The following is a 72089-nucleotide window of genomic DNA, read 5'->3' as shown; positions in this document are numbered from 1 at the left end:
CAGTTGCCCACCCACCTCCCCCAGTGAGGACAATGCTAACGTGTAACTCCTTCAAGGGAGGGAAAGGTGTGAACTTGTTGACAGTTGGTTTTCCACATTCAAAAACCCAACCTTGACTTGGCGATCTGCACTGGAAGAGGAAGTGCACTTCTTAATTGCAAATACCTCAACTTTTTCTTCTGTTTACTCAGGAATAAACCAATTTCCACTTCATTCACCACTGCCATGCAGCTGAAGGCCCATCTGTACACTTCTGGGAGGAATACTCTGTGCAAGTTGCCAGCTGGTTTTCTGGGTTGCATTGTCAGTATCCAAACTGGCAGCCAGTTGACTATTTATACTGGAAAGGAAAAGAAATAGCACCACAGTCTTTTCTATTTATTCATGAATAACTTACTGTAAACACTATTTTTACACGGACTAGGACAGGGCCAGCATGTTCCAGGAAGGAAATAGGAAAATCCAACTAGCTTGGATTACAATGGAGCAGCTGGCTCAATGAAACTCATTTACCAGGAGGGCAATGCTGCTTAATTTCTGCTTTGCATATGCACATGCATGGCACCAATTTTCAGAGGGAAAGAATGCACATATCTTCCCTTTGAAAATTATCCCACAGAAAATAGCTGCACCTGCTATGTAGAATATACAAATCTCCAAGTTTAGTTGGCAAAAAAGGCATATAGAGGGTAACTTTGTAATGGGGGCCCAGGTTAAAAGGCCAAAGAGGTGCTATTTAATAAAGACATATAGGGGCTCTTTTACTAAGATGAATTAGGTGCTAATGCATGACTTGATTGCGGGCAAGGAGAGCAGGTGGAAAGTTGTAAGTGCATGTACTGATTGGATTTTATAATCAACATGCACACTTTCAAATTTCATCCAGGTATCACTCCCAGCTACACCTACCAATTTTCTTGACAAAGTACACTTCTCCCTCCGTATTCACTGTGATAGGGGATTAACAGAACCGCAAATACAGAAAAACCACAAATAACTTTTTCATATGTTATTCACTGTTTTCTATTAAAAACCATGGTGAATATAGCAAAACCGCAAATAACATGGTGGGAGACCTGGCCTGTTCCTGAAGGAGAGGCAAAACATGGTGAAGAAGGTGCTGGGAATCAGCAATTTTTTTTCTGTAAATCCTTGGAATCAGCGATTTCTCTATGTAAGCTGATGTAATTTGTGGGAGGAGCCAGCAAGCTAAAAAACGTGAATAATCGAAACTGCGAATACGGAAGGAGAAGTGTACATTTAATCCATAGAAACATAATGGCAGATAAAGGCCAACCAGCCCGTCCAGTCTATCCAAACGCAGCATCCACTATCTCCTCCTCTCCCTAAGAGATCCCATGTGCCTATCCCATGCCTTTGAGTCTCACAATGCCACTTTTGCACTTATTCTTATCACTAATTTGCCTTAAAAATGTCTTGTCCCCCCATTTTACTGTATCACCTATTTTTTCTTCCATTTACATCTTTGCTTTCCTGACCACTCGACCATCCGCTCTTAACTTTTCCAGATATTTTCGCCTATCTTTCTCTTTCTGCGATCTTTTCTATCTTATGAAAGCTAACTTTCAATGAATATTCATTGGGGAAATCCTGAAAACCCGATTGGATTCCACCCTCGAGGACCGGAGTTGCCCATGTCTGCTCTAGCCCTTACCCTGACTGCTTCACCTTCTCTCCCAGAGCCACAAAGTCACTTTTGATATGTTTGCAGGATTATCCATCAGCATAATTAGTGCCAACATGGATGAACAGCATCGGATAATAGTCATTGGCTTGATGTGTCTCAGCAAGCTCTCCATAACATCTTGGATTTTGGCACCAGGCAGACAGCATCCCTCCCAGGACTTCATGGCTAGTTTGCAGATGGACACTTCTGATCCCCTCAGAAGGGAATCACCTCCTAGTGGTCATGGATCCAGCAACTTTGGTGATTTCAAAGCTTTGCTTTTTCCTCTCCGTGGGATGCTCTCATCTTCCAGGGCTGCAGTTGAAGGGCAGGTGGAGTCACAGTATCAATCCTAAAGGATTCCGTAATCTAAGTCCAGCTGTCCTCCCTTAGCATGGCCTCTTCTTCCCCACTGCTAGAAACCTTTTATAAAAGGTCTTTTTTGTGCATATGTGACCAGACAAAATACACGTTATAAAGTGACCCTGTAAAGGTTAAACCACCCCAAAAATGTCCCCAGGAAGGCACTCTCTAAAGTTGAAAGGGGATAGATTCCGTACAAATGTAAGGAAGTTCTTCTTCACCCAGAGAGTGGTAGAGAACTGGAAAGCTCTTCCGGAGGCTGTTATAGGGGAAACACCCTGCAGGGACTCAAGACAAGGTTGGACAAGTTCCTGCCAAACTGGAACGTACGCAGGTGAGGCTGGACTCATTTAGAGCACTGGTCTTTGACCTGGGGGCCGCCGCATGAGCGGCTGCTGGGCACGATGGACCACTGGTCTGACCCAGCAGCGGCAATTCTCATGTTCTTATGTGACATAAATGCGCATGAGTTGAGTCTCTTTCATTTAAAAGGGAGTCTGCAATGAGAGGGCATAGGATGAAGTTAAGAGGTGATAGGCTCAGGAACGGGTGGTAGATATGTGGAATAGTCTCCCGGTAGAGGCGGTGATTGAATTCAAGAAAGCGTGAGACAGGCACATGGGATCTCTTAGAGAGAGGAGGAGATGGTGGATACTATGGACCGGCCATTTGGCCTTTATCTGTCATCATGTTTCTATGTTTCTATCTAGTAACTCAAAAGGAGACTTTGCATTGGACGAGACTATCTGGGACAAAGGCTGACCTTCTACAAACACAACTTTTTTCAGCTAATCCACTCAGTCCAAACAAAGCAAATCCCCAATAAGGCCCAATAAAGTGGCACATCTTAGCCATTACACAAGAAGCATACTAGACTAGTGAGGGTTTTGAAAGAAAAACCTTACCCTCTGAATTTCACTAAGGAAAGGTGGTTCCTCCTGGGTTCTGAACCACGTGTTCTAATGTTGACACTGGTGACCTTTGGCATGTTGCTGTATAAAGTTACCCAACTGTAGCTCGGTGAAAGGAAAGGGAAAATATTGCATGTTTTCTTTTAGCAGTTAGAATAAATATTATCATTGAATACATAATCTATGTCCCTCCTTCTAAGATCCTTGTCTAGAATTCAGCCCTTTTCACCTTCGGAACATTTGAAAATGCACAATGGCCCACTGTGATTAGTTCAACGAGCCAAAACTCCCCTCTAAGCCAGGATTGAAGAGCCACAGAGACCGATTAAAAAGCGAAAAATCCCCTTAGGAGGGAATTCTAGAAACGGCGCCTAAGTTAGGTAACAAACGCCATTTAAAATAACAAAATAAGGCACCATTAAAGCGCCTACCAGCACCTAAATAATATGTGCCAGAATCACACCTACATGGGTGCTTTAGGCCGCTGAACGCCACTCTAGGCGTGGCCTAAAGCGCCTATGTAGACCCTGGAAATGTAGGCTCAGAAAACCCTGGCCTACATTTCTGGCACCTATCTTTCACGGAGGCGCAATTCTCTATAGTGAGTGGTTGCGTGATTAATATGCAATTGGCGGCCGCATTTTAGGCAGTGCCCTATAGTGAATCTGGGCCCTATTGAATAGACATAGAGACAGAGAAACATGACGGCAGATAAAAGCCAAACGGCCCATCTAGTCTGCCCTTCCGCAGCATCCACTCCTCTCCCTATTGGCTAAGGCTCTTACCATTTGCATCTCCTCTCTCTATTGGCTAAGGCTCTTTACACCTGCATTGTGAGGTCATAGAGCTTTATGATTATAGAAACATGACGGCAGATAAAGGCCAAAAGGCCCATCCATAGCATCCACTAGTTCCTCCTCTCCCTATTGGTTAAGGCTCTTAACATTTGCATCTCCTCTTCCTATAGGCTAAGGCTCTTTACACCTGCATTGTGAGGTCATAGAGCTTTATGGTTATAGAAACATGATGGCAGATAAAGGCCAAATGGCCCATCCGCAGCATCCACTATCTCCTCCTCTCCCTATTGGCTAAGGCTCTTAACATTTGCATCTCCTCTTCCTATAGGCTAAGGCTCTTTACACCTGCATTGTGAGGTCATAGAGCTTTATGGTTATAGAAACATGATGGCAGATAAAGGCCAAATGGCCCATCCGCAGAATCCACTGTCCTCCTCTCTGTAAGCGATCCCATGTGCCTGTCTCATGTTTCCTACCACTTCCATCAGGAGGCTATTCCATGCATCCACTACCGTTCCCATAAAAAAAATATTTCTTTAGATTATACATGAAGGACCTGCTGTTAAAAAAGTTAAGTGCCAAGATTTGCTGTTCTTCAAGACTACACAGAAGAACTACGAATCCTTTCCTGAGACTGAAGCCCCTTCCACCTCCCAAGATTTCATGGCACTACTTAGCTCTGTCTGTCTCTCCTGAAAGGGCCTGGAAGCCTCTGTTAAAGTGGGGAGGCGGCAGTTTCAATGGAGCATTACATAGACATTCAATTGGTTCAGAAAGAATAATAAAATTAAAGTAAATGCAATAATATATCATTAGATTTATCTGTTTGTTTAGAATTTCAATTTAAAGAATGCTTGCCACTGCATTTTACTATACGCGTAAGACACAATAAATCAGTTAAAATGTACACTACAAAATTCAGCTCAGCAAAGTGCTACCAAATAGTCTTAGACTCCAAAGGCTGTGGTGAAATACAGACCTCCCCAAAGCTCACCTAATCTAGGCAAGACTGGTATTCAAACAAAGCTCAGATCCTAAACGGATGCTCTTAAGTTAGGCTCCTAAGGCTGTGTACTATTTGCCACCAGATTTAGGAGCTTACGGGGATCATTTTCACCACAGAAAGACATAGAGCGGCACTTGGACATCTTAAACGCCCAATTTTTCAAACTGACTTTTTTAGACGGCTTGCAGGTCATTTTCTGTCCAGTACATCTAAATCTAAAGGTGTGTTTTGGGTGAGTTTAGGACTTGGATATCTTGCAGGAATAATCATACCTGTTTGAAGATATCCAGGCAGTTAGACCTGTTTTTAAAGCACGCCCCCAAACTGACCAGGTGACCACTGGATGCATGAGGCATGACCCCACCCCCAAAGATGTAAAAGCCTCGATGACAGCTTCAGACTGCGGCGCTCCTGCTCCGCTCCCCTGCGCCACACGCACATCCCTTCCCTTTCCCCATCCCTTTTTAACTTCTCCAGCATAAGCAGCATGCCCACATTAGTGTCATTTTATTGATTTAGTCATTCATTTATTTCGCCTGTCCTCCCAAAGGAGTGCATTCACAGTAAAGACAGGACGGACTTATTTCTTTAAAATAAAATTATTTGTAGCCCACCTATCTACAAATGGAAACATACAAACAATGGAAACATACAAAATCAGCACATTCCAAACAATAAAATACAATAGCAATATACACATTAAAAAAAAATTCATAAAACATCCAAACATCTTTACTCAATCGTCTTCAAAAAGACAGTTCAAAGCTGGAACCAACCACAGCCTAATGCTAAAAGATCGAATCTCATACGCCTACACAGCTGGTGCCAAAAGCACGTGCAAATAATACAGTTTTTACCTCTTTTCTAAACTGGCAAAGCATGGTCAATTGACGCATAGAAAGTACATACTTAGCAGTCGTAGCTTAGTAGATATTGCAGCTTTCACAGTACAGATATAACATAACATACAGAGCGTCGTTTATATTGCAATATTCACAGTACTGGCAGGACATAACAGAAGGGTAAATAATATTTTACGTTGCAGGAGAGCTCATGGATGATGGGCAGCATTTGGGTTTTACTGGTAATAACATTTGAATTGTTGTATGTGGTACAGTTTGGTTATGCTTGGAGCGTTTGATAGGACTGGAGACTGTTTAAGCTACGGATGCAATGCTCTGTTGTGGACTTGCAAACTGGTTAAAAGATAGAAATAGAAACATGATGGCAGATAAAGGTCAAATGGCCCATCCAGTCTGCCCATCCACAGTAACCATTATCTAATCTAATCGCTCAAGGCGACTGTAAAGAAAGATAAGAGGAGGGAGAGAGAGGAGATGGATAGGGAAGAGGGAGAGAAGAGAAGAGAAGAGAGGGTAAAGGAGATTAAGTATCGAACAGATGGAGTTTCAGTTTTCTTCGGAAGATGATGTGACAAGGTTCATTTCTGGTCTTTTCTGTAAGGCCATTCCAAGTTTTGACTCCTAGGAAAGTAAGCATGAACTGAAAAACTCATTTATAGTGAAGATCTTTAGTGGATGGGAGATTTAGTAGCATCTGGTTGAGGGATTATCTCTTTCTCTATCCAAGATATCCCACGTGCCTATCCCAGGCTTTCTTGAATTCAGACACAATCTCTGTCTCTACTACCTCTTCTGAGACTGTTCCATGCATCTACGACTCTTTCCGTAAAAAAGTATTTCCTTATATCACCTCTTAACTTCCTCCTATGCCCTCTCATTCCAGAGCTTCCTTTCAAATGAAAGAGACTCGACTCATGCGCATGTACACCACGTAGGTATTTAAACGTCTCTATCATTTCTCCCCTCTCCCGCCTTTCCTCCAAAGTATACAGACTGAGATCTTTAAGTCTGTCCCCATACGCCTTATGATCAGAGAGAAGGATTGAACAGCCAGTTCTCTTAACAGAAGAAGTTGTATAGTGGAGTGCCACAGGGGTCTGTCCTGGGACAGGTGCTTTTTAACATATTTATTGTACAAATGATCTGGAAATGGGAACAATGATCAAAGTGATTAACACTGGCTTTTACAAACCTGCAGTGGAGGTTTCTACCTCAGGCCAGCGAGGTAAATGCGATGACGCTCCCAGAATTCCTATGAGCATCGGAACATTGATCTCACTGGCCCACGGTAGAAACCTCAACCGCAGCTTCATAGAAGAAGCCCTAACTTTGCAGATGTTCAAAATTGTTAAATCGCATGAAAAATTGTAGGAGGACTTCTTGATATGAGATGAAATGTAACACAATATTTTATTACAACTAAATACACAGCTTCATTCAACAGGCCTATGCGGTTTACAGTACAAAATAATTAAAGAATAAGAAAAGAACTCCAATATTTATAGGAAAGCAAACAAACATCTATTCAGGAGTCCCAAAGTGGAGAAATGCAAAATGAGGCCCATTGGGAAGAATAATCCAAATTATAACTACAGGATGATAAGTTCCATATTAGGAATCACCATCCAAGAAAAATATCAATAGGTTGAAATCTTCTACTCAGTGTATGATGATGACCAAAAAAGCAAATACAACCTTAGAAATTATGAGGAAAAGAATAGAAAATGAAAGAATATCGGGCAGATTGGATGGGCCATTTGGCCTTATCTGTCCTCATGTTACAATGTTTCTATAACCATAAAGCTCTATGACCTCACAATGCAGGTGGAAAGAGCATTAGCCTATAGGGAGAGAAGATGCAAATGTTAAGAGCCTCAGCCAATAGGGAGAAGAGGAGATGGTGGATGCTGTGGATGGGCCATTTGGCCTTTATCTGCCATCATGTTTCTATAACCATAAAGCTCTATGACCTCACAATGCAGGTGTAAAGAGCCTTAGCCTATAGGAAGAGGAGATGCAAATGTTAAGAGCCTTAGCCAATAGGGAGAGGAGGAGATAGTGGATGATGTGGATGGGCCATTTGGCCTTTATCTGTCATCATGTTTCTCTGTTTCCAAATGCCTTTGAATAATAGGCATTACACTCCAGCTGACATTCAGAAGAGGCTCCTGCCCAGTGAGATCCTCCTGAGCAACCCAGCACATGATATTCAGTCATACTTAACTGGTTACTGCACCTAAATAATGCCAAAACTGGCCATCTCCGAACCAGTTGGGTTAGACGCAGACCATGGGCAGAGCCATTAGTGTTACCACCTTGCTTGAGTGCTGTATCACTTTTGCAGTTCACCTGCTGATTTCTACTGCTGGTTTTGGTGTGGGGTTTGGTTTTGAGGATTTTTTTTTTGCTCTATATCAGTATGTCTCAAACGGTGTGCCCCAAAGAGATTCCAGAATTTTATGTTATTTTTAAAAATTCCCTTCGTAAGTATACTCTAAAACAGTGGGTCCCAACCCTGTCCTGGAGGACCACCAGGCCAGTCGGATTTTCAGGATAGCCCTAATGAATATGCATGAGAGAGATCAGCATATAATGGAGTGCCAGGCATGCAAATCTGCTCCATGCATATTCATTAGGGCTATCCTGAAAACCCGACTGGCCTGGTGGTCCTCCAGGACAGGGTTGGGAACCACCGCTCTAGAATAGATGACATGTACATCGCGTACGCAAGAGTCTATCAATGTTATGAGCGCCTGTGTGCGTAACGATACAACCGACCAGACAAGCATCATTTTTTGACATGATTGGTCCTTGAAAACTAACGGCAAGTAATATATATATTTTTTTTTTCAGTAGTTATCCTAACTGGAGCAACAAAGCAATCAAGGCTTTGTTACCGTTTGGATCTTCTTGTCATTGCAAACTTGGATTTTCAGCACTGACAGAAATTAAATCGAAAAAAAAGAATGAACGACTGCAGATGGTGGATGATGACATGTACATTTGCTTGTTGATATCAAGCCGCGTTTTGAGTTCATCTGCGCTCAAAAACAAGCACATCCATCGTATTGATTAGCCATTCTATTCTATCACCGTTGTTACAATTACCTATACATAGCTTAAAGAACTTCAAATAAATAACTCTCAAGTTTAATTTTTTTCTTGGTTTTGCTGCGAAAAACATTTGTTCCATTTAGTGTGCCAGAGCTAAAAAAAGGTTTGAGAGACGCTGCGCTATAGCCTCGGTTCTGGAGCTGCTGGACAACTGCAATTGTAGCCCTGGACACAGTTCTTTTAGATCACTTTAGACTCTGGGTTGTTGATTTCATTTGAGTGAATGTTTTGTGCTTTTACCTTTTTCATTTGGGGCATTCTTATGTCTTTGGATTCGTAAGCTGCTGTGGTTAAGACTATTTTGCCTCGAAAAGAGACAGCGGAGGGGGGACAAAGTCCTCAGTGGAGTGGAATGAGTCCATGTGGATCAATGGCAGGGGTGGAGTGACCATTGGAACAATCTGTGGCAGTTGTCCTCCCCTCTACCCCCACCCCCGCTCCCCACTACACCGCGTGCACCCCTTCCCTCCCTCGTACCTCTTTAAGATTCACAGCGCAAGCAGCAACCCAAACCTACTGCTCGCACCAGAGTCGGCTCTTCCTGATGTCACTTCCTGGACCTCCATCTCTACATCTGGTCACCATAGAGTGTCCTTCAATCCCTGAGGGCAGTGGGATGGTGCATGTCCAGCCTCTGGAAAATCCAGTTTCACCAGTGCAGCTCTCCCATCTACATTGCACAGGAGATCCTGTTCTCCGAGAGTTTCTTACTTATGTATTTTTGAAAAACGATTTCCAACAGGATGGCTCAAAGCAGTTTGCAGCCATTAATCATTGATTACAACACATTTCTATCACTGGAATGTTAGTAAGAATTTTTTCGTTAGCATGCAACAATATAAAGTCCACCAGGCAAATTACCTTATCCATCCAATATCAATTAGCAAAATGCTGGAACCAACTACCAGACACACTACGTTCTTGTGACCACGATCTCAGGTTCAGAAAACGTTTAAAAACATTTCTGTACCAAGACAGGGAATAACCGAAATGGTAATTGAAAAAGCCCATTTTGAAACTGTTCAATGCAACTCCTGGGACATAACAATGAGCCCACTTGAACTTGGAACTATGACCTAACTGACCCACCTGTTCTAGCAACTCTCTTGAATGTCCCTGTCAAATTGTTCATTGTAACTTCCTGTAATCTGACCTTGTAAAGGCCCAATAGAAAACCTGATTAACTTAACATAACATGCATTGTTTTTCAGTGTTATAGTAAGTTTGCAATAAATAAATCCATTTTAAACTAGTAACAAATTAATTTTTTTCAACTAGTTAACTCTTTCCTATGCAGTCATGCATGAATCGTGTATCAAACTTGCATACACATAGTTTTACGTCATTTGCAAATGTGGGGTCCTTTTACTAAAACGGCAAAAGGACCCCATGATTACCTCGCTCATTTCCTTTTCCAGGTCATTCATAAAGATGTTTAAACGCAGCAGTAATTTTTGTTCTTCCAAATAAACAAACAATTTTTAATTTTCAGCCTAAATGCTTTGGAGTAAAATTGAAAGCATTTTCTTTTTTAATCATCAGCTGACATGTGGGTCCTGCATGGAACACGTCCTTGGCCTAGTTGCAGATGTTGGTGACATCACTGGAGTGACTCCAAATATGTGAAAAAGGATAGGGTTTTTGTTTTTTTTTTGGGGGGGGGGGTCATATGAATCATGGCTGTAGTTGGTTAGACTGAAAGACCATTGAGCTCAGCCTTCTTCTAACTCTGCCATGCTAACATGAGACACTGGGGCATATTTATTGATTTATTTTAAAAATTTTATCCTACTTTTAGAACCTAACTCACTCAGCATCCTAATTCACTCCCGCATAATTTAGCGTCTCGACTACTGCAACGCCCTGTACAAAGGCATAACCCAAAAGGAAAGAGTTCAAAATACCTCAATTAAAACTATAGCCAATGCTCGAAAATACGATCACGTGACCCCATTACTAATTAAAGCTGACTGGCTTCCGGTAGAACACAGAATTACTGGCATCAATTACCCGGATTTCATAAATAAACTCCTTATACCATACAACTTTCAAAGGTCTCTCCGCACAACCTCTCAAAATCTGCTCTCAATCCCTTCACTAAGACACATTAACACGATGCGTACAACCATTTTTTTCCCGTTACAGCGCCTTCCCTCTGGAACTTCACACCAAATCGTCTACAGGAAATCCAAATTCAAAACCTTTCTGTTTAAAGATGCCTTCAAGGATGTTGGGGGGAGGTTGATTAATTTCAAAGATTCCACTCTTGATCCTCTACCTTATGTAATTCCCTGCCATTTTCTTCTATAAATAATGTATTTCCAACCTCTTCCCTTCTGTGCCAGTTCGTTCATAAGTCTAGTTCATCTTTTCATTGTTTAAAGACCTTTTAAGTCATATACTAATAGTTGTAATTTTTATTGTTATTTTATATACACCGCCCTGAAGTTTGAATTTTTAATAAACTTGGAAACCTATAACCTAGATGGGTCAACAGCCTCCCTCTACTCCTTTGCCAGATGTACATGATGTCATCAAAGAGGTTCTTCGCATTCTCTGGGCAGGGTGATCGTATAGCTCCAGTCCTATTTATCATTTATTGAAAGCTTCTATACCACTGCTAATGACAGGAGAGTCAATTCAAAGTGGTTTCCATGAGCTTCTATAAAGGTGTTACAATCCAGAGTTAGCATTTTCTAAGATGGTTTTCAATAGTTTATACGGTTGAGTTCTTCAATGAATGGTTAGGGAATGAAAACAAAGAAAGAGAAACTGTGGAAATGATGTACTGGATACAGGAGCTTTATTAAAGGCAAACAAGTATTATTTTCCCAAAAATAGCTCTTGTAGGTGAAACACTGGGACCTAACATGGTCTGTGTTTCGAAGAATACTCCTTCCTCAGGGGTCCTGGATGTGAATCGTGCCAGGTGTGAGAAGAACTATATGGCAATTGAAACCATAACACATCAAAACTGGTACGATTCACATCCAGGCACCCTCTACCCCCTTCTCTCCCCCCTCTGTGCCTTTTGTGCCCCCAATGTCACACTCATGCCCTCCCTTCCCACCCAACACAAGCAGCTTCTCGGTCCTAAGAACATAAGAATTGCCACTGCTGAGTCAGACCAATGGTCCATCATACCCAGTAGTCCGCTCACACGGCGGCCCTCTGGTCCAAGACCAGCACCCTAACTGAGAATAGCCCCACCAGCGCACGTTCCTGTTCAGCAGAAACTTGTCTAACTTTGTCTTGAATCCTTGGAGGCTGTTTTCCCTATAACAGCCTCTGGAAGAGTGTTCCAGCTTTCTACCACTCTCTGGGTGAAGAAGAACTTCCTTACGTTTGTCCAGAATCTATCCCCTTTCAACTTTAGAGAGTGCCTTCTTGTTCTCCCTACCTTGGAGAGGGTGAACAACCTGTCCTTATCTACTAAGTCTATCCCCATCAGTACCTTGAATGTTTCGATCTTGTCCCCTCTCAATCTCCTCTGTTCGAGGGAGAAGAGGTCCAGTTTCTCTAATCTTTCGCTGTACGGCAGCTCCTCCAGCCCCTTAACCATCTTAGTCGCTCTTCTCTGGACCCTTTCGAGTAGTACTGTGTCCTTCTTCATGTACGGAGACCAGTGCTGGATGCAGTACTCCAGGTGAAGGAGTACCATGGCCCAGTACAGCGGCATGATAACCTTCTCTGATCTGTTCGTGATCCCCTTCTTTATCATTCCTAGCATTCTGTTTGCCCTTTTTGCTGCCGCCGCACATTGTATGGACGGCTTCATCGACTTGTCGATCAGAACTCCCAAGTCCCTTTCCTGGGAGGTCTCTCCAAGTACCGCCCCGGACATACTGTATTCGTGCATGAGATTTTTGTTACCGACATGCATCACTTTACACTTATCCATGTTGAACCTCATCTGCCATGTTGATGCCCATTCCTCGAGCTTGATTATGTCCCCCTGCGTCTTTACTACTCTGAATAACTTTGTATCATCCGCAAATTTAATCACCTCGCTCGTCGTACCTATGTCCAGATCATTTATAAAGATGTTAAAGAGCACGGGTCCAAGCACTGAAGCCTGCGGCACTCCAGCACTGACGTTTCCTCTGATGCCACTTCCTGTCCCCGTGACCTGGAAGTGATTTCAGGAGTCAGGCCAACTTGAGCAGCAGGCCAGAATAGTTGCTTGTGATAGCAAAGATTTAAAGAGGTATGGGGTGGGGAAGGGAGGGTTTGTGGCTTGGGGGGGGGGGGGTAGAAAGGTGCCAGCACCCGGGATGATCCCCCACCCCCACCCCACTATACCACCGCTAGTGAAGGCTGCTGGGAATTAAAACTAAAAGCCATAGTGTTTACAATGGCTGACTTTGCACCACATTTGCCCCCTTTTACAAAGCCACACTACCATTTTTTAGCGGTAAGAACTCCAATACTCACTGAATTCCTATGAGCGTAAAGGTTCTTACCACCATTGCAAGCGCTAAAAATGATGAGACACTAATGTCCTATCTGCATAGAAAGGCTAATTCCTAAGGAACTTATCAAATTCCTGCTAAAATTTCCTATAACATAACATAAAAATCCCGCTCAAGTCGACACTTGGCCGAACTAAAAGACAGGTTGTCCAAGTGCCGTTTTCTGGGTGTGTTGAGGGACTTTTTAGGCCTCTGAATCCCGCTGTGCGCCCAGAGCTAAAAGAGGTGGATCTGGAGGAGTGATTAGGGCGGGATGTGGCCTGGGGTATTACTTGGGTCCACTGAGTGGAGGAATGCAAGGATGGGGTCTGGGGAATATACAGGAGGGGCACCCCTCCCCCCACCCCATGTACATCCCACATCTCAGCATACACCTCCCATTGCCCCAGTACTTATTAAGGGTTGTTGTGTGTTTTTAAGAATTCAATTTGGGTTTCCTATGGCAACAGCAGTGAAGACTTTTGCCTGTGTATTGCCAATAAAGCCAAAAGACCAGAAGACTTCTGCAGGTGCACAATAGCGGGTGAAAGCTGTCACGAAGCCCCGCCCCCACCCCGCCCCTTTTCTCAGAAAACTGGACGCTCAGCTGTCAGGAATGCGCGTTCTTTTCCAGCAGAAAGTGCTTTGAAAGGGGCCGAGAAGCTACGAGCAAGCGAGATGAACAGCCAGGCCCGTCCATTTGCAACGCCCTAGGCAGCGGACTGTATCCGCCAGAACTCCCTGCGAGCAATGAATGAAGAGGTCCCTCCCCCGGGGGCCGGGCCCTGCCCCGGCCCGCCTCCCTCCCTGCTCCATCCCGGGACTCCCGCAGCCCGGCCGCCACTCGGCGTCTGAGCCAGGCAGGAGGTGGATCTGGGCAGCATGAAGGGCTCTCTGGGGGGGCGCTCTGCGGCAGGAAGTGGCTCCTAGTTGCACCGACCTGTGGCTCTGGGGGATCGGCCCGGATCCCTGGCACCGAGGAGGAGGATGAGCCCGGAATACTTCCTCAGCTCCCTGCTCATGGTGATCCTGGCTGCCTTCTCTGCTCACGCTAGCAACTGGCTGTAAGTACCCGGGTTGCAGGCAGGTGGGTTTCGGGTTTAGACCCCGAGGGCTTTTCTGCTTGCAGAAAATGTTTGCATACAGCAGCCTGGATCCTGCCCCGGAGAGCTCCCAGGCGGTCATGAGCATCTCCCGGAGGGCGGGCGTGCGAGGACCTGCTAGACTCCCCTGTGAAGTGATTGATTTCGGAGCAAATTGCCCCAGATCTTGGGCACTAGATAGACTCGGAGAAATTTTTGCAAAACCTCCGAGCAGAGGCGGCAAACGGTGACACAGAGGATCCCATCGCTCGACCTCCACGAGTAGCTGCCTTCTCTCTTCTCTCCTCTGCCTAGTGATTACATTTATCATATTCTTCATTTTTTTTTCTTTTTAAAACTTTCTGATCTTTTATTCTCTTTGCATGTCTCAATTACATCTTTCTTTATGTCTGTCTTCTTCTTTTCCCCTTTGCTTCTGTTCTTCTCCTCTCCCATTCCTTCCTCTCAGTTGTCTTTCCCTTCTCTCCATCCCTCTTCTCCTCCCCAATATCTCTGATCTGCTCTCTCCTTCTCCTTCCCCCTCCTTAATGCGCCTTTGCCCTCCTCTTTCCCACCTTTCCTCTTCTGTCCTCTTCTCAGTTGCTCCTGCTTTCCCTCCCCTTCCCCTCCACAGTATATCTCTGCTTTCTGCTCCTCTTTCTCTCTTCAATGTATATCTGCTCTTTTCTCTCCTTTCCCTTCGATCATGTCTCAGTTTTTCTTCCCTGGACTGACTCTGTCTCCCTCTCCTACTCCTTCTTTCCTCTCTCCATCTCTTGGGCTCTTCACCTGTCTTCCTGCTTTTTGCTGCTGCTTTTCTTCAAGACGTTACCAAGGCAGCTTGGAGGTCTAAAACAGAAGCACGATGGCAGATCAAGGCCAAATGGCCCATCCGATCTGCCCATCTGCTTCTGGACCTGCAGGGATCAGAGGGTGGGAAGGATTGACTTAGCAGGTATTCTGCACACTCTCCCTCTGCTTTTTCTGGCAAGCTCTTCCACGCAGCGCCTTCTGTGGCTGGAAATATTGGCAGAGCTGAGCCCACCTCAACCATTATTATTGGAGCAGAGACTCTATCCTCACCTTCCTTAACGAGGGGAAAGATATATATATATATATATTTTTTTTTCTTTCTGTTAACATGGGGAACTAGGGTCCCTCTGAGTTCAAGCCTTGGTTCCAGTTGGTGCGAATTATAAGTAAGATGAACCAAATTTTGTAAATTGGTAGCTCTACTCCCTGCTGATAAAACTTGATTTCACGCTTCAGTTCAGATGGGTGCTTTGATAATGAGAGCACCTATGACTGCTGGCTTGGTTGTGCTGGTTGTATTAGTTTTCTATTGAATTATGAGTCCCTTTTCTTTTATCTTTCTCTCCTATTTGTAAATCGCTCAGACATCTCATAGACTTGGCAGTATATCAAGTTTAATAAGTGATAAATGATGGAGTGTGCTAGAAAACGGGAGGAAAAGATTATTTCGTTGTTCCTGTTGTGTGCACATTGTGGACTAGATTCAGTAAACGGTGCTGAAAAAAACAAGGACACGAAGGAAAAAAATCCACCTGGAGTGCTGGTCGAGAAACGGCGCTGAAGGTTGCACACTGTTTATATCGTAGCGCTTAGCGCTGATGTCTGTGCAAACCTTGGGGGCGAGAATTTACCCCAGCTGAAACCTGGTGCATAGATTAGGCCAGGGGTGGGCAACTCTGGTCCTCAAGGGCCGGAATCCAGTCGGGTTTTCAGGATTTCCCCAATGACTATGCATCAGATCTATTTGCATGCACTGCTTTCAATGCCTATTCATTGGGGAAATCCAAAAAACCTGACTGGATTCCGGCCCTCGAGTTGCCCACATCTGCATTAGGCGCAGGTGGCCAGGATTCAGTAATACTGCACGCATGTTTAGTGAATGTCCCCCATGGCCACGCCCCCTCTTGAATTGTGTGCAATTGTAGCCAATTAACACTAATAATTGGTAGTGCCAATTTCTTGGTGCTGATTGGCTCCTTGGCCATCTCAGGATAGAGGTTTTGGCTTAAGACGTGCTGCAGAATCAAGTCTGAGGTTTTCTTGTCTTGTCCTTACCACAAGTGTTAGTAAGCAAGAGGCAGTGGCGTAGTAAGGAGGGTGGGGCGTGGCCCCGAGTGCCATCTTGGTGGTGGCGCCGGAACCGCTCCTCCCTGCCGTGCATACCTTCCCACCCCCATACCTCTGGTTCTTCACCGGTTTGAGCAGCATCTCCAACCTGCTGGTCACGCCAGCCTCGACTCTCCCTCTGATGTCACTTCCTGGTCACAAGACTAGGAAGTGACGTCGGAGAGAGAGCTGCCGGCACAAGCGGCAAATTGGAGATGCTGCTCACGCCGGGAAGTTAGAGATATGGGGGAAGGAAAGGGGTCTGCACATGCAGCAGAGGGGGGGAAGGAGCGAGGAAACACAGAAAAGGGCGGGGAGGGGTGCCACCACCTCAGGCACCTCGTCCCCTTGCTACACCACTGGCAAGAGGTACTGGGAAGAGTTTGTTTTGTACAAATGTTCTTATGAAGGTTGAGGGAGGAGGAGGTTGCAAACAGGCTGGCGTAGCCTTTAGACCAGTGGTGTCAAAGTCCCTCCTCGAGGGCCGCAATCCAGTTGAATTTTCAGGATTTCTCCAATGAATATGCATGAGATCTATTTGCAAGCACCGCTTTCATTGTATGCTTATAGATCTCATGCATATTCATTGGGGAAATCCTGAAACCCCGACTGGATTGCGGCCCTCAAGGAGGGACTTTGACACCCCTGCTTTAGATAGACTTCGAGTGTGCCCCTAGTCTTTGTGAAAAATCGATCCACTTGTCCCCGTTCTACTCCACTCAGGATTTTATAGATTTCAATCCTATCTCCCCTCAGCCTTCTCTTTTCCAAGCTGAAGAGCCCTAACCTTTTCAGTCTTTCCTCGTACGAGAGGAGTTCCCTCCCCTTTATCATCTTGGTCGCTCTTCTGTGACCCTTGTCTAATTCCACTATATCTCTTTTGACCAGGACTGGACATAATACTCAAGGTGAGGTTACCTTATAAATCGGCATGTCCGCTCAAGCGATGTCAATAGCAGACGTAAATGCAAGATGTGTGCATACCATAAGATATTGTATAAGTCACACATGGACACATCCAGGCCCCTCTCGTCCCGTTATGTATGCCCTACTCGCACTTACGTGCTCTGTTACAGAAGAAGGCACTACACATTTATGCATGTAGGTGCCAAAAGTCTTGGCATTTATGGCTGCAAGGCACATGCCAAGTTATAGAATTGATCTGGCTCTTCAGCTTGCTCAGAATGCGGCTGCACGTGTTATCATGAGGGCATTTAAATTTGATCCCATCGCACCTATTTTGCAGGAGGTACACTGGCTTCCTCTCAGTGTACGCATTGAATTTCAAGTTCTTTGCGGCATTTTCAGACTACTGCAGGACGATGCTCCTGTATCTTTGCGAGCCGTTGTGACGGTGTTTATCTGCCGACACGAGTTTTACGATCGACGGATAAGTTTTGTTTGCATGTCCCACCTCTCGGGGATCCGGAAGAATATGTTGACAGTTCAGGGGGCGATTTGCTGGTGTTTTGCAATTTAGGAAAATGTGGAAAACTCTGCTATTTGAGCGTTTTCATGTTATATAAGATTTTTGCCAGATGGGGTCATTCTTTTATTGGTTTTATTAGAGATTACTTAGGTTGTGTTTTGTTTTCTGTCTATGTTTACTTGTGAGCTGCATAGGATTGCGGGATATATATATTTTTAAAAATAACTAAATCCGCCCGTAACCGGGCATCTGAGGCATTCTTATTCTGCTACTGTAATATGGTGGGGTGAATCCAAGGGGGAGGTTGGAAGGAATAAGGTTAGAAGCACAGACTGTGCAAAGGCGCTGTCCAGCCTAGAAGAGCTTGGTAAAGGGCTGTGTACAGGGTCCACTTTGCAGCACAGAAAAGGTGAACGACTTGCAAAGGAGCTTCCATTGGCTTGAAGTGATGCACTTTGGTTTCCTCTGCAAATCATATCTTTGACTGATAGTTACAAAAGTTGATGCCGTCTACCGTCCACTTGGATAGCATGAGTTTGGCAACTCTTGTACCTAAATGAGAAGGATCAAGTTGGGTTTTTTTTTTTTCAAGTTTTAATAAAATTTGATTCCATCGCCTATCAGGACTTCTAAGTGAGTTACAAGCAAGACAATAAGGGAATAAAATAAACATCAATCAAAGACCAATGATTCTGACTTAATCATTTTAACACAATATTTAAAACAAACAACTTAATTGACATAGGTGACTAATTGATTTAGCACACGCTGATTAGCGGGCATTAAATGCTAAGGTGCCCATAGAATTTAGCATTTAGCGCACACTACATAAGAACATAAGAACTGCCAATGCTGGGTCAGACCAGTGGTCCATCACACAGCAGCCCTTTGGTCAAAGACCAACGCCCTAACCGAGACTAGCCCCACCTGCGTATGTTCTGGTTCAGCATGAACTTGTCCAACTTTTGTCTTGAATCCCTGGAGGCTGTTTTCCCCTATTTGAATCCCTGGAGGGTGTTTTCCCCTATAACAGCCTCCGGAAGAGCTTTCCAGTTTTCCACCACTCTCTGGGTGAAGAAGAACTTCCTTACGTTTGTACGGAATCTATCCCCTTTCAACTTTAGAGAGTGCCCTGTCGTTCTTCCTACCTTGGAGAGGGTGAACAGTTTGTCTTTATCTACTAAGTCTATTCCCTTCAGTATTTTGAACGTTTCAATCATGTCCCCTAATACAGATTTTATGCTGCTCATCCTAAGAATAAACAATGGATTTTCCCAAGTCCATCTTAATATTGGCCTATAGATTTCTCTTTTAGCCAAACCTTTTTTTTTTTTTTAACCTTGCTAAGCTAAATGATTCACTACATTCTCCAGCAACAAATTCCAGAGTTTAAATACATGTTGTGTGAAAAAATATTTTCTCCAGTTTGTTTTAAATCTACCACTTAGTAGCTTCATGCATGCCCATTAGACCTAGTATTTTTGGAAAGAACTAATAAGTGATTCACATCTACTCTTTCTGCTCCATTCATTATTTTATAGACCTCTATCATATCCCGCCTGAGCTGTCTCTTCTCTAACCTGAAAAGCCCTAGCTGCTTTAGCTTCTCCTCATAGGGAAGTCATCCCATCCCTTTTATCATGTTGTCACCCTTCTCTGTACCTTTTCTAATTCCGCTCTATCTTTTTTGAGATACGCCAACCAGAATTGCACATAGTATTTGAGGTGCGGCCATACCATAGAGCGATACAAGGGCATTCTAACATTTTCTTTTGAAGGTGAGTGCAAGGGGGAAGACTCACTTAGGCATCTAATAGTCTTGCCCAAAGGAAAGAGAGAATGCATCGGCCTGTGAAATGACTGTTGTCAGAAGCCTGTGGTATCTACATCTATTGAAACTCGTGGTATCTTTCTCTGGTGTGGAAGGTTCTGAGAATCTTCACGGGTGTCCTGGGAGCAGAGCAGAGTTTTCCAATCCTGTCTTTGAAACATACCTAACCAGTTGCAGAGCCAGAACACATATTTTTGAGGGAGGGTGGGGCAGGGCTAACATGGTGGAACAATAAGCATGCAATAAGCAGTCCCCTATTCCTTGCCCATCACAATATGTCATTCACCAAAGGATTCAGGTTAGTAGCAGGAGAGCTTGTCGTGATACTCTACCTTTCATCCCTGATATGTAGCTTGCATATTGAAACCCCACTGGTGACACATTCTGGAGATCGTGAAGGGGCTCTGCCACCTATGAGGCTTTAATATGTCGCATTATGCCGGCTAAAGCTCGTGGATCTCATGTGCTGGTGGAGCTCTGGTATCCCCACCAACTGTGATTGGGCAGGGGAAACTAGAGGGGCTTGAGCTGAAAGTGGAGGGACCCGGGCCCATTCAGGCCTCTCCGTGGCTAACGCCACCTTACCTAACCAGTCTGACAGGGTTGCTTTAGAAGACAGATTGTGCCAGGCAGAGGACCTGTTTTACAGGGAGCAGCCTGCCTTAGACCTGATGTTTTGTTCAGCTTTGAAGGCTGAATGCCGCCAGTACCTCACCTAGAGGGCCCAGGCATTGGGAGCAAGCTCGGAGTCCTACGTACCTTGCATGCTCCTCTCGGCTCTCTTCTAAGAAAAGTCTCACTGAAGTACACCAGTTCACCAGTGTGATGTGGTGAGGAGGGGTGTGTAGCAGATATTGCACACATGAGCCAAACCTTTTTTTCCCAAGACATGCTGTAGGCAAAAAGCACAAAGCCAGAACTGCAGATCAGAGTCTCTGCTTGTCCCATAGTTGAACATTCCTGAAAAGGATTAACCTGATCATATGTAATTATCCCTAGACTTCCCAGTTTAGCATTTAACCCTGATAATTACCCAGAAGAAGAATTTCAAAACCAGGGTTAAACTCCAGTAAGCCCCGACAGAAACCTCTTCAGGTCAAAGTGAAATGTTACATATTAAGTCCAGTTGCTGTTGAACATGACAAGAGAAGTCTACACGCTTCTTGTTCTAATTTTAAGTGTTTTGCGCTTGTACATATAAACAATCGCAGAAATATTTTCCAAAATGTGCAGAACTCAGAGACCATGGCACGCATTACAGTCAGAACAGGGCGAGCAGGAGCAAAACAACCTGGCAATATCCCCCAAATTGCCAGGGAATTAGCGCAGAGCTCAAACAACATTCTCTACACCCCAGATCAAGAACTAACATGTTACAGCCAGTGATCAGAGGTCACTGATGGTCACTGTCAGTGGATGAAGCAACAGATCACTTATGATGCTAAACGGAGCCGTGGGAAGCCTGCATGAGAGTAAATTTTTCTTTTTCTTTAGTTGGGGGGGGGGGGGTAAATAAATGATTAATACCTTTTTCCTAAACAGCAAAGAATTTGTCTCTATATCTGGTTACTGTCCTCTCCTAGCCCAGTTTGCAAATATTCTGCCACCCCTCCCCCCCCCCAAATAAGAAAAGACTTGAAGAGCAATTCATAGAACACATTTGCATTAAAAATATAAGCTCCAACCTATGATGGTAAAATGTGATAAGTTGGTTTAAGTCCAGCATGTGGGTTTGGTAGCTGAGACCTTAGGGAACCTCACAAAGGAGGTCATAGACAAAACCGCCAAAGACAAAGGCGCGCGCCGACAACTGAGCGCAAGACAGAAGCACGCGCCGAAGAAAAAGAGTGTTTTTAGGGGCTCCGACGGGGGGTTTTGTTGGGGAACCCTCCCCCCCACTTTACATAATACAGATCGCGGCGGCGTTGTGGGGGGTTTGGGGTTTGTAACCGCCCTCATTATACTGGAAACTTAAGTGTTTCCCTGTTTTTTAAGGAAAAAGTGAAGTTTTCAGTAAAATGTGGAGGGTTACAACCCCCCAAACTCCCCACAACGCGGCGCGGGGGGGTTCCCCCCCCCACACCCCCGTCGGAGCCCTTTAAAACAGTCATTTTCTTTGGCGCACGGCTCCGCGTTGCGCTCAGTTGTCTGCGTGCGCCTTTGTCCCGGCGCGCTTTTGACCTGACCCCCACAAAGGTTGCAGTGACTCTGCCGTCTCATGTCCCAGGAGTGCAGGTAGGGTTAACATCTCATTACGTTGCATCTGAACTGGGCCAGACGGTGCAGTGCTCACAGAGGCGTACACTGGGACTGAATCTCCTAAGGCCCTGTAGCCCCTCCCCCAGCCGCTAGAGCAGAGTGTCCCAAAGAGAGTCCAGAATTTTACTTTATTTAAAAAAATTCCCTTAGACGACATGTACGTTGCGTACGTAGGAGTTATGAGCATCTATGTGCGTAAGGATACAACCGCCCAGACAGGCCTCATCTTTGATGATGTTGGTCCTTGAAAACCAATGACAGGTACTTTTTATTTTTATTTTTTATGCAGTAGTTATCCTAATGAGCAACAAAGCAAGCAAGGCTTTGTTACCATTTGGATCTTCATATCTTTATGAACTTGGATTTTCAGCTCTGACAGAAATTAAATCGAAAATAGGAGAACGGCTGCAGATGGTGGGTGATGAAATGTGTGTTTGCTTGTTGACGATCGAGCCACGTTTTGAGTTAATTTGTAGTGAAAAACAAGCTCATCCATCGCCTTTCTTACAATCACCCTTACATTCGCTTGGTTTAATGTGCTGGAGCTAAAAAAAAGTTTGAGATACCCTTCCCTAAAGTCAGCCTGGTCCGGGACTGAAGGGATAAAGCTCAATGCTGGCGTTAAAGTCTAGCATGCGGAGCAGTGTGGTACGTGCTATTCCACGCGTTAAACCCATAGCCCACCTTAGTAAAAGGAGCCCTTAGTTCTAGGCGGTTCACATCAGAGAGATGTTTTCATTGATTTTTGAAAAATATAATAAGTCTGAGCCTGAGAAATAAATTAACTTAACCAATTGTTCAGTTCGCCTGCCTGAAATGCAAATGTTTTATCTATAAATCTTTATAGCGACAAAGTTTTAGTGTTGGGCAAAAAAAAATTAGTTCTTCGAGTAGAATTTTTTGTCCTATACAATTCCAAATGTGATGATAGGTATTAGAGAATGACATGGTCACAAAATTCATCCTGTTCCCGTCCCCGCGGATAACCGCGGGAAATAATCCCATGTCATTTTCTAGTGTCTATTTCAACCTCGGTCCTTCTACACCAGCATTCTTCAGAGCAAAGCTTGCGGGTCAGTGGTTGTGGCCATTCATACTCTGATTCTTATGGGAGCCAAGGATAATGAAGCCATTGTGACATCACTGATGTGATTGGCTCTTAGGCACTGGTGGAATGAGGCATTATGACATCACAATCTCTGCTCTGGAATGTTGCTGCTCAATCTCAGCATTCTTCAAAGCAAAGCTTGCGGGTCAGTGGTTGTGGCCATTCATACTCTGATTCTTATGTGAGCCAAGGATAATGAAGCCATTGTGACATCACTGATGTAATTGGCTCTTAGGCATTGGTGGAATGAGGCATTATGACATCACAATCTCTGCTCTAGATACCAGAGACTGTCATTCTGTAGTGTCTGTTTCAACCTCAGTCCTTCTACACCAGCATTCTTCAAAGCAAAGCTTGCGGGTCAGTGGTTGTGGCCATTCAGACTCTGATTCTTCCCTCTCTCCTTAAAGAATGACATGAAGATGGTTTCCCGCGGTTATCTGCGGGGACGGGAACGGTGATGAATTTTGTCACCGTGTCATTCTCTATTAGGTAACTTGGAGTCAAACCGAGCAATGTTTTTAAGCAGATACATGCAAATTTGAACAAAACCCTAGCCTCGAACGGCAACCAATGTATCTGCTGCTAACTCTTGCACCAGTAATACAGCAGAAAACAAACAAAAGAATCGTAATACATTATTAGAGAAGAAAACAAATTTTTGACCTCCTTAGACCACTATCTCGGGAGGAGGAATTCCAGAAAATAAGACTTAATTTTTATGTAATAAATCAGCTTTATATTCTAACTGCTGTTCTTGAAAAAATCAACTAAATGTTCCAAAAAGGCTTGCAACTGTTCAGGAGAGTAGAACCACATATTTAACCCAAAGTCACTGTTTCAGTTCTCATTGCAAATGACAGTGAATATTGACTGTGATTTCCACGGCACTGTTTGGTCGGTGCCAGGTGGTCCGTAAGCAGAGCCAAGGCAGACACGGAAGATAAGTGGGCTTTGGGGATATTCGGTGATGGTGTTCACAGACCGAACCAGGAAAAAATGTTATAAAAAGCAACCTTATCTTTGCCTGGTTAGATATGCACCTGCCTAACTTCCAAGGACCTAGATATGCAATTCTGGAGCCCAGACATGGTCAAGCATTGAACAGCCAACTCAAATTCAGCCCAGTCTTGTCAGTCGCTTTAAAACAGTTAACTGCTAGGAGCTGAATATCACCTGGAATACATCTTGCTATTGGACAAAGAACAGGTAGAGATAGATGTTGAATTGGGATCAGTTTTCAGGACCAGGCACATTTCAAAGCCTCGTGGCAGGTACAGCAGGAAACCTGGTAATGCGCTCATCTCAGGGAAAGCGTTGACCTTGTTTTACCCACTTACTCTGTGGTCTGCAGGACCGTAAAGGCGAGAAATGGCCGTGGAAAGAAGGATAAAAATAATTCTGTTCTCAGAAAAAAATCAGGCTGCCGGAAATGAGAACCAACATTACATGAAAAGCATCTTTTCTTGTGCACACAGGGCTTTTCTCTGCTAGAAGCTCTTGGGTTATTTGTTTGTAGAATTATTTTAGAGATGATTTAAGGCCAGATTGTCAATTTTGTGTTAGAATCTCATCTTGACCAAGCAAAAGTTTGAGTTGGACTTTTGCCCTTAAGTGTAAAGGGGATAAGTTTCTAACATGGACATATTTTGTTAAGACATCATAGATTCTGCCTGCTTCAATGAAATAGGCAACTAGAACCAGCCTCTATAACTCACAAATGATCTCATACAGAAATGAGCTGCAACTGAGAACCAGGGTTTGATCCCTCCAACATTCCTTGTGACCTTGGGCAGGTCACTTAACCCTCAATTTCCTTTGATACAAATTTTGAGGACAGGAAAATACCTACTGCACTTTCTGCTACTAGTGAAAAATATTTGAAGCTGCATCCCAGCTCCAGCCTTACTGGGTCAGACCAATGGTCCATCAAGCCCAGTAGCCTGTTCTCACGGTGGCCAATCCAGGCCTCTAGTACCTGGCCAAAACCCAAGGAGTAGCAACATTCCGTGCTACCGATCCAGGGCTTTTCCCCTTGTCTTAATAACAGACAGTGGACTTTTCCTCCAGGAATCTGTCCAAACCTTTCTTAAAACCAGCTGCGCTATCCACTTTTACCACAACCAATGCTTTAAGTAGGGGATTTGTTCTACCATACTGAGGAACAAGATGCAGCAGGAAAATGAAATGGGGAATTATTTGGGTTTTAGAGCGTTTCATCATGTTACAGCTTCAGAGAGAGTGAGCAGCATCTCCTTAAGGAAGGTATAGCTGAATAGAAAGCAAGACCCATTTTGCATAGGACATGTAGGTAGGAATTCTCCCAGTATTTTACAAAAAGCTCTGCTAAATGCAGGACCTTTTATAAATATATGTAAGGATGCCTGAAATACATATACATTTCCCTATATGTGCAATGGAAGCATCAAGTCTATAAAACTGCAGGTTAAAATAAATAGGGTGTCGGGTGGAAAACTCCCAATTCCACAGCTCTCATATGCAAATGCCAGCTGTCATGGGCACAGTTCTGTAAGTGAGCACCTCCATTTAGACACCCAAGTCGATATCGGCGTGCCGCAGTTACGCCAGCCATAGACTTGCCATACCTGCATTCATGTAAACGCTGCAGGGATGTGTATAAGTTATAGTATTCTGTAAAATATGCACCTAAGAGGTAAGGTTACTAAATTTTACTTTAATAAAATCCAGACCCACCCCATTACGCCCCAATCACACCCTAGCCCTGCCCCCTGCTGCCTGCTCTTGACAGGCAAGAGAGCATCCACGCATGCGCAGATGTGATGCAGTGATGTCACATGCATGCATTAGGTGAGCATGATGTCATCACATGGCACCTGCGCATTCGTGGATGCCCTCCTGCCCAATGCAATTTCGAGAGTTTTGAAAAGCCGTCCGGACCCCGAAAAGGAGGGAAATCCAGACGTCTGGTAACCCTACTTAGAGGAAGCCCCTCCCATACTCTGCTCGTGCAGCACCCCCTCTTTGTTTACACGCTATGCCATTTATGGACACCGTTGCAGAGGCATCTTGCTGTCCCTTTCACAGATAAGTGTGTGGAAACATGAGTGCCTGATGGTAGAACTGCCTTTTATACTTATGAGCCATAGTCCAGAAAATGACACCCGGTTAAGGAGTGAAACCCCCAAAAGGCAAATTTAACCCCCTCCTGAAAGAAGCGCTTTGCTGAACCTTAGCCAAACTTAAGAAGACAAAAACAGCCATACTGGGTCGAACCGATGGTCCATCTAGCCCGAGCTTCCAACAGTGGCCAATCCAGGTCACAAATGCCTGGCAGGATCCCAAAGAGCGGCAAGATTATTCCATTCCACTTCAGAGGTGGTGCGTGGAAAAGCTGGCGTGGAAACATTTTTAAAATGTACAGATATCTCCCACTTCAAACTGGGAAACGCACATATAATTTTGTGGACCACCCAAACCACGCTCCCTTTGGACTTTACACATGTAAGCAATCTACATGTGTAAATACTGCTGTTCCTCGATGAAGACGTTGTGCAAAGCTGCTGAAAATGACCTCCATCAACCACTAAATCAGAGCAGTGCCACCTAGTAGCCTGACCAAGCATTGCACTCTCTTTAATGTATGTCTCAAAACTATTCCTGGCCACCTCCTGGCCTTTTGTGCGGTCCTAGCCCAAACCACAGAGTGTTGCACAGTGATCAGAGGGAATATTCGTCAGGATTGTGTAGTTAAGTGCCACTGAGTATCCAAGGACAGCACATTGAGAGGGGTTTAAGCAGCCAAGAACCTCTCCTGCCCACTTAAATCCCCATGTTACTATTTAAGCTGATCCAACAGAGTATGTCAAAACAATCAAAATGTACATCTGCCTCACTTCTATGTATTAAAATCATGTACAAAGAAACGCGTCTTAAGTTCCTTTCTAAACTGAAGACCAAATGCAAGATACAAGACGGTGTCCAATTAAGACGTAGGCTGTACGGCCTCCTTTGTTTTCAGTTTAATTTTGTTTCATCTTGTTTTTGCTTGGTGTTTTTTTTAGCTCATTTAATTTGGTTTTATGCTTTGCCTTGTCTATTTCTAATTTTATCTGGGTTGAAGCAGTGGTTTCCGTCTTTTATTAATATCTCTGTTTTCCTGTAACTGACTATTATAGATCGTTTAACGGTCATAAGAACATACGAATAGTCTTACTGGGTCCGACCAATGATCATTAGCCCGTTCTCACGGTGGCCAATCCATGTCCCTAGTACCTGGCCAAAACCCAAGGAGTAGCAACATTCCAGAATCCCAAAGAGTAACAAAAGATTCCAGAATCCCAAAGAGTAACAAAAGATTCCAGAATCCCAAAGAGTAACAAAAGATTCCAGAATCCCAAAGAGTAACAAAAGATTCCAGAACCCCAAATAGTAGCAACATTCCATGCTACCGATCCAGGGCTAGCAGTGGCTTCCCCCATGTCTTTCTCAATAGCAGACTATGGACTTTTCCTCCAGGAAATTGTCCAAACCTGCTACGCTATCTGCTCTTAACACAATCTCTGGCAACACGTTCCAGAGTTTAACTATTCTCTGAGTGAAAAAGTATTTCCTCCTATTGATTTTCAAAGTATTCCCCTGTCCTTTCCATCCGCCATTGTCTTTTTACTGTACTCAGCTGACTCCCCTCTCTTCCTGCTGGACGGCTGTTAGGAGACCATTACTGGGGAAGGACCTTTTGACATTTTGAGAACCGACTTGGCCAATGATCAATACGTCACCCCGGTGCAGCTTTATGTGTCTGTGGCGGGCCTTGCCTTTTCTCATCTAGGCGGAGGTAGAGGGGTTTCTGGCTCCGTCGGTGGGAAGTACATCTTGCTGTCGATAAGGAGAACTGGTACTGCTGTGGCGCTGTCCTGATCTTGGAAACTGTTTGAGACTGACTGGGGGGGGGGGTTTCATCTTATTCACAAAACTGCTTGAGTACCTGAATAAAAATGTATGCAAACCGTTCTAAGCTCCCCTAGGAGAACAGTATAGGTTAAGGGGCTGGAGGAGTTGCCGTACATTGGAGATTAGAGAAACTGGGCCTCTTCTCCCTTGAAAAGAGGAGACTTAGAGGGGACATGATTGAAACATTCAAGATACTGAAGGGAATAGACTCAGTAGATAAAGACAGGTTGTTCACCCTCTCCAAGGTAGGAAGAACGAGAGGGCACTCTCTAAAGTTGAAAGGGGATAGATTCCGTACAAACGTAAGGAAGTTCTTCTTCACCCAGAGAGTGGTGGAAAATTGGAACGCTCTTCCGGAGGCTGAAATAGGGGAAAACACCCTCCAGGGATTCAAGAAAAAGTTAGACAAGTTCCTGCTGAACAAGAACGTACGCTGATAGGGCTAGTCTCAGTTAGGGCTCTGGTCTTAGACCAGAGGGCCGCCGCGTGAGCGGACTGCTGGGCACGATGGACCACTAGTCTGACCCAGCAGTGGCATTTCTTATGTTCTTATTAAATAAATAAATAAAACAAGCCTACATTTGACACACTGCTCACCTACACCGGCACAAAGACTTAAAACAGCCTTCCAATTGCTAGCAAAACCAAAAAACTGAAGACTCTCGAGGCAATTGACTCAGACTTTTTAATTCCTTCCAATGGAAATTGTACTGCAAAATCCCTTCATTACTCCCTCCTCTCCCTCTCCCTTCTTTCTTTCTTCCATCTTCCCTAGAATTATAGGTTGCCTTGAACAGAGCGACTCTCAAATTGTTAGATTCGATGATTTTCTTTTTTTTGCTTCTTACGTCTTTATTTATGATTTGATACTGTATTATGTTGTTTTCTTTTGCTTGTCTTTTTTTGTATCTACTTCTTTCAATTCATTTTGCTTTAGCCTGTAATTAACATTTCTTCTATATTTAATATAATTAGATTGTGAGCCTGCTGGGACAGAGAGAGTAATCTTTGTAGTCTGAACATGTATCGCTCAATTCTACTGTATTAGTATTGTAAACCACGTAATAGCTATGTGCAAGAGGTATATAAAATATACAGGTAGTGAATTCCAGAGAATATGAGGTGGCCTGGCCGAACCCCATATAGCAGGCCAATTTAGCTGCTCTTAACGAAGGACCAACCAAAGGGAAAAATTATCAGTGCATAAAACACACAATGCAGTAAACCAACTCGTATCTCCTCCAAGACAAAGCAACATAAATATTAAAACGCAATGTGGAAGCCAACGTAATGCAGTCAAGATTTTCCACAAGGTTTTTGCATGCATCCTCTTTCATCCCTCCCTGAACTTGCAGGAAATCAAGGGGGACGGATATGCGCTAATGATTAGGGGAGTGTGTGGCGCAGTGGTTAAAGCTACAGCCTCAGCACCCTGGGGTTGTGGGTTCAAACCCACGCTGCTCCTTGTGACCCTGGGCAAGTCACTTAATCCCCCCCTTGCCCCAGGTACATTATGTAGATTGTGAGCCCGCCGGGACAGACAGGGGAAAAATGCTTGAGTACCTGAATAAATTCATGTAAACAGTTCTGAACTCCCCTGGGAGAACGGTATAGAAAATTTGAATAAATAAATAAATAAATAGTAAAGTTTTCTGCCATAAGACCCATTCCTGTTGCAGGTAACGTGCGCTAATCTTTAGTAAAAGATCCCTAAATCTAGGGTTTCCAGGCAACCGGATTTTTTAGAGGGCATGTCTGGGCGTCCGGATGGCTTTTCAAAACCCGTCACTTTGTCTGGGTTTTGAAAAGCTGCTTCTTTGGGACCGTGTCGGGAGGGCATCCGCGGATGCGCAGATGAAACATGGTGGTATTCGCGCGCACGGGATGCCATCGCATTGCATGCACGGATGCCTTCCCTCCTGACGAGAACAGGTTGAGGGGACGAGGATGGAGGCGTGATGTGGGTGCAATGGGGTGGATCCGGGCGGGCCTAGGGCAGGGCTATGGGTCTGGATTTTAGCTCAAATCTGGTAGCCCTACCTAAATCCTTGAACACAAGATGCTGCTGTTTCAGAATTGTGCACTGAAACTGCCTTGTAGGGCTTTTCCCCCTGAAATTTAAAGGTCTAGGCTACCCGCCTGTGTTCTGCACTCAGTGTGTAATGACCTCCGGATTTTTGTGGGATGATATTGGCCAGTGTGCCATGGGAGCCCTTCACAATTCATTCTGAAACTCTGCTAACGCTTGAAGAGTGTACGGGGTGGGTGGCATTGGAACAAGGGCTGTGCTTGGTGGTATGATCACGGCTCTGCAGGAGTCAGCAGACCCCATTTTCACTGTCTCGCTATGTAGGATAGACTCGATCAAGCAGATGTGCGCTGGATGGTGGTATTTTCTCTGTGTGCAGCCTGAACAATTTTTAGAGCCAGTTATAGAGATAAACACTGAAAATCAGTTTACAAAGCATGGTATAGAAACATAGAGTATGACGGCAGAAAAGGGCCATCGGCCCAACAAGTCTGCCCACTCGAATTACCCTCCCCCCTAAACACTCCCTGGAAGTGACCCCACATGTTTGTCCCATTTTTTTCTTAAAATCGAGCACGTTGTTGGCCTCAACTACCTGAAGTGGAATATCATTCCAACGATCAACCACCCTTTCGGTGAAGAAATACTTCCTGATGTCACCATGAAATCTCCCAACTCATTTCCTTCTAGCTGCATGGTTAGGTCAAGGAAGTAACAATACACATGCCATTTTCAACAGCTGGGTGCCATTTTCCCTTCCTTCCTCACGTCTCCTTCCCCCAAGACTGTCCACCTAGCTTCGTATGAAAATTTGTTATAAGATATTCTCAGTCTAAATATCCCACTTTTTCTTTCAATTCACTGTTGCCAGACTTGCTCCCTTAAATCTGTCTTATCTTATATTTTGCTCCATGGTAATGTCGGCTTGAGTGACTCATTGGCTAATACAGTATATTCATTTGGATCCTGCTATAGTCTAATATGTGTATAGCATGGGGGGGATGGGGAACCATACCTGCAAGTGGAGTATATATAAGAGTGACAGGATAGGTGTGTGTTTGTGGGGTCCCCAAGAGCAATATCTGAGGATAATCTGTGAGTGGGTGTCTGAAGAAGGATGTGACAAAGCATGAGGAATGCAGATGTGTTCCGAACATCTTGAATCAAAATCACTGGCGTGGTAACTGTGACTTTTCCTCAGGAACCTAATCCCTGAAACAGCTTTGGCGAAATGTCATGTCATGTCAGGAGATTCCTTGATTCACGTTTCTCAAGATAAGTGTTTTAAAATTTCTTCTTAAATTCATGATTGGAAATGGATAATTAAAAAGTTAAAAAAGATAAGTTAAAGGATCAATGACAAATTAAGGTGCTAACCTCGATATGGAATGTTATTTAAGAACAACTTCCGATGATCCAATTTATATAAACATGGACATTGAGTATCTGGGTATATAGTTTTGTGAGTGATATATTATAAGAACATAAGAATTGCCACTGCTGAGTTAGTCCAGTGGTCCATCATGCCCAGCAGACAGCTCACGTGGCGGCCCTCTGGTCAAAGACCAGCACCCTAACTGAGACTAGCCTTACCAGCGCACGTTCTGGTTCAGCAGGATCTTGTCCAACTTTGTCTTGAATCCCTGGAGGGTGTTTTCCCCTATAACAGCCTCCGGAAGAGTGTTTCAATTTTCTACCACTCTCTGGGTGAAGAAGAACTTCCTTACGTTCGTACGGAATCTATCCCCTTTCAACTTTAGAGAGTGTCCTCTCGTTCTCCCTACCTTGGAGAGGGTGAACAACCTGTCCCTATCCACTAAGTCTATTCCCTTCATTATCTTGAATGTTTCCATCATGTCCCCTCTCAGTCTCCTCTTTTCGAATCCCTGGAGGGTGTTTTCCCCTACAACAGACTCCGGAAGAGCGTTCCAGTTTTCCACCACTCTCTGGGTGAAGAAGAACTTCCTTACGTTTGTACGAAATCTATCCCCTTTTAACTTTAGAGAGTGTCCTCTCGTTCTCCCTACCTTGGAGAGGGTGAACAACCTGTCCCTATCCACTAAGTCTATTCCCTTCATTATCTTGAATGTTTCCATCATGTCCCCTCTCAGTCTCCTCTTTTCGAATCCCTGGAGGGTGTTTTCCCCTACAACAGACTCCGGAAGAGCGTTCCAGTTTTCCACCACTCTCTGGGTGAAGAAGAACTTCCTTACGTTTGTACGAAATCTATCCCCTTTTAACTTTAGAGAGTGTCCTCTCGTTCTCCCTACCTTGGAGAGGGTGAACAACCTGTCCCTATCCACTAAGTCTATTCCCTTCATTATCTTGAATGTTTCCATCATGTCCCCTCTCAGTCTCCTCTTTTCGAATCCCTGGAGGGTGTTTTCCCCTACAACAGACTCCGGAAGAGCGTTCCAGTTTTCCACCACTCTCTGGGTGAAGAAGAACTTCCTTACGTTTGTACGAAATCTATCCCCTTTTAACTTTAGAGAGTGTCCTCTCGTTCTCCCTACCTTGGAGAGGGTGAACAACCTGTCCCTATCCACTAAGTCTATTCCCTTCATTATCTTGAATGTTTCCATCATGTCCCCTCTCAGTCTCCTCTTTTCGAATCCCTGGAGGGTGTTTTCCCCTACAACAGACTCCGGAAGAGCGTTCCAGTTTTCCACCACTCTCTGGGTGAAGAAGAACTTCCTTACGTTTGTACGAAATCTATCCCCTTTTAACTTTAGAGAGTGTCCTCTCGTTCTCCCTACCTTGGAGAGGGTGAACAACCTGTCCCTATCCACTAAGTCTATTCCCTTCATTATCTTGAATGTTTCCATCATGTCCCCTCTCAGTCTCCTCTTTTCGAATCCCTGGAGGGTGTTTTCCCCTACAACAGACTCCGGAAGAGCGTTCCAGTTTTCCACCACTCTCTGGGTGAAGAAGAACTTCCTTACGTTTGTACGAAATCTATCCCCTTTTAACTTTAGAGAGTGTCCTCTCGTTCTCCCTACCTTGGAGAGGGTGAACAACCTGTCCCTATCCACTAAGTCTATTCCCTTCATTATCTTGAATGTTTCCATCATGTCCCCTCTCAGTCTCCTCTTTTCGAATCCCTGGAGGGTGTTTTCCCCTACAACAGACTCCGGAAGAGCGTTCCAGTTTTCCACCACTCTCTGGGTGAAGAAGAACTTCCTTACGTTTGTACGAAATCTATCCCCTTTTAACTTTAGAGAGTGTCCTCTCGTTCTCCCTACCTTGGAGAGGGTGAACAACCTGTCTTTATCTACTAAGTCTATTCCCTTCATTATCTTGAATGTTTTGATCATGCCCCTCTGTCTCCTCTTTTCAAGATTGCATACATTTTGCATTTTGGAAGTTTGTAGTTCATGAACTACATCAAGCAGTGACTGACTTACTCAAGGAACTTGTCCAAACCTCTTATAAACTCAGCTATGTTAGGTACCTTGACCACATCCTCCAGCAGCAAATTCCACAGCTCGATTGTTTGTTGAGTGAACAAATACTTTCTCCAGTTTGTCTTAAGTCTGCTACCCGTTCGTTTCATAGAGCATCCCCTAGTCTTAGTCCTAGCTGAAAGAATAAACAACTGCCCCCTATTTATCTTCCCCCATCATATCTCCCCTCAGTCCTCCAAGCCAAAGCTGTTTTCTGCGTTTTCTCTGTACCTTTTCCAGGTCCACTATGTCTTTTCTGAGATGTGCTTACCCAAATGGCATTCAGATGTTTTGTGATGCTCTTTTCCGTTCCTAATAATGCCTAGCCTTTTATTTGCATTTTTGACTGCCACCACCACACACTGATTGAAGGATTCCAACATATTTATTTATTCAATTTTCTCTACCGCTCTCCCCAGGGAGCTCAGAACGGTTTACATGAATTAATTCAGGTACTCAAGCATTTTCCCCTGTCTGTCCCGATGGGCTCACACTCTATCTAAAATACCTGGGACAAAGGGGGATTAAGTGACTTGCCCAGGGTCACAATGAGCAGCGTGGGTTTGAACCCTGAACCTCAGGGTGCTGAGGCTGTAGCTTTAACCACTAGAAATCAAAATATAGTAAAAGTGAGCCAAGTATAGGACAAAGAAGCCATTGTGACATCACAGATGAGGTTGGCTCTTATTGGTGGAATGAGACATTGTGACATCACAGTATCAGCTTTGGTTACCAGAGACAGAAACTTTTCACACTATTCAATTTTCTCTACCGTTCTCCCAGGGGAACTCAGAATGGTTTACAAGCATTTATTCAGGTACTCAAAGTATTTCCCCTGTCTGTCCTGGTGGGCTCACAATCTATCTAATGTACCTGGGGCAATGGGGGGATTAAGTGACTTGCCCAGGATCACAAGGAGCAGCGTGGGTTTGAACCCACAACCCCAGGGTGCTGAGGCTGTAGCTTTAACCACTGCACCACACTCTCCCTGGATGGTGACTGCTAACACAGACCCAAGTACTGTGAACCTATAGTTAGAATGATTTTTCTCTATCTGTGTCACTTTGAATTTGCCATTCTGCGGCCCTGTACTCCAGTGTGGCAAGGTCCCTCTGTCTACACTTTCTCACGGTCTCTGTGTATTTTACAACTTTGAATATTTGTGTATCATCTGCAAATACAGTAATTCCACTCGCCACTTCCTTTTCCAAATTAATGAATAAAGTAAATGATATTGATTGCTGGGACACTGCTCTATGCACTTCACTCTGCCTGGATGACAGATTCACAGGTGGATACCGAAAGTCCATCTCATTTGCCTCTTTTGTTTTCTTGTTTCCTACTTGCTATAGTATCGTAGATCTCGCTTGCTCTACCATCCATTATTTTCCATTCCCAGGCATCCCCTTGAATATTCAGGGAGGTTGTTTCACATGTAGGCATATGCATGAGTGAGTTCTATGTCAATTAGCATCTCTCTGAAAACACTACCAAAACCCTTGTCCACGCTCTCATCACTTTGCGCTTAGACTACTGCAATGTACTTCTCTTGGGCCTCCCACCACCCGTCTCTCACCTCTTCAATCTGTTCAAAATTCTGCTGCTTGACTCGTATTCCTTGAGAGCCGCTATTCTCACATTACCCCTCTCCTCAACTCACTTCATTGGCTTCCCGTCTGTTTCCAAATACAGTTTAAACTCTTCTTGCTGACTTACAAGTGCATTCACTCTGAACTCCTCGAGATCTCTCCTCCCCTATCTCCCCCTATGCTCCTCCCCGTGATCTCCTCTAATCGGGCAAGCCCCTCTTATCTGTACCCTTCTCTTCCACTGCCAACTCCAGACTCCGTCCCTTCTTTCTTGCGGCACTGTATGCCTGGAATAGGCTGCCTGAATCAATATGTCGTGCTCCATCCCTAGCAGTATTCAAATCCAAGCTTAAAAGCCCACTTTTTTGAATGTTTTCAGCTCAACTCCCACTCACTGCTCTCAGATACCTAGACCCACTGTATCATTTCCTCTACCATAATCTCCCCAATCCTGAAATGTCCTGTCTAAATTAGATTGTAAGCTCTTCTGAGCAGGGACTGTCTATTGTATGTTAAAATGTACAACGCTACATATGCCTTTCAGCGCTATAGAAATAATAAATAGTAGTAGCGTGCCTGGAATGGCCTTCCAGGAGAGGCAGTAGAGTCAAAAACGGTGAGCAGATTTAAAAATGCATGGGATAGACACAGGGGTTGCCTTCCATGAGTTGTGTCCCACAAATGGCAAAAACTGAAAGAAGACTAGCCAAATCCAGCTTGGGGGTCAAACGTCTACAGTCTGTTCCGCAAATGGCAAAAGACATCTGAATCTGCAACATTTTCAGATGATTTTATCCCTTTTACAAACCATAGCGTGGGTTTTAGCGCTAGCCGTGGCAACAACAGCTAATTCTATGAGCCGCGGCCGATGCTAAAAACCGTGCTACAGTTTTGTAAAAGGGGGGGGGGGGGTTGTTTTTCATTTATTATTATATAACATAAAATTTTATTTGCATGTGAAGTTCGTTACAGTTAACAAAAATTATCTAAAGACCGTACATAGGCGGTGAAGGTACAAATAGCCGAGGAGCAAGACGAGACCTGATATAATCACAATAATTAATATGAAATTTGCGTAAGTAAACAGCCTGCGTTACAATTAAATTTTTTTTTGTGGGGGAGGGTAGGACATAATGGAGTTGGATCGCAACAGGTGGGCTGCAGAGGTAAACTCGAATATTTCCATCGTGTAGTTTGGTAGGAGGTCTTACGCCACTTTATCCAAAACGCAACCCAGTTTGAACAAAAAAGAGGGCCTTGCTTATAAGTAAGTCATGACGTGGTCGGTTTTCCTTAGTTTGAAGATAAGGCACGCGCTGTGTGCTGAATTGTTCAGAGCCTATTGTAGAGTTTTTGGGGGTATGTGAAGTAGATGCGATTACTGTAGTCTAGCATAGAATTTGAAAGGTTGAATGGATCAGTTTCCAGAGCGCAGCAGCTGCTTCCGTTTCCATGGTCAACTTTCCATCAGGATTTTAATAGTGAATGGAGGCGCCGTACGGCTCGGGGGGGAGGGAAAAACATCTTGACCGTTAAGTTGAACACTGTCAGAAATACTTGGAGTCTTGGCTATATCCACATACCATTTCCACCTATATCGTTGGCCTGGTCAGTGGCATAAGGGGGGAGTGGGGGAAGTCTGCCCCGGGCACCAGCACCCATCCTCCTCTCCACCCCCCACTATTGCGCCAATGCGCTCCTTCCCTTCCCCTGTCCCTCTTTAACATTCTAGGGTGCTTCAGCTCTTCCTCTTGACATCACTTCCTGGACCCGCATGTAGGAAGTGACATCAGAGTAAAAGCCAAACCTGGCATGAGCAGCAGGTTGGGGGTTGCTGCTCACATCTGGGGAAGGGAAGGGGCGCACTTGCGCAGGAGGGGACAGGGGGCAGGAGGGGACAGGGAAGGAATGAGTGGGGGAGGGGCGCCGCTCACCCTCACTATGCCTCTGGGCATGGTGCAGACTTGACAACGGGCATTGAAACATGGGTGATTAGGGCCCATTTCAAGTGGTGGCTGTGGCCCAGGCAAGTTGTTGGGCAGACCGGATGGACTGTGGCAGTCTTATTGTGTTTTGTGCCTCTAGGTATAGGCATGTGCTTGAGTGAGTTCAATGAAACTCTCATGCACTTGCTCCTGTCTTTGTGTCTCTCATGTGAAGGCTTATGCCGGAATGAGACCATGCGCTTGCATGTGTACTGGCTGTTTCATAGGTCACACAACACACTGCTACAGCAAGGTTTCCTGTTGCACAAGGCTCTTAAGGTTAGTGGTGTGAGTTTCAATACTGGCCCTGAAGGAAGACTTTCCGCAGTTCCTTGGAAGGTGTTAAAACCTGCATTTCCATAATGCTTCATCAAGGCTTAGTGCTGCAGTCATGATGCTGCAGAGTACTGGCACTTTCCTCCCGCGGGCAGCCTGCAGAGGTGACCCTGCCATGCTGTTCTGGCTCTTGAATTTCCTAGAATTTCACCAGCGCTTTCTCCTAAGTTATAACAGGTAAGAACTGACTGATAACCTGAGGATTTAGCTGCTGTGGCTGTGAGCATAGTGTACGCAACTAGCAACCTTCCTCGTAAAAGGAAATTCAGACACTGATTGAACATTCAACTGTGCTGAAAATATTTTTTGTACTCAAATTATTTCCATTAGGGTTGGTACCTCACCCTAGGCCAATTAAACCAACTGATCTAGCCCTGTATTAGTCCCATTGCATGCTGGGTTTATAGCTCTGAATTTCTCAAGGAACTGAGGCCTAGATTTTCAAAAAAACCGTGTAAAAACTTGACTGGCTGCTATCGCAGCCATTATAGTAGCGATTTTTTTTTTTTTTTTTAAACGAGTCATTCTGCAAAAACGCTCATGCACATGAGGTTGACGGAGAGTAGCGAAGACTCACTAAATTAGCATGTGCCCATTGCTAGTTATAGTGATAGGCACATGCGCAGATTGTAAGCTCTTCTGAGTAGGGACCGTTTCTTGCATGTCCAATGTACAGCATTGCATGTACCTGGTAGCGCTATAGAAATAATTAATTGTTGTTGAGTGCTCAATCTCCACCCATGACGCCCCCTCCCTCAAAAATTGTTCTTAAAATTTAGTAATGCCATGCAGCGGTGGTATACTGCTTGTAAGCAGGTTACCACAAAATGCTTTAATAGCCTGTTAGCATGCATTAACCACGTGTTAAGGGCTTAAACCCCTTTAAAAAACAAGCCCTAAATTTGTAGAGTTTTTGCTACCTTTCTTCCCACTGTTTTGCTCATTCTATAAATATTGCTGGTGTTTCTAGCAAGGGGACTCCCCACTCTGCTTCTCAGGGACCACAAAGAAGGCTGGTTTCAGAATACGCAAATCAGCCCATTCCTGGACAACACATATGCAAATATGTGAAAGCTATTTATTAGGGTCGGAGGTTTTGGCAACAGCTGTGCTGGGGTTTGTAGCTTTGAGATTATTAAAAGCTTTGTAGCTAGATATGAGAAGGGAGAGGTGTTGGGTGTGACCCAGAAGGGGATCTTGCAGGGTCATGTACTTGAGGGTGGAGTGTCAAGGGAAGAATGACAAGTACTGGCATGGGTAAAGAGTGTAATCTCATGGCTGGCAGAGGAAATAGATCCTTGGCTATGTGGACAGGAATAAGTAGGCAGATCGCATGAACCAGTGGTCTTTGTCTGTCATCACCTAGTAATTTTCTGTGTTCGATGTATGCTGTGTATTAGGTAAGAGGCAGATAGGCAGCAGAATGGAGGGAGCCCATTGGGCCATGGCCCCACTAGTATTTTGCGCAGGGATGAGGTAGATGATTGGTTGGTTTGGCCCGTCCAACCAACAAGGTGCTCTGCTGCCCCTGGAGGGGAAAGAGTGTACATGCGAGGCAGGGTTTGCTTGCATGGTGAAAGGGTGACAGAATGAGAAGGGGGGGAGAAAAGATGAGAAGTTTTTCAAGCAAAGGAAAATGAGGTTCGGATTAGGATAAGAGATGCCATGAGTATTATGTAGGCTCTACTGAAATAAACATTTGCTCTCCAATATTCAAAGCTATTTAATCGGAGAGAAATAGCATTTAACTGGCTAGCCCTGAATATTCAGCCTGAAATAACACATTATCTCATAAGAACATAAGAGTTGACACTGCTGGGTCAGACCAGTGGTCCATTGTGCCCAGCAGTCTGCTCACGCGGCGACCCCCAGGTCAAAGACCAGTGCTCTAAATGAGTCCAGCCTCACCTGCGTACGTTCCGGTTTAGCAGGAACTTGTCCAACCTTGTCTTGAATTCCTGGAGGGTGTTTTCCCCTATAACAGCCTCCGGAAGAGCGTTTCAGTTTTCCACCACTCTCTAGGTAAAGAAGAACTTCCTTACGTTTGTACAGAATCTATCCCCTTTTAACTTCAGAGAGTGCCCTCTCGTTCTTCCTACCTTGGAGAGGTTGAACAACCTGTCTTTATCTACTTTGTCTTGAATCCCTGGAGGGTGTTTCCCCCTACAACAGCCCATTGCCCCAGGTACATTAGATAGATTGTGAGCTTACTGGGCCAGACAGGAAAAAATGCTTGAGTACCTGAACAAATTCATGTAAATTGCTCTGAGCTCCCCTGGGAGAACAGTACAGAAAAGTGAGTAAATAAAGAAATTAATTAATAGCATCTTTCTCATGGAAGATTTAGGCAGCATTTAAAAATAGCTTTGGTTTTGCTCAAATAATTTTAGGTATTATTTGCTGGGTTTTATTCTCAGCAGCTTAAAATGGTTCTCATAGGAAGTGATGGGAGCTGTGCCCTGACTTCTGGTCTCTTGGACTAGGAGCTCGGAGGAAAGTCACGGATGGATATATTTCTGTAGTTGGAGTGAGAAGTGTTAATGGAGCATATATGTTAACTCTTCCCCCTGCATGTTCCAGAGGTCCAATTCTTCCTTTCTTCCAAAATATCTCATGAATCTAATGCTATGCCCCTATCTGCTACAGGCATGCTTATGTGTTGAGAGCTTGTCTACTGGTACGTTCTACTCATACGCTGTTTGCAGTGGATGACTGGATGTGTTTTCATTTCTTCTTCTCAGTTTTTCTTGGCAATGCTGATTCTTTTCATTTCACCTAACAACTCTGATGCGTTCTACCACTGTTCCACCTAGGTGACATAGCGGTGGTATCGGTCCATCTGTGGTCCTCGTCACCTTGATTCTCTTACTTCTATAGGGAAGGGCTAGATGGTTTCTAGAAGAAAAATACATCTCCCGTTGGAACCTGGATGGCCGGGTGGTTCTGGTTTTTTCCAGCAAGGTTAATCCAGGCAGTGGGGATAGTTCCACTTTTGAAATCAGAATATTAATTCTCTGCATGGAGAAGGATATTCAGAAAAGGAGTCGGCTACTGGGTTGCCAAATTTGGTTGGCCCTGTTCCTAGATGATTCATCCCATGATAGTATGTGATTTCTTGTAACTTGTTTATGATGGAGACAGCTACTCGCCAACCTTTTGTGCCAGTATAAATAAGGGCAGTTCTGTTACCTCGTAGTTGTCCCCAGTTTTGTCACTTCATTTGGACTCTCTATGAGAGATTCTATAATCAGTGTAGTAGGTCCCTCATTGTGGAACCAGTGTCCCCAGTATATAGTCAACCTATTGTCATTTAAAAGAGCAATTAAAAACATTTCTTTTTCAAGACACTTCTGACCCCTAATCTCGGAGGACAATAGCAGTGGTAGATATCTGTAGACAAGTATAACTTTCTTGTATGTTTATCTGTCTTCTTTGGAAAGATGTTGCTCATTTCTTTTTATTCTATTTTAATATGTTATTATAAACCACCGAGATGGATCTCCAATACAGTGATATATTAAACTGAAATACAATGACTAAGAAATATTTTGACTATGAACATTTATGTACATAGATCTTAATTTGATGCCTAAATGCTACTTTGGTTTTGCCTGGATTGGCCACTGTGGAAACAGGATATTGGGCTCGATGGAACATTTGTCAGACCCAGTATGGCTATCTTATGTGAGCCAAGTCTAGGACAATGAAGCCATTGTGACATCACTGGTGAGGTTGGCTCTTAGGCATTGGTGGAATGAGGCATTATGACATCACAGTCTGAACTCTGGAATGTGGCTACTATTTGGGTATTTGCCAGCTACTTGTGACCTGGATTGACCACTGTGGAAACAGGATTCTGGGTTAGATGGACCATTGATCTGACCCAGTATGGCTGTGCATACACAGGGTGAATATGGGCGGGGCAAAGGGGGCTCCCACACAAGAATAGCTTTACTGGGTCAAACCAATGGTCTATTTAGCCCAGTATCCTGTCTTCACAGAGGTCAAGCCAAGTCACAGGCACCTGGCAAAAACCCAAATAGTAACAGCATTCCATGCCACTGATCCAGGGCAAGCAGTGGTTTCTCCCATGTCTCTCAACAGCAGACTATGGACTTTCCCTTCAGGAACTTATCCAAACCTTTTCAAAAATCAGCTACATTAACTGCTCACATTGAGTTCTGTATTCAGCCTTTTACTAACCAGCCAGCTTTATCCCAGAATATTGTTTTATTTATTTTTATTATTTTTTCAAGGGAGGGATGAAAAGTTCTCAGCCCAACCAAGAAGATAATGAATCTTACAAGTTATTCCACATATTCACACCTAAGTCCAACACTCTTGGCACATCGCTTCTGAAGTTTCTGTAACCTTTCCAAAAATATTCTGATGTCTGGTCACTGAAATATTGCCACGGCAAAAAACAGGTAGACCAAAATTTCCACAGGAAAAGAAAAGCAGTTCCAAACAAACGCGACTGTGGAAACTCAGTGTCCTTGGACCTTTAGGCTTAATTTTATTCAATATATCCTTGATAATGATAATTAAAAACTATCCACATTAATCATAAAGGACCCAACATGGGCCATATTTCGGTTGAACACGCCTTCCTCAGGGATCCAAGATGTTATTGTACAGTCTTTGTCAAATGTGGAAAAAGATGAAAGGCTTGATAACCCAAATTCTGGAGCCCACAAATGGGGCACGAAATCACAGTGCTGGTAGAGTAGTACTGGAACATCTTTCAGTCTCTGACATCAGTCTGAGGAAATTTTGGCCCACTCCTCAATGCAGAATTCTTTCAGCTGTGCGATGTTTGAGGGGTTTCTTGCATGTACAGCCCATTTCAAATCACCCCACAGCATCTCAATGGGATTAAGATCAGGGCTTTGACTCGGCCACTCCAAGACTCCCCATTTCTTAGTTTTCAACCTGTCCATGGTGGATTTGCTAGTAAGTTTTGGGTCGTCGTGTTGCAGGGTCTAGTTCCACTTCAAATTTAATTTTCTTACGGATGGTCTCGCATGTCGAGAGACTACGGGAACTCCCCACAGCCATTTCCTAATGGCTATCTGCATGGGGCAGGAGCGTAGGAAGATCGCTCCTGCCCCGAAAACCAGCTAGACTACCAGGTAAAGCCAGGATGCCAGGGGGAAGACAAAAATATGGGGGAGGGTTTCCCTCCTCCCCCCCCCCCAAAAAAAAAATCGCGATTATGTGAAATCGCGAGTAGGGAAACCACAAATGGGGAGGGGGAAGTGTATAACCTTTTATAGAATCGCACTACGTGCCATTCTGCTTGGTGCTGATTTTTGGGGCTCCATGTATAGCATATGGCCGTAGGTGTATAATGCTGTCAAGTATCCACAGACAGTGATGGCCAGCGCCAATATCAGTATAGGAAGCAATTCTATAAGTGGGCACTTTCTTTCAGGTACCCCGATGCCAAGGAAGAGTTGGCCGAATTTCATGAATTTATTATTTCTATGGCGCTACATACAAGAGACGGTCCCTCCTCTAAAGAGCTTACAATCTAATTATGACAGACACACAAGAGGGGGCTAAAAGGTGGTAGGGGACTATTAAGGGAATGACAGACAGATGTGTTTAAAAGCAGCTTCAAATAAGTGGGTTTGTAGTCTGGCTTTGAATGCCACCAGAAATGGAGCCTGCCGTAGCGAGCCAGGAAGGTTGTTCCAAGCATACGTCGCAAGATAGAAGGGACGGAGACAGGAGTTGGCAGTAGAGGAGAAGGGTACAGAGAGGGAGGGACTTGTCTGATGAGCAAAATTCCCAGAGTGACAAGAGAGGAGAGATACGGAGGAGCTGAAGATCGAGTGCACTGGAACTTCAGTAAAAGGAGCTTGAATTGTATGCGGAGATGGACTGGGAGCCAGTGAAGCGACCTGAGGAGTAATGTGGTTATAACAACCCTGGTGGAATATGAGGCGCAGCAGCATTCTGAACAGACTGAAGTAGAGAGAGATGGCTTAGCGGTAGACTGGGGAGAAGCACATTGCACCTGTGGACATCTTCCAGGTCCAGACACACAAGCCTCTGCAGTGGAGGGTCCCCATTACACATTCACAGCCTGGTGCCTTCCTCGTGCTGCCTGGCAGCCCAGGAAACTCGCCACACGTATCTGTTGCTTCTGTGCTGGGGTCCTGATCTCAGGCTCCAGCTGGTTCCCAGCAGGACTTTCTTGAGCAGGGCAGGGGTTAAGGGTAATGGGTCAATGGAGAGCTAGAGAGCAGTGGGGGGTGTCCCATCCGCAGCTCCTTTTGGACGCTGCTAAACTTTCTCTATAACCTGCTCTCCAGACAGCTGACAGTGAATGTCTTAGAGGTAATTTGATCAATTATATCAGGAGGTGTAGGGTTCGTCCTTAATAGGGCCTGTGGAGCAGGTGGTAAACCAATAACCCGGCTTGCAGAGAGAGGCAATGGCCACAGGCCCAGTGTTAAAAGATTGGTGTCTGGCATAAAGAGGCCCTTCGCAGTAGCTGCATGAAGAAATGGCTAGAACCAGGAAGAGGAGTGTGATTTTCTTCAGCGTCTTCTGTGGCCTTGTGTGGGATAAAGTTGATAAGCCAAAACGTGAAAGCACCAGGAATGAAATTGTGAAGACTGGCCATAGTACCGGGCTCAATTCCCACTCCTTGGGACCCCAGGCAAGTAAAGTCACAGACCCCTCCATTACCCCAAATACAAATACTCAGATCGTGAGTCCACCAAGGACAGAGAAAAGTACCTGTACATAATATAGAAACCGCTTTGGTTGTACCACAGAAAGGCGGAATAGCAAATGCATGACCCAGATCCATATCTAGATGAGCTTGGAGCTAAGTAACCTGTAGGCGCATTCCTTGTGGCCAGGTGTGTCCTGGCTTTCTCAGGTAAAACAAAGGAAGCAGCACCTCCTGCCTCTGTGTGGCACTGTGAGAAACAGGAATAAGGGCAGGGCATGGGGCCTGGCCTGCAGTCGCTTGGGTACATGGGCGATTTAGATCTGTGAAGACACATGGTACTGGTGGCTGTCGACAGGAGAAAACAGAACACCTCAGCCAAATTCCTCCGTTCTTCAAGGCTTTCCTTCCCATCTGGAGGCCTTCTTCCTGCCGCTGTCTGTTGTGAATTACTCACTGTGTTTATTTGTTTTAAAATTCACATATCCACAGGCAGGCACTTTCCATCTGTTATCTCGTGCCTGTTCGCCCGCCCTTATTTTGGTACCTTTCAGATTCTGTCAGCTGGGACACAGTGTTCCACAGGAAAGCTTCCCAAACCCATTCTTGGCTTGTGGGCATGGGCCAGGCTTTCAAGATATGTCAATAATGTGGAAATTGGTCTATTAAATGCAGCCTAGCTTGAAATTCTACTTGTGCAAAGTGCGATGATAAGCTGAGCTGCAGGAGAAGTGGAGGAGTTTGGGACGCATGGTTCATAGCCCTTGGAACATGTTGAAAAATCTTTACATGAAGGCAAAAGTTCTTCACTCTTCTGACCCCCTTATCCTCTTTTCCTTCCAACATATATCAATCACTCATTTGTTGCTTTGCCCTAGTCTCGAGAACTCACCAACTTTTGATTTGTGTACTAAGAGTCGTTATCATTAATTATAAGAAGCACGGGAGCAATATTCAATCTGTGACAGCATTTTTTTAAACACCGACCTCCCTGGGCTAAATTAAACACAGATGTTCTGCGCCAGATCTAATCTGGCACTAAATATTCAGGATTTTCTCTGCTTTTGATGTGGTCCTATTCACCCAGCTACTTATAAGAATAGCCATACTGGATTAGAGCAATGGTCCATCTAACCAAGTCTCCTGTTTTCACATTGGCCAATCCAGGTCACAAGTAGCAACATTCCAGAACCCCAAATGGTAGCGACTAGTGCTGCCCAATTTGCCGATTCAGATTGATTCACGGATTCAAATCGATTCATTTAATTTTTTTAAAAATCCAAAAAAATGGACTCACCAATTCAGTGTCGGTGCTGAAAGTGAGCAGCATAGATTGGATGCACTAGGATGATCACCAGCAACCTGTTCCCAGCTCACAAGTAACAGCTGAGATAGTCCCACTGTCTTTAGGGCTGATGAGAAAGAGGTGCGGAGGAGGATTCTCAGTTTCTCTCTCAAAGCATTCTGGGGAACTTCTGAACATCATATTCGTGTAGCATACAGCCACATCTGGCATGTAACTTAAATCATAGATGTCAGAACGGGGGTGGAGGGGGGGGGAAGAGAGGTTGGTGGTGCGGGAGGTCCAGGACCGGGAGCATGGCACAGAAGTATTTGGCCAGGCAGGAGGGAGTAGGCATCCCTCCTGCCATTTTTGCTGCCATGGAGGGGGGGGAGGTTCTGTGCCAGTTTGGGGGGTAATTGGGGAGGACCATCAGCGTGGGTTGGGGCTTTTTTCTTTTTTTTATGGGGCATATTGTGCATGTCTAACACATGCACATCTGTGCCATTTAAAAAAAAAAAGATGCCCTAGCAGGAGTGACGGGAGGCTGCTACCTCTGTTACTGCTGTTAGGCTCTGCGCACATGACAATCGCTCATCCAAAATCGGCCAGAGAATTGGCCAACAGCGATCCAGTTGGCATTACTGATCATCTTTAGTGCATCCAGGCAATTTCCAGTTTTCAGAACCAGGCTATCTAATGCCCTGCTGAGGAGAGTGGTAACTTGCTCCCAAAATCCTTACTGCTTTGCATTTTCCCTGTACGTCCACCCTAGTTATTTTAAGTAAATACCAAGCTTTATTCATCCGGAAAGGCTCACTTATAGCCAAAAAATGCCTCATGATCTGCTGACAGAACGTAGTCGGACATTCAGCTTCACCGGGAGATGGTAATGGAGTGGATAACAGTTAACAGGAGCAGCTCATGTTTCAAGCACACTTGCTAACTCTTTGGAAGGCCTCTACCCATACGGTCTTGGCCTATCTTCTTAGGAAATACACGTTTGTCAGCCTCCTCGATAAGAAAGTGAAATATCATATTCCTTGAATAGTCCCAGATTAAATCGATAGAAACAGAGAAAATGACTGCAGATAAAGGCCCTATAGCCTATCTGGCCATTCATGCCGTCTCCCTTAGAGATATGACTAGCGGTACAAACAGGTTGGAATGGGGTGAAATTAGGTGGGTTGGAAAATGCATTTGCACACATTTATTATCTCATGGAGTAGCCTAATAGCTGGGGCAGTGGATTGGGAACTAGAAGTAGGTTCTCGTGGCCTTGGGCAAGTTATTTAACCCCTCCATACCTCAGGAGAAGGTAACAGCAAACCACTCCTATATTATGCCCAGCAAAGCCTGAGTCAACTCGGACTCAAGGGCAGATCTCGATTTAGTGTTGCCTTTTGTGTCAATTTTTTGCAATCACTATATTACAAAGTGTGTGACCTCTAAACAAAGTGTGTGACCTCTAAACTTGTATTTTCAAGAAGCAGAAGGAATAGCCTTATGGTTCAAGTGGGTTCAAAATCCCACTGTTTCTCCTTGTAACCTTGGGCAAGTCACTTAATCCTCTATTTATTTATTTATAAAAAATGTATATATCGCATAATAACTATGCAGTTTGCAAAATGACGTACAAATTAACTTAGGCTCCATAAGCAAATGATAACTGATCATGTTTCAACAAAACAAACACAGAAAGACGTTAACAGACAGTAGCATTTTCAACATTTTACTCCCAGCACAAAATCGCAAAATACCAGGCAGCGCATTCCAGAGCAATGTTGCTCCAGCTGACATCTTACCCTCTAAACTCAATTTCATCCTATTTTCTGATCTTCTGGATACAGAAAATTACCTTATATACCTGAAAGTTTCTTGCTTTGAACTACTGAGAAAGATGTCAGCTAAAACCCTTAGGGCTAGATTCACTGAGCTTTGCGAGCCTTCTCCGACCAGTTTGCGAACCTTCTCCAACCCGATTCACTAACCTCCTGGCCGAATAACCTCCCACCCGATCCGATCCGTGCATGCAAAGTAGGAAGGCAGCAATTCACTAAACAGAAGAAGGAACACCGATTGGGCTGGCTGATCCAAAAAGAAGTGACTTCTGAGGACCAGTCGCTCATGTCCTGCTCTCTGCCGCCCTGAAATCTCAGCCCTGCAACCCTGAAATTCCAGTATCAAAACAAAAATAAAACATTTTAAACACATCTCCCTTGTGCAAAAAGCTCTGCCGACACTCTTGCTCTCTGCCGCCCTTCCCTGCAGTGCGAGCCCATGGTTTTAACCCACGGGTTAAAAGCATGCTCTGTTCCATTACAATCCCCCCCCCACACACACATCTATAGGTAAAGAAGATGGTCTTTGCATGTGTCTGGATCGCTCTGCAGCGATCCGTGGGGTCGCTGTGGGGCGTGCCTCCGATTGCATTCATTCGCATGAGGACTCATAGTGAATCAGTCGCCCGGCAAGACTTGACCACGGATCACACATGAGTCACACGTAAAAGGTGAGTTTAGTGAATCTAGGCCCTTAGTCTATTACGAAAATATTAATGTATGCCCACATGCAGACCGCCAGGTACTATTTTGAGGCCCTAATAATCACTAAATAATAAATAAAACCGTTTCTTGTCATCTGTCATCTTTAGCTATTAAATGACAATATTATTATTAAGACTTAGCCAAAAGGAAAGATTTATAAACTATAAAGAGTTTTACCTCATTTCTTTAATAAAACATTAACTATTTTTTCTGAGGCCCTCCAAGTACCTACAAATCCCAAATGTGGCCCTGCAAAGGCTTTGAGTTTGAGACCACTGACCTAAATGATCTTACTTACCTCCCCCACCCCTTTTTTTTTTTTTTTTTTTACTAAGCCGCTGGCCTGGAGCGTCAGAGCATTTAGCACCCCGGGCCGCGGTAGAAACCTCTACCATAGCTTAGTAAAAGAGGCCCCATATGGGCTGCCTCTCTTTCCCTAGTTGGACTAGTATTTCTACCCACTTCCAGGTGGTGCTAACATTAGATGAACCATTTGCAGGTATTTTGTAATGAAGCACATAATGGTTTATGCTAGTGGTCTCAAACTCAAAGCCTTTGCAGGGCCACATTTTGGATTTGTGGGTACTTGAAGGGCCTCGGAAAAAATAATGAATGTCTTATTAAAGAAATGACAATTTTGCATGAGGTAAAACTCTTTATAGTTTCTAAATCTTTTCTTTGGCTAAGAGACATATAATCAAGAAACTGTTTTATTTTACTTTTCTGATTATGATAAATATACCAAGGGCCTCAAAATAGGACCTGGCGGGCCACATGTAGCCCCCGAGCCACGAGTTTGAGACCTCTGATTTAGGTAGTAAGATATTTAAGGCTGAGTACCACAGACCCCAATCAGTACCACAGAACCCAAAAGTGGTTCTGACCCTTCAAAACAAGCTTTTCCACAGCAAAGTTTAGTCAGTACTTAAAAATAGGATGAACATTCCCACTCAGGTTTTTTTCAAGTTTTTAATAAAAATTTGATAGTATCGCTTATCAAATCTACTAAGCGATTTACAACAGCCTGCAACAGTGGTAATATTATTCAGCTCTGGGGCCTGTTAGAGGCCAGTACAAGCACATAGATATGTGCGTAAAAGTCTGTGGATTAGTGTCTGGGCTGCCTTGGTAAGGCAGATTATCAAGTCTGAAAAAGAGGTAAAGCTGTGTCCCTTACCTCTTTCTCCTGCATACTTCCAATTAGAGAATGACACGGGGACAAATTTGTCCCTGTCCCGATTTTAAAGTGTTTGAGACTTGTGCAGATGAGGACGGAGCTTACAGAAATGGGCGGGGGCAGGGACGGGGAAAAATTTGTCCCCATGTCATTCTCTACTTCCAATATCTCTGTGTAAGAAATATTGTTGTGATCTAGCAGTATCCTCTTCCTTCTTTGGCTTTCGGCTTAGTTGGAATTACCCTTCGTTGGGCTACACATCGCAAGCTCCCCACCCCCATGTCCATTCCCCTCCAATTCAAGTGCAGCCTTTGCAGTAACAGTCCTTGACTTGCAGCCACAGTATCGAAAGAGATCAGTCTCCTGTGCACAAAGACCAAGCTGGACAGTCCAGTCTACCCAGTTGAGATTCTTACATTTGGGGTAAATGAGCATATTGATTTATTCCAGTCTTCTCCAGCTCTCCCCTCTTTGTCTTAATTATTGTAAGTTAGTTGTGTTTTCTGTTCAGGGTGATGATACTGTATATCCACCCTTGAATCTGGCTGCCTTGTATAAAACCGGAATACAAATGCCTTTTTAAATCAAACATTGCCGGTCATGTAGAGGAATCATTCCCACATCAGCCTGACAATTTCTTATTAGCGTGCAGGCAGTAATTAGAGATCTACCTAGACATGAGATAAGGTACAATTCATTTCCACTTTGAATCATTTTCTCCTCCTATGTCCAACCTCAACTTTTATTCCTAATTCACTGCCAGGATGCCTTTCTTCTGAGTGAAGAGTGAAAGATTGAAGACTCCATGGTCCTAAAATTGTAACCGCGGCATTTGAGAAATTGACGGTGCCTGTAAGTGCCTAGAACGTCCTTGTTCTTCAACGTCACCTATAGCACATTATACTGCAATAGTGAGGCCCAAGAAGGTAGTGTTTCTGAGTCATATGAGATTTTTAGGATGTGGTGGTGAGAAGTGATGCATGTTTCTTATGTGCATGACATTTTTAGGATGAGATTTTGAGAAAGCCGACAGCAGCATTTCTCAAGCTGGTGAGATCATTAGGATGCACTTGCGAGAGTCTAGAATGCAGTGTTTCTCAGGCCAATGGCATCTTAGAACAAGCCTGTGAGAGCCCAGCAAAAAAGGCCAACCTCAAATGGTTTATCCATGACAGGCTGCTGACTCCAACCTCCTCATTTCAAGACACCACTGAATTCCAACCAAGGAATGCTTTGCCAACTTCTCTATCCACAAGCTTGGGCTTCATGCTTAGGAAAATTGAGGCAAGAGAGAGGTGCTTATGGATCGAGAGGAGGATTATAAAAGGAAGTGGTTTGGAGGAAGATGTTTGTTGGTAATTAAAGCACAGTGCAAGCTGAGAAGTAATGTGGCAGCTGGCACGCACAGCCACTCTCTGCTTACTTTGGCTCACTCAAGCGACCTATGACTTTTTCTTAGAGGATTTTCCTAGGCACCAATTAAACTTTCTAAATTATGACAGGACATTATAAGAACATGAGAAGTCCAACCACAACCATCAGCTGTATAACAAGAAGAAACAAATCTAATAGCTGGGTAGAGATACTTTCATAAGGCTAACAAATATTTCAAGACGGGATCTTTCAGGAAATGTCCCTGGTTATTCTGAAAGCTTGCAACTTTAAGGATTCATTCAGTGATTTTTCATTTAAATAATTTTTATTGTTGCTGGGGGTAATCTTGTACTTTCTCTTTAGTCTCTATGAAACAAGAAACATAGGCCATCACCACCTAAATGCTGTCCAGATATTGAGGACTATATTGTCACCTAAATGTCCTCTGGAGATCAAGGAAAATAGAAACTGTATCACCATCCAAGGATCCTACAACGGGCACAGGTATTCCGAATCACAAAAATCAGAAGAATTGTCTGATAGCATCTTTATCCAAATATGTACATGGATTTATTCAAGTTAGGAATGTATAAACATTTCCAGCAGAAATGTATTTAGCATCTTTAGTGAAAAAATAATGATTGCACTTGTAGAGTCCCCTAGGACCTTATTAAGGGATGTAGAACGGGTACAAGTGAATGGATATTTTACTCCATCAAAAATTACATAGACTAGGGGACACTCGATGAAGTTACAGGGAAATACTTTTAAAAGCAATAAGAAATATTTTTTCACTCAGAGGATATTTAAGCTCTGGAACGCGTTGCCAGAGGTTGCAGTAAGAGCAGAGAGCGTACCTGGTTTTAAGAAAAGTTTGGACAATTTCCTGGATGAAAAGTCCATAGTCTGTTATTGAGAAAGACATGGGGGAAGCCACTGCTTGCCCTGGATATCGGTAGCATGGAATATTGCTATTCTGGGGATTCTGCATGGAATGTTGCTTCTATTTGGGGTTGTGCCAGGTACTTATGACCTGGATTGGCCACCATAAAGATGGGCTACTGGGCTGGTTTGTATGGGAGGGTTCATTAGAAGGAGATCCTGTTCAGTCCGGATGTGAGGAGGATAAAAAGAGGACTCGAGTAATTCTAGGGCTCCTTCTACCCAGAAACAAATGGGAGACAAGCAAGGAAGGGAGTCAGCTCTACTGAAAGAGCCAGGAACATGATTAAAAATGTGCGCTCTGGTTAGCTTCACAGGACGTAAAGAGAGGAACTTTCCCCTCGGAAAGAATCTTCCCAGTAGTCTTTTTGGATTGAGTTTCCAAGAAGAGATTCTATGAATGGAACTCGCGGAGAATGAGATTGCTTAGCTCAGAGAAAGGGATATGTTCTTGGGATCAATGTTGCTTTCTAAACTGTGGCAGGAGTCCTCCACCTAAATTCCTGCTAGTGGAGGTGCTGTTTGACATTCATATTTTCAATTGTGAGGGACAGGCAAGTTCTTCAGGACTCTGGAAGACCTACCTGGTCCTAATGATTGAAAATGTGATATTGAAGCATCACCTCCCAGGAAGAGAGAACATTGCTCGGATCTTTATTCATCGAGAGAGAAGACCTCAACTTTCCACAGTTTCTAGCGGTATACTGTCCTGACCTGAGGAAGGAGGCTTTTGGCCTCTAAAAGCGAATCAAACAATATTTTTTTAATTGAACTTAATAATAATAATAACAGTTTATATACCGCAGGACGTGAAGTTCTATGCAGTTTACAATGATTAGAAATGCTACAATTGAGTAGAAATGACAAGTAAAACTAGTGATAGCGGCTCTAGAGATCAATTAAAGTGGGAAAAGATTGTACAAATCAGTTGCCTAAGTACTCCAGGAACAGATCTGTTTTTAGGTGTCTCCTGAATTCTCTAAGTATTAGCATTAATCTATCACCTAATTTTCCATCTTCCATCTGCCTGTCTTTATATTTTTGCACAGCCCCGGAGGACATGCATCACTGGTCCTCTTTCTGTGGTTCTGCACGCTATGCAGAGTCTGGCTTCTTGGGAGTTCAGTTTAATTTTTGTCTACATATTTCTGTTTTTAGTTTGTGGTTATTTATTCTGTACTTGGTGAGGGTTTGTGTTCTTCCTGTATGGGAAAGACCAGAAATTCTATTAGCACTGAAAATCTCTTCAAGTTAATCCAATAAAAAGATATCATCTTATTTTCTTTTCATTTTTCTATTTATTACCTTCCCTCAATATGCAATTATGCACTGGAATTCATTGCCAGAAAATATGGTAAAAACAGAATAGCAGGATTTAAAAAAAGGATTTAGCAGACCACCTGCCCTGGGTTTTTTTTCTTGGATTGAAAAAGGTTTGGACAGGTTCCTTAAAAAGTCCATAAACCATTATTAAGATGGACTTGGGAAAATGCACTGCTTTATTCTGGGATAAGCAGCATGAAATCTCCTCTTAATTTTGAGGATCTACCAAGTACTTGTGACCCGGATTAGCCACTGTTGAAAACAAGATACTGGGCTTAATGGACTTTTGGTCTGTCCCAAGACAGCGATTCTTATGATACAAGTGTGAGGGGGGATCCTGAAAAGTTCTCAGCCCAATCAACCAACTTCCTAAATTCTGAGCGTTTTTTTGTCACTGGAGCTGAAGAGTGTGATCTTATTTCATTAAGAAACAAAATTCTATGTTTTTTGACATTGTTTCAGATCATTGATTGAATCATATCCAGGTCATTCTCTTCTTGGTTGGGCTGAAAACTTTTCAGCGCCCCCTCGTGTTTTCCTGTCCCTGAACGGCTTAGAATCTAACTTTGTATCTGAAGCAATGACTTGTCCAAGATCTCAAGAAGTAGACGTGGGATTTGAACCATTAGGTACGGTGAATACAGATAATATATATTTCAAACATTTGTTAACTGAACAGTAAACTAAGGGCCAACAGATCTGAAGCCTGGTGGCCACCAGAAAAACTGATAGGCAAATAATTTTATGGTTGCTGGTAACCACTGGATTCTATAACGGTGCTGTTGAATACCACTTGACATGGCCAACAGCTGGACTGGGGAATTAGGGCAGACTGGGAGCCAAGTGTGAAAGCGCCTGTATATATTTCCAGAATACTGCAAATACTATTCTGTTTGATATGTTGTATTATTTTTGTGCATTATTTTGATCTTGGGGGCTACAGAATTCTCTGGAGTGTATTCAGTGTGTATAATACCTACCCTGCTCCCCCTACTGCCCCCTACCTGCTGACATAGGTGTTGCTTCCCTTACATCCTAAGGATTTTAATTTGCTCCACTGCACCTTCGCCTCCCCATACAGTTCAGTCACAAACCACCTATTATATAAAGCTTGTGTCGTATAGCAGTGGATGACCCCAGAAGTTGTATAAACATGAGATGAAGGTCTCTTCTATAAAGACAATATCCAGGATGGGGAATTATACTGTTTGTTCATTACAAGTTCCAACAATAAAATATATATAAAAGATTCTAAAACTCTGACACATAATATTTATGATAACCCTCTTCAGACTTCCTAAACTCCTCCAAGTAAAAATATGCACTGATGGTTCTTTGAGTCAAAGTAATTGTCAGGACCTGTAATTTTGCTTCAACCTCAGCTGGTCTTTGTTACCCTCCCTGCCCCCCAAAATCTGCCTGTTTAGGTGACAACTTAAGGCTCTTTGTACTAAGGTGCGCTAGCGTTTTTAGCGCACATAGGAAATTATCGTGCGCTAAGTGGACAAACTAATGCCAGCTCAATGCTGGCGTTAAGGTCTAGCGCACGCTATTCCGCGTGTTAATGCCCTAACACGGCTTAGTAAAAGTAGCCCCTTAGTCTGCCCAGTGTAGGTTTCATACAGGTGAGTTTCTAGTAATGTTTAGTAATAACTGAGATGGTGGTTGTTTTGATCCCTGTAATCTGTGATTCACCTTGAATCTATTGATTAGTACAGAATATTAATCTGTTAAATTAAATATACACATCCCCTTTCTCCCCAAAAGGCATATTCATTCTCTATTCTCCCTTTCCCTTCCCACATTTCCCTTCCATCTCTTTACTCCTCCCTCTTCAGCTGGCTTCCAGTAGCGCTCACATCTATTAGGTCTTCCTGTCGCCCATGGAAATATGATTTGACTCATTGTCTAGAACAGTGTTTTTCAACCTTTTTACACCCATGAACCGGCAGAAATAAAATAATTATTTTGTGAACCGGCAAACTACTAAGACTGAAATTTAAAAAACACAATTCCGCCCCGTCTCCGCAAGCTCGGTCCCCGCAAACCGTCTGATCCCATCCGCACAAGCCTCAGTTATGATTTTATATTGAACGTATTCCAGTACCTCCCCTCTTTTCCCCATCTTAATCCAGTAGATACCTTCCATCACCCCACTCCCTCCAGTCCTTATTCAGCATCTTCTCCTTGTCTCCCTATTCACCATGTCTAGCATATCCCCTCTGTCTCCCTACTCCTTCTACCCATGTCTAACATCTTACTTCTGTCTTCATACTCTACCCTCCTGTTCAGCATTTTCCATGTCTCTCTACCCCCTGCAAGGTCTAGCATCTGTCTTTGTGTCCCTATTCTTCCAACTCCCACCTAGTTCCAATAACTATCCTCCCTCAAGGGTATCCACCATCTCCCTTCTGTCACACCAATCCCCCCTCCTGGGTCCACCATCCCCTTCCCACAACACCTATATCACATTTTTCCCTCTCCTCATAATCCAGCATATCTTATTTCCTCTCTTGGCTGCTGGCCCTGATCCACTCTTCCAGCACTCGATTGCTATCGGCCCTGCCTTCGACTCTGGTCCTGCTAAACTTGGCAGCAATAACAAAGACAAAATCTACCTTACCTTCAATTGTGGTCCCGCTAAATCAGATGGCTAGAATGAAGACAGAAGCCGCAGGACCTTTCTTCTTGCCTGCATTGTTATTCGCTACAAGTTCTGCCGGTCTCAATCCTGCCCCTCAAAAACAGGAAGTCACTTCAGAGGGGGATGGGATCAAGATCGGCAGAGCCTATAGCGATGCAGGCAAGAGGAAAAGTCCCGCGGCTTCTGTCTTTCTTTTCTCCATCTGTTTGTAGCAGTACCGCAGCCGATCCTAATGCCGGCCCTGGAAGGGAAAGGGGAACAGATGCCCAACAGGAAATTTAATTTGTAGATCTCGCCGGCCCTGCATGGACCGGCAGAAATTTTCTGTGGACCGGGGGTTGAAGAACAGTGGTCTAGAAGACGTGGAACAGTGCCTAAAGATTTCCATTCTCTATGAAGAGTCTGGAGCTCTTGAGAGAGTGGAATCAGGAATTTTGTACCAGTCTTCAAGCCTTTTCATGGGCTTATACTCTAAAGCAGTGGTCTCAAAGCCTTTCCAGGGCCACATTTTGGATTTTTAGGTACTTGGAGAGCCTCAGAAAAATTTGTTAATGTCTTATTAAAGAAATGACAATTTTGCATGCGGTAAAACTCTTTCTAGTTTATAAATCTTTTCTTTTGGCTAAGTCTTAATAATGATATTGTCATTTATAGCTAAAGAGACATATGATCAAGAAGCTGTTTTATTTTACTTTTGTGATTATGAGGGCCTCAAAATAGTACCTGGCGGGCCGTGAGTTTGAGACCACTGCTCTAAAGCTATGCAGGGCTTAATGATATCTCTTTCTGTGTCTCTTAATGACAGGTACCTGGCAAAGCTGTCATCAGTGGGCAGCATATCTGAGGAGGAGACTTGTGAGAAGCTGAAGGGACTAATCCAGCGGCAGGTACAGATGTGCAAGCGGAACTTGGAGGTGATGGACTCTGTGCGACAAGGAGCTCAACTAGCAATAGAGGAGTGTCAGTACCAGTTCCGGAACCGACGCTGGAACTGCTCCACACTGGATACTCTGCCTGTCTTTGGCAAGGTGGTGACACAAGGTGAGAGAGTGTGTGCCATGGTCTCTTAAACCCCCTTGGAGGCTCTTTGGATTCTTTTCACAATTCTATGTAGAATTGAATGGATGAATGAGTAGTGTTGCAGCTGCTTCTTGTGATACCAAATGAGGTGATTTTTTTTTTTTTTCATGAGTTATGCATCCCCAGCCAACAAGAGGGAAGATTGCATTTCCATTAAAAGCTTCACAGACGGCAGGTAGTGATTTGATTATTATTTCACAATCAGTAATGGATATGTTCTGTTCTCCAGACATCTTTAAGAAAGCCCTGAAAAAAGAAATAACACTGCAAGTTTCAAACACCACCTCTCTCTAAAATCAACTACCCCAAACAAATGACCATACTCACTTCTTACTCTCTTTGAAAATGACCAAACTCCTTTTTTTTTTTTTTTCTTTTTTAGTAAGTTCTTGTTGTAATACTTCCTTGATAATTCTTTTGTAATCCGCCTTGAACTGCAAGGTAATGGCGGAATAGAAATCCCTAATGTAACGTAATGTAATTTTCTTTTGAGGAAGACAAAAGTAAACTAGAGAATGATACGGTGACAGAATTCATCACCATTCCCGTCCCCATGGATAACCGTGAGAAAGCATCTCCATGTCATTCTTTAAGGAGAGAAGGAAGAATCGGAGTCTGAATGGGCCCAGCCACTGACCCTCAAGCCTTGCATTGAAGAATACTGGTGTAGAAGGACTAAGGTTGACTGATAACTACAGAATGACATGGGATGGTTAGAATATAAGACCTTAAGCGTTGCCATACTGGGACAGACTGAAGGTCCATCAAGCCCAGTATCCTGTTTTCAACAGTGGCCAGAACCTGGCAAAAACCCAAAGAACAGCAGCATTACAGAGCTGAGATTGTGATGTCATAAAGCCTCATTCCACCAGTGCCTAAGAGCCAAACTCATCAGTGATGTCACAATGGCTTGACTGGCCTAGACTAGGCTCACATAAGAATTGCCATACAGAATGACCTGTCTCTGCAGCTAACCACAGGAAACCACCCTTATGAAGAGAAGGAAGAATTCGAGTATAAATAGGCTCAGCCACTGACCCTCATGCCTTGCATTGAAGAATGCTGGTGTAGAAGGACTGAGGTCGGGCTACACACTAAAGAATGACCTGGGATGGTTTCCCATGGTTATCCGTGGGGATGGGAACAGTGATGAATTCTGTCACCGTATCATTCTCTAAAGTAAACTTGTATTTAATTATGTACTGTGTATTCCTAGATCATTGTATCAATTTTAGCCCAAGACAGGTTAGTCTATTTTTCAGGTACAGTCAAAACCTTGGTTTGCGAGTAACGCGGTTTGCAAGTGTTTTGCATGATGAGCAAACTGGAACTCGCAAACCGAGCATTGACTCAATTGGCGAGCCCCCACCCGACCCGACCCCGGGAACCAGCAGTATTGCTCCCCCCGAGGCCACCAGCGCTGCTCCCTCCCTTTGCAAACGCCTCCTCCCCACCCCCCACCCCAACCGGCCCTGTCCTTACCCGTGTGCCGCCAGTTTTAGAAAGTGCCTGCCACTGGTTATCTGCGCATGCTCAAGGCCTTCTGGATCTCACCCTCTTCGAGATTCTTATGAGATCTATAGGCCATTGAGTGAGGCAAATGCTGGCTCCAGATGTGGGAGAAAGGCTTCCATTGCAGACTTGTCTTGGTGGGTTTGTGCCCACCCAGGCTCATCCATAGCTAAGCCACTGGTTAACCAGTGCAGATCGGATCCCCATGGGATATTCAACTACATATCACTGGATATGCTGCTCAATATCCGGTGTGATCACTGTGGTCACTGCCAGGTTGGTTCAGGGGTGGAGGTGGGGCAGAACCGAGAATTACCCAGGCATCACTAGTATTCAGCAGCTAATTCTCTGACTAACCTAGGACAGCAAAAAGGCCACTCGGGATCCAGATATTCAGCACCTGGGCTGCCACTGAATATCTTGGTCTAATTTAGCCAGTGCTACACACCAGCTGAGTATTGCCCCCTGTGTTTTTCTGAGGGCCTGCTGTGAATAGGCACCTGTGGTTTTACATGATCAAGTGCCTTATAAAATTATAGCCGGACCCTAAGAGTTAAGAGCCGTTCCTCAGTCCTCTCTTTTTTTGTCTTTTTACGGCACTGGCCTGGATGTATGCCAATCCGTAATCAATACCCTCCATTCCATTGCAGCGCAGTTAGGAAACTGCGGGGGGCCGTGATACGATGATATGCCACAGACCCAGGCTGGCTTGTTGACCGGTGAGGTCTCTCATCACATTAGTAATGTGATAGGAAGAAATGCAGCATGCAAAGAGGCTCTGTACTCCATAACCACTTTGTTGGTTTGAAAGTCTTTGAGAAGCAGCTGACGCTAAGTGGCACTTGGGGATTAATCACTGAGTCTATAATAAATGTTCCAAATCAAATAGAAGCTGTAGCCCCTGCCTCCCACCCACCAAGACCCTTTCATGACTATAAGGAAGCAATATGCTAAGCTATTGGCCCCAGGAGTTTTTCGTTTTGAATTTTATGGTTTTGTTGTAAGACACTTTGACCTCTTGCATTGGAACGATATCAAGCAATTTTAATAAACATAAATATACACTCCCAAGTGCATATCTTAAGTGTGCATTCAGTCTTTAAAACTGTGGTGTACACTAAATGAATTTAGAACATACATAGAAACATGATGGCAGACAAAGGCCAAGTGGCCCATCCGGTCTGCCCATCTGCAGCATCCACTATCTCTTCCTCTCCCTATTGGCTAAGGCTCTTAACATTTGCATCTCCTCTTCCTATTGGCTAAAGCTCTTAACATTTGCATCTCCTCTTCCTATTGGCTAAAGCTCTTTACACCTGCATTGTGAGGTCATAGAGCTTTATGGTTAGAGAAACATGATGGCAGATAAAGGCCAAATGGCCCATCCGCAGCATCCACTATCTCCTCCTCTCCCTATTGGCTAAGGCTCTTAACATTTGCATCTCCTCTTCCTACAGGCTAAGGCTCTTTACACCTGCATTGTGAGGTCATAGAGCTTTATGGTTAAAGAAACATGATGACAGATAAAGGCCAAATGGCCCATCCGCAACATCCACTATCTCCTCCTCTCCCTATTGGCTAAGGCTCTTAACATTTGCATCTCCTCTTCCTACAGGCTAAGGCTCTTTACACCTGCATTGTGAGGTCATAGAGCTTTATGGTTAGAGAAACATGATGGCAGATAAAGGCCAAATGGCCCATCCGCAGCATCCACTATCTCCTCCTCTCCCTATTGGCTAAGGCTCTTAACATTTGCATCTCCTCTTCCTACAGGCTAAGGCTCTTTACACCTGCATTGTGAGGTCATAGAGCTTTATGGTTAAAGAAACATGATGACAGATAAAGGCCAAATGGCCCATCCACAGCATCCACTATCTCCTCCTCTTCTGTTGGCTAAGGCTCTTAACATTTGCATCTCCTCTTCCTATAGGCTAAGGCTCTTTACACCTACATTGTGAGGTCATAGAAACATGATGGCAGATAAAGGCCAAGTGGCCCATCCAGTCTGCACATCCGCAGTAACAATTATCTCTTTCTCTCTCTGAGAGATCCCACATGCCTATCCCACGCCTTCTTGAATTCAGACACAGTCTCTGTCTCCACCACTACTATAAGTCCATTTTTACATGGTAATGGGGGGGGGTCAATATTCAAAAGAGTTTAAGTGGGCAGGTTAAATCCCGCTTAGTCAGCCATGCCTGGAAATTCAGCAGCACTTATGCAGTTAGGGGAAAATTCTAGAAATGGCGCCTAAACTTAGATGCTGGTAGGCGCCCTAATGGCGCTTAAGTTAATTAAGAAACAAAACACCCAATCCGTCTTTCCAGCCACTTCCCTTGATCTCCAAGTTTGACCCCTGCCTCCTGTCCACTTGCTTTCTACTGTATCTTCTTGAATTCTGTGGTTGTGTTTGTATTCAATGTTTCTCCAGGCATTTCCAGATGTTTGTTGGGATGTGGGGATATAAATGACCACACACTATACGTTCTGCTCTTCCAGGGACCCGGGAGGCAGCTTTTGTTTATGCTGTTTCTTCAGCTGGTGTTGCCTTTGCAGTGACTCGGGCCTGTAGCAGCGGAGAATTAGAAAAGTGTGGCTGTGACCGGACTGTGCAGGGCGTCAGTCCTCAAGGTAAGTAACTGACCACACAGGGTAGAGCTGGAAACTGGAAAGCACTGAGGTGGCCTCTAAGGGTGAGGAGGCACAGCATGATAAACATCTGGGTCAAACCACAGTAGGAGTGGCTAAGGCTGTACATAGGGTTACCAGACGTCCGGGGAAACCCAGACATGTCCTCTTTATAGAGGACTGTTCAGGCTCCCAGATGGACTTTCCAAAACTCAGCATTTGTCTGAGTTCTGGCTGCATCTAGAGGGCCTCTGAGCATGCACGGATGACGTTGCTCACATCCGCATATGCTCCAGACACAGCCAGAGCCGGTTGTAGGAGAGGAGGCTTGCTGGAATGGGGTGGGGCCGTAAACAGAACAGGGCAGGGTTATGTGCCCGGGGTTTTCTTTTTCAAAATATGGTAACTTTAGCTGTACAGAAATGAGAGAGGCTTAATTGGCAGGTTGAGAGGCCACTCACTACTTGTTGATGTGGACAAAGGTCAGAGCGGAATTTAAACATCCATAGCAGGTCCATCTTTCGGCCCAATTAAACAGTGACCAATCTGGATCCTGCAGCTCTATGATCCTTGTATTGGTGCAAAGTGTAGCAGCCGAAAGCCAGTCCCTATGCAGGACTATGGCCAGAAGAGGATTCTGAAAATAAGAGGATGATGATGATGATGAAGTCGGCACCCCACCTCATCCTGCCCAAGTATGACTTCGCCTCTCTTTACTAGGCTTGGGGATGAAAGGGGACATAGGAGCAGTAGGATCCCAGCAGCCATGGTACAGGTATTAAGCACTTTGGAATTGCTGCTGCTTTTGTTCCCCGCAGCTGATTGGTTCATTCTGTTCAGCTGACCAATCAATGGCAAGGGGTTGGATGGGCTAATGAACCATAGAGAGGAAGACCTAAGCCCAAAAGCCACTCTAACTCCTACATTTATGGTGGAAAGTGTGAGCCCACCAAAACCTTACTCTACTGCCATATAGGTGCCACCCGCAACCATGAAGGCTATTGGGTGGTAAACAGGTGGGTCTGGAAGGTTTGGGGGGAATTTTAGAGGGCTCAGCACAAAGTATATACCTGGCATCCTTTGTGTGAAGTTCACAGCAGTGCCCTCTAAGGTGTCCCACTGCTCTGTTGGCATGTCTGTGTGGCTAGCCAATCACAATGCTAGCCACTCCCATGCCCAAATGGTCTGCATTTGGGTGTTTCTTTGGTTAAAAATAGGGTATAAAGTTAGGCATCCTAAGATTTGGGTGTCCTGTTGGCTTAGACGTCAAAGTAGGTGATTTTTTTTAAAAAAAATTGTCAATTTTGATCTCATTGCAGCAAAACCTCTTGCTGTGTCGGAGGCCTTCCAGCCCCAAACTCCCTTCCTCAGGTATAACCACAAGCAGCAGAGTTCCACAGATAAAGAAGGCTCAGACACCTATGGCCAGATTCTACAAATGGCACCATAATCGGCGGCACCTAAAAAAAATGTCACCGATTTATGTGTTGATCACACTACAGCGCCATTTGCAGAATCACAGCTAATGTCAAAGGCAGGCACCAGATACAAAGGCCAGAGTTTTGTAGATCTGCATTGTTGTAGACATGATTACGGCGTTCTTTTTGCAGGTGTCTCTGGGTGCCTAAATGATGTGGTCAATTCTCTCCAATTGAAACAATTATGTTAGGTTGCCTAACATATAGCAGTTTAGAGAATTTGGGCCTTAATGTTCAAACAAACCTTTGAATAATTCCCATATTGGTCCTGTAAAGAACCCAGACTTTCCCAAGAGGCAGACAACTACATAGAACCTCCACCTTTGGTTCTGGAGAAAAGGACCCTCATATAGGTCGGTGTTCCACAAATTTTTATTTGCTCCGGCACACTAATGGAGCAAATGTTTTTCTCTGGCACACCCACAACCCAGCCTTGCCCTGCTCCACATGAACTTCATCTTGTTTTCCTTGAGCTCAGGGCTGTGTCTGGAGGGCCTCCGAGCATGCACGGACATCAACACGATGACATCTCATTCATGCACACAATGTCATCCCGCTGACGTCCACGCATGCTCAGAGTTCAGAGAAAACGAGACGAGGTTCTGATGCCGGAAGTGATGCTCAGGATATGTCATGTGTCCTTCAATCCCTGGTGGCACACAATTTGCGATTCACTGGGACCAGAGCTGTACACAAGTGAAGGTCAGAGTTCTGGAGACCAGACCCTTAGGTAGGGTTACCAGATGTCCGGATTTCCTCCTTCTGAGGATATGTCCGGGGGTCCGGACGGCTTTTCAAAACCTGGCACTTTGTCCGGGTTTTGAAAAGCTGTGTCAGGTAGGGAGGAAGTCCACGCATGCGTGCGTGCGTGTGACATCATCGTGTGATGGCTGCACATGCGCAGACTTCCTCCCTGTCCGACAAGAGCGGGGATGGGCCTAGGAGGGGGTGGGGCTAGGGAGTACGGATTTTCCGAAAGGAAAATCTGGCAACCCTACCCTTAGGCATTTGCAGACTGCAGGATTTCCAGATGTTTAGAAGAGACTGCTGGATGCCCAGAGTGCTACTCTGTGGCTGCCTCATCCTCTGGCGACATCATTAGCAGTTTTTCCTCTGTTTTCTGCACACAGGGGTTAATTCTCTTCTGCTGGTTGATGTGATCTAGGTTTCCAGTGGTCCGGGTGTTCGGATAACATCGCCTATGGTGTGGCTTTCTCACAATCTTTTGTTGATGTCAGGGAGAGGAGCAAAGGAGCCTCATCCAGTCGAGCACTCATGAACCTTCACAACAATGAAGCCGGGCGCAAGGTAAGGGATAACCAGATGCACAATGGAAGAAGAGCAAGACAGGACAGGGATTTCAATAAATCCTTCCACACTGTTCCATATAGAACAAGCTAGCCAGCACGGGAGCTTGATGTAAAATTATAAACTAGGTGAGAAGTTGGTTGAGTTACAGGACTTAATCGGATCCACTCTGATTAAAGAAAAGTGTCTTTACAGATAAGAAAATTTGTAGTAGTATAGACCTGCCAGTAAGGGTAGATACAATGAAAGATTACTTTATAAAGATTGGTAAGCTACTGAAAGATACAGAAACTATATTTTCATTTCAAAAAATCAAACATGCATCTGGGATGCATAAATCAATAGGTCAGATACCTTTCTGGAAGTGACAAATTAACAACCACCAAAGAAGAAACAGGAAGCAGAATGGGATGAGCCACAGGGCCAAGGTCTCACCAACACTTTATGAAACATAGAATCAGCAATTAAAGAGCTTGGGGCATCCCCATAGTGAAATGTAATCGAATAATTGGATGCAGCGGGGTTCTGCTGGTTTTCAGGCTCGCAACCTCTGTCCACTTATCACTTATGGGAATAGGCCCCGCTTTAGCCCTTCCCTTCTTCTCGCTGCTCCTCTTGATCAAGTCTTGATGGCTCCTTGAATTTCCTCTAAGGAAGGAAGACAAAGGACCCTCCTTAGTCTCCTGTTTTTATGCTTCCTTCCATTTCTTGAGCATCTCCAGCTTTTGGGCTACTTCTCTAGAATAAACCTCCCCCCCCTTTTTTTTTCTATTTTCTAATTGTAACCTTTCTTGAAAAAATTTTTTGGTAGCAATATCACAACACAAACTCTTTACAACATCAAACCTCCCCTTATTTTGATGACACTGCACTGGAACAGGGCCAAGAACATTCCTCCGGTCACTAATAGAAGACACATCGGGGCATCCTGCTACAACTGAAACCTAAGATCAGAAGCCCTACTTTAAAAAAAAAAACACATTGGTGCCTATATAAAATAAATGCCTTCTCAGCCTCAACAATCCATAATAAAATTATCTTTCAAATGTACTTTATCCTCGCTATTGTTTAATATCTTCTCATATCTGCTTGAAAGATCATGCATTCTTTCAGATTTAGCTGATCTGGCAATGCATAGGTTATACGCTTGTTTGGAGATGGTAACATGGTTGGACAGAAATCTCCTAGTTATAAATAGTACATAAGAACATAAGAATAGCCTTACTGGGTTAGATCAATGGCTCATCAAGCCCAGTAGCCCGTTCGCACAGTGGCCAATCCAGGTCACTAGTACCTGGCAAAACCCCCAAAATAGCAACATTCTAGAATCTCAGAATAGCAGTATTCTGGAACCCCAAAGGGTAGCAACGTTCCATGCCACCGATCCATGGCAAGCAGTGGTTTCCCCTATATCTGTCTCAATAGGAGACTATGGACTTTTCCTCCAGGAACTTGTCCAAACCTTTCTTAAAACCAGCTACACTATCCGCTCTTACCACAACCTCTGACAATGCATTCCAGAGCTTAATTATTCTCTGAGTGAAAAAATATTTCCTCCTATTGGTTTTAAAAGTATTTCCCTATAACTTCATCAAAAGTCCCCTAGTCTTTGTCATTTCTGACGGAGTGAAAAATCGATCCACTTGTACCCGTTCTACTCCACTTCAATCATCATCTCCCCTCAGCCGTCTCTTTTCCAAGCTGAAGAGCCCTAACCATTTAAGTCTTTCCTCATACGAGAGGAGTTCCATCTCCTTCATCATCTTGGTTGATCTTCTTTGAACCTTTTCTAGTGCCGCTATATCTGTCTTGAGATAAGGAGACCAGAATTGAATGCAATACTCCAGGTGAGGTTGCACCATGGAGTGATACAGAGGCATTATAACATTCTTAGCCAGTCAGAAGTTTTGCAAGTGAGTAAAATGGATTGATAGGCTATGTAAGGATTCCATTAGTAAAGAAAATAAAGAATCTGTCTGTTATGATTGCGGTTTGTAGGAACTGCAGATAACTATAGACTGTAACTTTCCATCATCCTGTGTTAAAGGTGTGATTGATTAAGCAGCTGAGGCCATTTTTAGATCAGAAGTTTGTTTGATAGGCAATGAAAATGCTGATCCTTAGAACAATCGATTATTACAGTGTCTACTCGATGGAGGTCTTCCCATCCCAGGAAAGTACTAAAGAGGCATCAAACTTTTCAGAACGTTGCAGCCAGGGTAAATCACTGGAAGCAGTAGGCATGCTAGTGCTTGCCCACTGCTAACGCTTTATGTTTGTCTTATTCTTGCTTTTACAGCCCCTGAGTGAATTCCTTCCAAAAGGCAATAAATAAAATAATGCTGTTTACTTTGGTTACCAGTGAAGGAATAAATTAAGTTTAAGCCTTATGTCTTGATGGACAAGAGACCACCACATCTGCAACATGATGTGACATGGTACGTTCCACCAAACATGTTGCAATCTACTTAGAAATGTTTGCTGAAGGTGTCCACAGGTAGGCATTTCATACCAGAGGGGTGAGACAGGAAGCTACTGTCCTGGGGTTCAGGAAGAAAGTAAAGGAGGGCTTCTTTCCAACTGGCTTTTATCTGCCGTCATGTTTCTATAGAGTGACATTGGGTTAGCAATTTCAGTGGGTACAAGGAATTGGTGCATGTTTGCTGGGCTTTGCTTTGTTTTTATTTTTATATGTAAAATTATTATTACTCTGTGTTTTTCCTATTGGAATTGTGAACCACTTTGATCTGGGGAAGTGGTAAAGACACACCCAGCCCTCCCAACATTGCCTTCCTTATTTCTCTTATATCCATAACTTAAATCAAGACTCCTCCCATAAGAAAGAGAACAAGCAACACTTTCCTTTCAAGGAAAATTCTCCAAATATTTTCATTTGGCAGTCTAAGAATAGAGACTTCTACGCTCTGTGTCCCAAAAATGACAAGAACAGACCAAAATCAAGTATGCAAATTTAATTATAACATTGCATCATATGCCATAGCAGAGCTGCCAAGGGAGCCGTCTCACTCAGTGGGAGATTTGGGGTCTGCCCCCAGCCTGCTGCACTCTGCCCATTGACCCGCCCTACCTCACCCATTGCTCTGCCTCTAGCGCAGACAAACTGGCAGCCAAAGGCAAAAGAAGTGGCCTTCCATCCTGCAGCAGCAGGAAATGCCTTCATAAAACATTATCTCTTGCTGCTGCGAGATTAATGGCAGAAAAAGATAATATTTTATGAAGGTATCTCCTGCTGCCGCAGGATGGGGAAGCCACTCAGTAGGGAGATCATGGAATGTTGCTACTCTTTGGGTTTTGGCCAGGTACTAGTGACCTGGATTGGCCACCGTGAGAAAGGGCTACTAGGCTTGATGGATCATTGGTCTGACCCTGTAAGGCTATTCTTATGTTCTAGGTCTGCCATAGTGCTATTTTGGATGTCCAAATCATGATTTTATACAGCCAAAATATGGCAAGGGGATATGATATGGGTGTAGTTAGGATGGGCCTAGGGAGAGCCAAAAGATGGATATCCAACCCTGCAGAAGGGAAGGAAATCTATTTTCAAAAGATGGAAGTATGTATTTAGAGTAGACTTGGTACTTGGCACATCCCGGTTACAGAAAGGTGTTCTAATGTCTCCACTGACCAAAATAAGGGAAGTCACACTAGATAGTTTCCTGTCCCTGGAGGGCTCACAATTTAAAAAAAAAATTGCTAAAAGCTACAGTGGGACTTGAACTAGCAACCTCTGGTTCTCAGTAGGCTGTTCTAATCATTAGGCAGCAGAGGATAGCCATATTACTTGAAGAAGGCCCTTCTATTTGAAACGCATAGTCAAATTTTATGAACCTAATAGAAAATTAAGCGCCTCTCAGTTGGAATTAAAGCAAACCTTATGACTCTGAGCTCTTAGAGTTATAGGCTCAATGTTAGAGAACACTATCCCATTTAATATAAGAAAGTTGAGTCCCTAAATTTTGGCCTCATCAGAAGTATTTTTTTATTGCTTATTTTCATAAGAGAGAATACTTTGAACAGGAAAATACAGTGAAATACCATAAGAAATGATCACAAAATGAAAAAGAACATAGTTTTCAATCGATGTCCTTATAGGAGGGAAGGATTCAAAGGTAGATTGCATTCTTCCCTATTAACCCAAAGTCTACCCAATTTGCCCTACCCAGAGTTTTTTGTGTGTGTGTGTCCTCTTGAGTTATTGTGAAGAATGCATAGTGATGATTTTCTTATTGAACTCGCCTCAAGCTTATTGGTGAGACATGTACTCAAATTTTGAAAAGTCCGTGGACCCTGGGAAATAACCAGATAATGGTAAGCAATAAGCAAATTCGCCCCAAATGGTGAAAATTATCTGAGAAATATCTAAAATTTTCAAAATTCATGAGGTATTTAAACTAAAAGACTATGAAGAAAAAACGAAAATGACAGTCAAAAAATATTAATGTGGCTGATTTCCGAATTGTTTAGCAAATAAAATAGTTTTTAAAGATTTGCGGAAAAGTTGAAAAGGACCAGAATACAAGAAGGTAGTGAAGGTACAAAGAGAAAGGTCCTGGAGCTACAAAGGATAGACAGGCAGTGAATTTAGGATGGGGATAGGTTTGGAGAAAGAGGACTTGAAGATCTGTGGGACAGATAGTGAAAGCAAGCAAAGGAGTGAAAGCAAGCAAAGGAGGGTACTGGAGAAAGGTATTCAAGTCAGAAGAAAGTTACTTAGGAAAATGGGGATCTTGCAATCAACAGCAGAATTATATTTTAGTATTTATATTCCATCTTTCTATAATAAACCCAAAGCAAACTATCACAAAGATGGATAATACCCTATTCATAGCCTTAAAGCTTGTCTAGCTAGTTTACACCTGTTTTTAATCACTATTTAGTGTACCTGCATGGTACATATGGACAGTGAATACTGTGTTGGACAAAATGGGTTATGGCCTATGTTCCCATTCTAGGAGTGTTGCTCGCAGATTTTGCATGGTTGCTCGTAAAAATACTTGCAATTCTGGAAAATTGTCAGTTTTTAGAACTTGCTGCTCACATGAGAAAAAAATTGCATGCAGCTGGCCAGTCCTTAGAAGGAGTATAGGTTACGGCTCTTCTTAACTGCTATGAAACGGTCAGATCCTACTGAAAGAAATGTTCTCTCTCCATTTTTATTCTTGCAGGCCATTCTGAATAATATGCGTGTGGAATGCAAATGCCATGGTGTGTCTGGATCCTGTGAGGTGAAGACATGCTGGAAGGCCATGCCTCCCTTCCGCAAGGTGGGCAATGTCCTAAAGGAGAAGTTTGATGGAGCAACAGAAGTGGAGCAGAGGAAGATTGGTTCCACCAAAGTCCTCGTGCCGAAAAATTCACAGTTCAAACCTCATACAGATGAGGACCTGGTGTACCTGGACTCTAGCCCAGACTTTTGTGACCACGACATAAAGAATGGGGTACTGGGCACTACTGGTCGCCAGTGCAACAAGACCTCCAAAGCCATTGATGGGTGTGAGCTCATGTGCTGTGGGAGAGGTTTCCTCACAGAAGAGGTGGAAATCATGGAAAGATGCAGCTGCAAGTTCCATTGGTGCTGCTTCGTGAAATGTAAACAGTGTCACCGAATGGTGGAAATGCACACGTGCCGGTGATCGGGGATGAAGGGAGCCTTACTGGCTGCATGGCCACTCCTCAAACCCAGTGCTTTCCAACTGATGGATCTCCAGCCATGGAGAGGAGAGTATGGATGCAAGCAGCTCCAAGAGACCCTGGCTGTAATTCTTTTCTCAATCTCCCTTTTTATTTATTGCTGATTGAAGATGAGACTATGGGAGAACAGTTCCATGGAGCTGCAGGGAGCGGATCTTATACCTACTGTTGCTGCTTTCGGGATGGAGACCAAGGGGGCACAGGCAGCTGCTGGGGACATGATATCAGCATGCTGCACTGAGAGAATAAGCCCACGTTCCATCCATCTCGTTCATTCAGAGACATTTCAACAAGTCCCCACTGACTGACCAAAAGGAATCATTTATAAATCTTCATATATTTTTTAAAGTGAAAAGAAAAACATAATATAGTTCTAATATTAGGGTTTTGTATTACAATGTCAGGAAAGTACTGCTAGGTCAGATATGAGGTTTGCAAGCTCTTTTAGTTCTCTCTGCCCATTCCTTGCTGAAGTCTACTTGTGGAGAAAGGATCTTTGCAGCAAAACTGAGATGAAGCTGCATATTTCTCTCTCCATTCTCTATAGCTATAAGTTGGCAGTACCTTCCCTGATTAATCATGTCACATTTTTATCTGATTCTACCCAGGAAGCCCCTGTGTTGATACTAAAAGGGTAGAAGAGTGAAACCAGTTATACGTTCTTACCATGAACGTGTGTCGCTGCTCCCTAGAATTCTGCATAATCATTCTCTCGGGGACCAATTTATTAAACAAAAATGTACTTGAACAAGTAAAAATGCTATGTTTTCAGTAGCCAGTTACCCTCATTAGAGGGTAGGGACATGCCTTCCCATGACATGTTTCAACATGCAGATGTGATTCCAGGCTAGTGTACAACACAAGCCACCATCATGCACCTTCTTACCTAATTGCTATGTGTTAAATGGTAGCTAATGTGCCACTTCCTGTTATTTGTTAGCACTAACATGTCACTTCCTGTTGTTTTGTTTGGGCTAAAATAGCACTTGTTATCATTAGGCTATGCATTTTGTGTGGTCTCTAATACCGTTTGTTGACCGAACCTAAGAATTATCTAAAAAGGATGTCTGAAGTTTTGTGGATCTGAAGATGGGACCTGTGTGGTTGGGTCAGCTCATGACCTTCTAGAATAATTCTTATCTTGGTCTTCATAAAGGGGTAGTAGACTCAAGAAAAGGCACCTAAAGTTAGGCACCAGGATTTATTGCACTAAGCACAGATTCTATAATGGCAATTGTATGGGTATGCTTACTCGTAACTAAGTGCAAGAACTTATGCCATGTACTTTCACCTAACTGGAGGCTCGCGTATTCTATAACATGTGTGGGTAACTGCTAAACACATCCCTGACACACCCATGTCCCTCTCATGACCACACCCCCCAGTAGGTGCACACAAAAAAATTTGCACATACATAATTAATTGGTACCAATTAAGGCCAGCTATAGACTATTATTGCTTATTAGCAATTAGAAGTTTGTTATGAAATTAATTTGCATGCACAAATGACCTTACTCTGTATAATACAACTTGCCAATCTAAGCTTGAAGTTGGACATGTAAGTTTATAGAAACTAGGCAAAACTGTGTCATGTTCTGAATATCAGTTTCTCCAGGACTAATGTGACTACCCAACTTCTGCATTATCTATGGCATTACAAGCTAAAACCAGCCTCTGCACAATGGCATTTTAAGCCCAAAATGACATATGGTAACATCAACTCAGGACCAGCAGATGGAGAATTGCCATTTCTGCTCCTGGTCCACACAATCATAAGCCGTTTATCCCCACTCTGAGCTAAAGTGTGGTTTTCTGAGCGCTAAAATTATTTGGGGGGGGGGAGGGAGAGCGAAGTTGGGCCCAGCTTTTGGGTTTCCAGCTGAACTGGCCTTTTCCTGTGAGCTTTCATTTACAACTAACCATTACTACTATTTCTAGCTCTTGCCTCATCCAGCCCCTCTAACACAGACAATCTTAACCCTCCAGCTGGGATCCCTCCCCTGAGAGCTACACCGGATGACTTCGCTAAATTCTCAGTTCCGGTTGATCCCAAAAGCAGACGCAGAAAAAGAGCCCAGGTTTCCCACTGCCACCAAACCGTCAGACTTTGTGGAGCTAGGGCCACGTAAGATGTTTTATGGGGTGAAGTACTTTGCCTGTTAGTGCACTTTTTCACCTTTTTCTCAGGGGGTGTGGCATGGAAGATAGTGGGCGTAGAAACATTAGCCAGTTCACAAGCACTAACATGGAAGCACTTAGCACCTCCTAGAGGTGATAAATGGTCCTGCGTTAACTTTCTCTAGGTGTCAAATGCTGATGGGGATATTAACGCATGGCCTGCAATAAAAATTGCAGTGTAAACGCTCCATCTTGATGCAGCAATAGCTTTGGGCTCATCATATGCTAAACTCTCATGTTATAGCGCTTTTAATCCAAAACGTAATGTATTGTAGTAAAAGACCTCCTCTGTTTCTCTTTGCTTGTACATTTTTCCTCCGGCGGCTCCCTTGGTGGGAGATCATTTATTTGGCATCATCTCCAGCATGGCTCCTTCTTCCCCACTCTATTCCAGAAGCAATTTTCAAACTCTGATTTTAGTACAATATCTATCGTTACCTTCAGTGGCATAGTACAGGAGGTTGCAGACTGCAGGACTGCCCCAGGTGTCATCTTGGTGGGGAAGCACTAGCACCTCTCCTCCTCTTTGCCAGCGCGAGCACTGGCTGTGGCTCTCCCTCTGAAGTCAATTCCTAGTTGCGGGACCAAGAAGTGATGTCAGAGGAAGAGCCGAGGCTGGCACAGGCAGCAGGTTGAAGATGCTGCTCAAGAGGTATGGAGGGGAAGAGTAGGCGCATGTGTAGTGAGGGCACCACCGCTTCAGGTGCCTCCTACCTTCCCTATGCCTCTGGGTACCTCGTAAGCACTGGCTATACCCAAGTTTCATTATCTAAGGAGGCACATACTATATGTATGCACTGAAACTGGTGCCTTACCTGCGTACATTCCGGTTCAGCAGGAATTTGTCTAACTTTGTCTTGAATCCC

The 72089-nt window shown here is 44.1% G+C and overlaps 1 protein-coding gene across 1 annotated transcript; it reads left to right on the top strand.

Moving 5' to 3' along the window:
* The first annotated feature begins 13839 nt into the window (after nucleotides 1-13839).
* Nucleotides 13840-71516, top strand: WNT4 (Wnt family member 4). The gene is made up of 5 exons (XM_033922406.1): nucleotides 13840-14256; nucleotides 56133-56368; nucleotides 60419-60550; nucleotides 63191-63333; nucleotides 68520-71516. The coding sequence occupies exons 1-5, from the start codon at nucleotides 14180-14182 to the stop codon at nucleotides 68985-68987; spliced, it is 1056 nt and encodes a 351-aa protein (XP_033778297.1). The 5' UTR covers nucleotides 13840-14179; the 3' UTR covers nucleotides 68988-71516.
* Nucleotides 71517-72089: the final 573 nt, after the last annotated feature.

The sequence above is a fragment of the Geotrypetes seraphini genome, chromosome 15, assembly GCF_902459505.1.
Source record: "Geotrypetes seraphini chromosome 15, aGeoSer1.1, whole genome shotgun sequence".
Classification (NCBI taxonomy): domain Eukaryota; kingdom Metazoa; phylum Chordata; class Amphibia; order Gymnophiona; family Dermophiidae; genus Geotrypetes; species Geotrypetes seraphini.
Note: the sequence above shows the minus strand (reverse complement) of the source record. Positions and strands in the feature narration are given on the sequence as shown.

Coding starts and splice junctions, on each gene's coding strand:
- WNT4 (XM_033922406.1), top strand. CDS start 14,180: ATGAGCCCGGAATACTTCCTCAGCTCCCTGCTCATGGTGATCCTGGCT. Junction 14,257..56,132: donor GCTCACGCTAGCAACTGGCT/GTAAGTACCCGG, acceptor TCTTAATGACAG/GTACCTGGCAAAGCTGTCAT. Junction 56,369..60,418: donor TGGCAAGGTGGTGACACAAG/GTGAGAGAGTGT, acceptor CTGCTCTTCCAG/GGACCCGGGAGGCAGCTTTT.